The sequence below is a fragment of the Notolepis coatsorum genome, assembly GCF_963971535.1.
Source record: "Notolepis coatsorum genome assembly, chromosome: 11".
In the NCBI taxonomy this organism is placed as follows: domain Eukaryota; kingdom Metazoa; phylum Chordata; class Actinopteri; order Aulopiformes; family Paralepididae; genus Notolepis; species Notolepis coatsorum.
Genome location: NC_140175.1, coordinates 55,940,154 through 56,012,242, shown reverse-complemented (window position 1 = coordinate 56,012,242; position 72,089 = coordinate 55,940,154). Strand labels below are relative to the sequence as shown.

General features: G+C 42.5%; 1 protein-coding gene across 2 annotated transcripts; it reads left to right on the top strand.

Moving 5' to 3' along the window:
* Positions 1–33,652: 33,652 nt before the first annotated feature.
* Positions 33,653–50,779, top strand: LOC311236675 (myosin heavy chain, fast skeletal muscle-like; the record flags this gene model as incomplete). 2 transcript variants are annotated; one of them, XM_084324390.1, is made up of 39 exons in its annotated part: positions 33,653–33,841; positions 33,950–34,093; positions 34,191–34,347; positions 34,436–34,463; positions 34,559–34,664; positions 34,753–34,845; positions 34,933–34,996; positions 35,077–35,175; positions 35,296–35,399; positions 35,933–36,071; positions 38,721–38,839; positions 39,049–39,198; positions 40,129–40,299; positions 40,399–40,699; positions 40,912–40,982; positions 41,073–41,160; positions 41,276–41,393; positions 41,476–41,599; positions 42,733–42,869; positions 42,962–43,217; positions 43,321–43,563; positions 43,652–43,828; positions 44,763–44,908; positions 45,042–45,132; positions 46,749–47,138; positions 47,224–47,350; positions 47,425–47,543; positions 47,639–47,835; positions 47,928–48,111; positions 48,201–48,366; positions 48,482–48,606; positions 48,759–49,067; positions 49,248–49,451; positions 49,544–49,669; positions 49,810–49,980; positions 50,090–50,194; positions 50,316–50,411; positions 50,512–50,643; positions 50,759–50,779. In XM_084324390.1, 39 exons carry the CDS (start codon positions 33,653–33,655, stop codon positions 50,777–50,779), a joined length of 5,787 nt encoding a protein of 1,928 aa, XP_084180516.1. The 2 variants fall into 2 exon arrangements, with proteins under 2 accessions (XP_084180516.1, XP_084180515.1); XM_084324389.1 differs by having other exon boundaries at positions 33,653–33,859.
* Positions 50,780–72,089: the final 21,310 nt, after the last annotated feature.

Below are 72,089 nucleotides of genomic sequence, written 5' to 3'. Positions count from 1 at the left end.
ATCCTGGAATGCGTGAAGCGGCCTTCCTCCCCATGTCAGCTTCTTTTTCTTCCCCGCGGCTCTCAAGATGTCCTGCCTGTCGTTCCATCTCAGCAGCCGTATAATGTACGGGCGAGGAGGTGCCGATGGGTCTGGTCTGGGTCGGAGAGTCCGATGGTGCCTTTCTACCTCTGGTACCTGGTCAGTGTCCTTTAAATCCAGGATGTATCTCAGAATGCCATTAATCATATTATTCGGGTCACCGGCTTCCTCTCCCTCTTTCAGGCCGACTAATACGATGTTATTTCTCTTGCTCTGCGCTTCCATGTAGGTTAATTTGGTTTTCAAGTAGTCCACGTCTCCCGTCAGGTCTTTCAAAGTTTTGCCATCTACGGCCATCTGGTCTTCTACCGCTCCGATACGGTTCTCCGCGTTGGATATTCTTTGAAGAATAGCCCGTGTGTCCTTCTTTACTCCGTTGATCGATTCACTGAGCTCATCAAACCTTAGCTGGAATGAATCTTTGATGATAGATACCTCCGCAATTAGGTGCGACGCCCAAGCAGGGGTGTCTTTGTCTGACATAATTTGTTTGGCAGAACGCCAATCGATTTCACGTTTCTTAGACAACAGTCTTGTCTCTGCACAGTTGCCAGGACGTGTCATTCACACATCTAGTGTATTGAAACCTTTTCCTGAAGTTGCGCGGATTTTTCTTTCTTTAGAGGTGAAATAATAACTTAATTGGTCTGTCACTTACGAGAGCGAACTACCGTGCCATACCGCCGTAGTCACGTGTCTCACTTGAAAACGTTCTTAAAAAAATGTGGGTCATCAGTATTTCGACCATAGATGTTAAGTAAAGTCAAGGGGAATGAATTAATGGTGCCTGAAACTAAAATATATCTACCAAAAGGGTCAGCAGTCATAGAAGTCAATTGAAATGGGAAATGTTTCTTAAAAAGGATAGCCACGCCACGAGCATGGGAGGAGAAAGGCGAGTGATAGACCTGCGAAATCCAATTACACCTCAGGCTACGTTGTTGTGTGGCTTTGACATGTGTCTCCTGTAAAAAATATCACGTCCGCAGACAGAGATTTAAGGTGCCTGAAGACTTTTTGCCTTTTCATGATATTGCCTAGTCCTCTTACGTTCCAGGAAACTAACGTGACCTTTACCTCCGATCTGGATCTTATTCTGAGTTGCTGCCATATATAAGCAAGAAAAGAAAAACACCTCTGCTAATAAGCACAGATATATTTAGCAAAATAATAGAGCGGCTGGTATTTATATAAAGGTGAGAAATTAAAAACAATTTCACAAACCTGTCAAGTCAAGTCAAGAGTCAAGAGTTTTATTTGTCACGGCATACAAGTATACAATGAAATGCGGGTGGTCTTGCCCGCAACGATGTGCAATACAGTGGTACAACATATAATAGAATCCAATAAAAAACAACATTGTGCAATAAACAGGTAACAAGCAGGTAACATGGTGGGACATCTCGGTATCTGTACATAGTTATTTACATAGCATGTAGGACATGCTAGATCCTTTGGTAGTGCAATACACTGTTACTGTTGCTATGCTATTTTTAAAGTGACCTTTCCTTTTGGCCATAAGTGTGGGCGTGTGTGGCATGAGTGTGTGCCTGCTCATGTTAAAGTGGCTGCTAGTGTGCGAGCGTGCACATTGTGCGTGTCGTGTGTGTGCTCATGTTAGCTTGTGTGTGGAAAGTTCAGTGCTCTGTGGCACTGAGTGTTCATTGTTCAGGGCTCTGATGGCCTGGGGGAAGAAGCTGAGCCGAAGCCTCTTTGTCCTAGTAGCTGGGGTTCGCAGGCGTCTGCCTGACCTCAGCAGCTGGAACAGACTGTTATTGGGGTGGTGGGGGTCTTTCATTATTCTGCAGGCTCTGGATTTGCACCTCTTGTTGTCTGAGTGTAACATAGAAAACAAAAAACACAATAACAAACAAACCCTCCCTCCCCCCGTATCCCCCTGAACTTGACACGTGATGTCCCGTTTTAATCAGCACAACCAGTTACTGTAGTTAGGACGACGTTTGTAACCCCATGACATATACTATATTGTAACATACACTTCTGATATGTAAGTCCTTTCACATCACACATCCCATAAACAAAGCCTGTAGTGTTCCCAAATACCATTTATAACGTATAGCCTAATGAGTAATTAGGGAAAAAGGCAAACAAACAAACTGTAAATAATTATTCGAATGGGATATGTGGGCAGTCCTGATAATTGGTCACTTACTGCGAATATCCCCCTAAAAAAGCTCCGCTTCCTCCGTGGTGTCGAACATGCGAGTCAGTCCGTTAACGGTAACCCGGAGGCGGGCTGGATAGATGAGGCCGAAGCGTATCCCATCTTTGTAGAGCTGGGATTTCACTTTGTTAAAGGTGGCCCGTTTCTTGGCGAGTGTGGCGCTGAAATCTTCAAAGATCCTGATAGAATGCCCTTTGTATACGACGTCTCGGTTCTTCTTAGCCCACAAAAGCACCCGTTCCTTTAGAGTATATTTATGGAAGCGGACAATGAAGTGTCGGGATCCTTGCTGCGGCTTCGGGCCCAGACTGCGGTGTGCGCGGTCCAACTCCAGGCTGGGTCTCTCGCCACCTCCATGAACAGCGCTGCCATGAAGCGCCGGGGGTCTTCTCCCTCCATCCCCTCTGGGATGCCGATCACACAGAGATTTTGCCGCTTAGAGCGTGACACCAGATCCTCGATGGCTAGTTGCAACTTTTCATTCATCTGAGTAGAGTAGAAACTTGGCTCATTTGAATCACAGCTCCAGTCATTCCAGTCCCTGCCCACTCAGGGTATGACCCCGGAAAGCAAAGACATCATATCCAAAATGGACTATCTGGAAAATCAGAGTCGAAGAAACAATGTAATTATTGATGGTCTGACTCAGGAAAATGTGTATGAGTCCTGGTCAGATACTGAGCAGATGGTCAGAGAATTCCTAAAAAACAAACAGGAAATTGATCCAAAGTTCATCGAAATCGAAAGAGCCCACCGCACTGGGAGTGTGAAACAGAACACTGATAAAGCAAGACCAATTACTTGGATTAAAGACCTCATACTTGCCAAGGCGAGAGCTCACCTCAAGAACACCTTAATTTATGTAAATGAGGACTTCTCTGACTTGTTAAGGAAGAAGAGAGCTGACCTCATTCCAGCAATGAAACAGGCAAGGGATGAAGGAAAGTATGCCGTCATTAACTATGACAGACTGGTGATCAAACCACGAAAGCCTCAGGGGGTGATTCCAACCACACAACACGAGTGAAAGTCAGTGGGAACCTACCATGCTATGATGACCCCTTTTAATGATCTTTTCTCCACCTATCTATCATGTCATCTTCCTCACACAACCAATTTGGCGCTCATCTCCAAACCTTCCCTACATCTGTCTCTGGTTCATTACATGTAAACTCTAACTCCAACCCATATGATCAAGTAAATGAACTTTTGAAGGACCGCCCACTACGTTGCTTCAGTCAGAAAGTGAATCTCGGGACTCATCAACATCAAACCTTTTATTCAATAATGACCCTGACACACATTGTTTTGCTCAAATGAAACAAGTCTCTGGAATATCTCATTACTTCAGTGTGAACGAATTCAATTCCACTGTTGACCCTCAAAATACTAGGAGTGACTTTTCCCTCATTCATATCAATGTCCGCAGCCTGCCAAAAAACTATGATACTTTATGCCTTTGTTTGACTAACCTTGACTTCTCTTTTAGTGTAATAGGGCTTACTGAAACATGGCTGTCTAAAGACAATGCTGATTTGTATGAATTCAATAACTATAAGCATATTCATAGATGCAGAGAAGGCCAAAAGGGTGGGGGTGTTTCTCTATATCTCAATCCGAACATGGTGTATAAAGAAAGGCATGACATCGAAAAGTATTTAACCCTTTCTGCTGAGGCTGTGTTTGTTGAAACCCACCAGGCCATTATTGCATGTATTTATAGACCTCCCAGCTTTAGCTTGTCTGCATTCAATGCTGATCTAACAAATGTTCTGGGTGTCATTTCCAAAGAAGGGAAAAAATGCTATTTAATGGGTGACCTAAATATCAATTTTATAAACCATAAGAATGATAACTCAACTAAGGAGTTTATTGACACAATGTATTCCCACTACTTTCATCCTATGATTGCAGTACCAACCAGAGTGACGGAGACATCTGCCACTCTGATTGACAATATCTTTACTAATGTGTTGGATAAGAGCATGAAATCAGGAGTTCTGTGCATGGATATTGCTGATCATTGTCCAATCTTTCTCATATTATATAGGGAACATGAAAAGTCTCCAACTATGCTATATCCTAAATATAAGAGATGCTTTAATGAAGCTAGTTTGACCAGGTTTGGACTAGTGGTCGGCGAGTATCCATGGACAGATATCCTCCACTCTGTTGATGCACAAAAGTCTTTTACTTTGTTTTCTGAACGTATCTCCCAGGCCTATGACCTATGTTTTCCCCTTGTACAGGCATCTCCCAAGCCTCATCATAAACTGATGTGGTAGATTCTGGGACATAGATCATCATCATGATAGGATTTCAAATCAAACTAATATGTAGAAACAATTGGCCCTTAACTATAGTTCATATTGTGTCACCAAGACCTTGTGGTCACTCCAGGAGGGCATTTGCATATAGTGGCAGCTGGGGTAATACTTACTTCCCCTTAGGGGGTGTGTAAGAACAAAGGGCAGGAAATTCTAGAGAAACATGTGTCTCCTTTTAGGAGACATCAAAGGGCCAACTGGTCTGCCAAAGACAATGATTAGGTCACATATTGATGGCTACATGTGACCATCAAAGGTCTGATTACACACACACACATAGACACACATAGAGACACATGCACACACATAGACACACACACACACTCACAATCACATTCACATACACACACACACATACATAGACACACACACACACACATAGTCACACACACACACACACACATTCACACACACACACACACATTCACACACACACACACACACACACACACACACACACACACAGAGAAGATCACTATTGATCCTTAATTTGAGCTCCAAACAAGCTAACTATTTCCTGGTATATTGTTCTTGAATTCTGAAGTCATTGAAGTAAGTTAAAATATGATTAGGTTTGGTCATACTTAAATTAGGTAATTAGTTAATGTGTCTGTTCTGTTTTCATTTATGTTCAATATGATTAATTGATTGTTCTATCCTCTTGATCTATGGTATTGATTTGTATTCTATTAAGCTAACAGAATGATTAGATTTGTTAGATATTTTGATAAAGAAAGATATCTGTGTTTATGTAATCAATATATCTTGAGGTTCATCAAAGTATTAACAAGTCAAGTAATGTGTTTAAGTAAAAATACAAGGAAAATATTCTCTGGGTTAAGCCAAACCCTTATTTTCAAATACAAGCTTAGCAGGCCTGGGATTGGAGGAAAGAATTTGGTGATGTCATTCTGATGACATCACAAGATTATGCAGGTCTGGCTATAAGATCTGTGTGTGATGGGGGAGAGGGACTCGGAACAACCCAACCGACAGGACAACACCTACCACCCATCCACACCAAGGCGGCGGAAGCAGAGGAAGAATCAACAGAACAAAGAACATCACTTTTGGAGGGAGAAACATAGCTTTACTTTGTTCACTAGCCAGAGAACAAAGCCATCAACAATTTATCAACTATCATTCTTTAATCTGATTTCTTAGATAGGGCGAGCGGCATAGTGCTCTGGTACCTTGAATCTTTTATAGTGTTCTTTATTGTAATTTGTATACACTCTTAAACTTTGATTAAACAACTGTTATGTAACCTTTTTCCTCCTAATTCCTTCTGCCTGCACCGCTGAAAGAAGAGAAGTGATTCCCAGAGCTTTAAAGGTATTGAATCACAACGCAGAGTACCAGCAACCCGGTTCTGAGCAGAGCAGAACCGAAATAGCTTGGGAAATCCACTTCATTTTGGTGCCGTACTTTAGAATCAGAGCGCTCGTTTTGTCACCACAACAAAAGAATTTTTTTTTTCTTCTCACTTTCTTCACGCCGGTCAACGAGGGAATCAACTGATCGATCGATCGTCTTCAAGTGACTAGGAGGTTGCTAAGAGGTGAGTGTGATGATGTTTGGGTGCTCTATTCGAACCACGGAGGGGGTTGCTAAGGATTTAACCTCATGTAAGATATGACTGTAAAGAGATATTGAATTGAATGTTCTGACTGAAGGAGGCGGCTCTAGGATCAGTGTGCATCGTATGTCCTGAAGCAGGATTTAAGCACACCGTGCATCGTATGTCCTGAAGCAGGATTTAAGCACACCGTGCGTGGTACATTTTAAAGTAAAATTTTAGCACAATAAACGGAGCGCCGCTGGCAGTCGGAACATTCAAGCAAGTAAGGGAGTAGGAAACATGTCTGGATTCGTGCTCAAAGTTAAACCAAGGTAAACAAGTGTGCGTCGTATGTCTTAAAGTAAGGGCTTAAGCACACCGTGCGTCGTATTTTCTAAAGTAGAGATTGAGCACATATAGGTCTAGTTTAACCTTGGGCACGGCGGGCGTGTTAAATTTAGACGGCGTTAGGCTGTAACATAAGATAGTACTTAATGTAGATTTTTTATTTGTGTTAGGAAGCGTGTATGAATGTATGGTTGGCGAATGGCTATGGTTAGTTGGCGGATGGCTATGGTTAGGAGTGATTGGTGGGACGTGTGAGAGTATAGTTGTATTATTATGTAATTTAAGTCACCGATTGGCCGCGGGGAAATGTAAGGATAACGCCGGTTTTCCGGGGCCCGTGGAACGCAGCAGCAGTTAGCTGTTGTATTAGCCTCTGAGGCGCCGGAGGATACGGTGGACAAATAAACATAGGTTCAAATGTATGAGGTCGATCGATAGTGTCTTGAGATTACGGGGATGTGTAAGGCACTTAAAAGTTTTCATATTCGTGGCGGAAAAAATCGATGTATAATGTTTAAGGTGATTGGGATTATCTAGACGGGGACCCGGAAGTCGTTCTAAGCTCGCCGGTGGTGACGACAGAGGGGTCAAACTAGTGTTTTGAGGCGGCCTGAGGGCTGTTATGTTTTTGTATTTCTGTTTAGATCACTACACTGGCGTTTTGAGGGAAATAGGATTCTGTTGTGGGGAATGTGGTGTTATATTAACATTGCAAGGAGACGGCCCGCGCGGCGGGACGGGTCGATGGGTCGTTGGGAAGCGTTTTTATGGGATCATGGGTGAAGCTAAGCTAATGCTACCTAGCCACGCTAACGGCTAAAATGGTCGCCGGTTGTGACGTCGTAAGGGTGCGCGGTCTGACGGCCCGCGACGTGGCTAACGAAGCTAAGCTAACTGTGCTGACGTCGTGGCATGACGGGGCTCTCGGGATGTCTCGCGAGGGGGCGTCCATCTTAGCAGGGGCGCCGGCGTCCATCTTGGGAGGGCACCAAGCGTCCATTGTTAAGGGGAGGGTGGAGTTTATTTAGGAATACGATAGGGGGCGGAAGAGGACAGGATGGATATTTTTGGGTTCTGCTCACAGAACGTTTTCATTAGGGGGTTAGTGTACTGGTAAAGTGAGATTGGGTTGTTGTGTTTTAGTCTGGCGGTGGATTGTGGGGCCTTGGCCCCCCCTCCCCCTCGTACACTCTCTCTCACCCTCCCCCCCCCTCCCTCTCTCTCTTTCTTTCTCTCCCCCCCCCCCCCCCCCCTCTCCTTCTTTCCTTCTCTTCCCCCTCTCTCACTCGCTTTCCTTCTCTCGCCCTTCCCCCTATCCCTCTCTCTCTTTCCTTCTCTCGCCCTCCCTCCTCTCCCTCTCTTTCTTTCCTTCTCTCTCTCCTCCCTCCCTCCTCCCTCCCTCTCCCTTTCGCCTCTCTCCCTCTCACCTTCCCCCCCTCTCTCCCTCTTCCTTTCGCCTCCCCCTCTCTCCCTCTCAACTCCCCTCCCTCTCTCTCTCTTTCTCTTTCTCTTTCACCCCCCCTCTCTTTCTTTCCCTCTCACCTCTCCTCCCTCCCTCTCCCTTTCGCCTCTCTCCCTCTCCCTCTCACCTCCCCTCCCTCTCTCTCTCTTTCTCTTTCACCCCCCCCCTCTCTTTCTTTCCTTCTCTCACCCTCCTCCCTCCCTCCCTCTCTCTTTCACCTCCCCCCTCTCTCCCTCTCCCTCTCACCTCCCCCCTCTTTCCCTCTCCCTCCCTCTCTCTCTCTCTCTCTTACCCCCCCCCCTCTCACTCACTCCCCTCATTCCCACACCGCCTCTCTTTCATATTTCCCCCCCCCCCTCGGCCCCCCCGAAACGCTTTCTCGTTCTCTCCTAGTTTGGGCCTGTATGTAAATTTTTTTTTATGGGTTTCAAACGCGGTGTAGTGCTAGGTATATTGTTTATTGCTGTTTACTGTAGGGTTCAAAGGCGGTAGGTTGAGTTTGGGACTTATTATGCGTATGTTGTTGTTCCATATTCAGTTTTATTGTTATTTTTAGGGAATTTCTAGTGCTGGCAGTGGTGTTGGCTGGCGTTGGCGCTACGCTTTGTTCGACAAGGCGCTCGTACTTCTTTCCTTACATTTGGACGGGCTCCGGCTGGTAAGGCGGGGGCTCCGTGTCAGTTCATGTTGGTGGGCCGTAAGTCGGAGCATAATTACTCTGCTCGGCTGCGCCTGCGATGGGGGTGTGGGTAGACAGTTCGTCGTGGCTCACTGTCTGCCTCCACGCTTTGTGCGCTGTGTGCGACTCGTCGGTGCTCGCTGTCACACTGCGCACATTTTTCATTTTACCAGGGGTACGGGGACTGCTAAACGTCGTGGCGGGGGTGGGCTCGCTGTCTGCCACCGTGCATTAACGGGGGTGCGCTATGCGTGCACTCGTCAAAGGCTCGCTGCCACACTACGCGCGTCGAATTATATTGTGTGTGGGTGTTTGGGTGACTGGTTACGGTGGTTGAGTGGGGTCAGGGGTGCTGTATGTGTGTGGCGGTGGTTGTGAGAGGAGTGATCTTTGAATATCCTTGAGTAGGGGGCCCGGGGTTTCGCGTTCCAGGTTGCAAACTGGGGGTGATGCCGTGGGCCACAGGACGAATTGGCCAGTGGAATGTCATTGGTCGGCAGGATTTTCAATGTGGGGATGGTGTCGCCGCCTGTGGTTATGAACGGGTTGTGTGACACTGTTCTAAATGCACGGGGACTTCAGTGACATAAGGCACTGGAAATTGATTTCTGTTCCCGTGAGAAGCGCGTTATTTAACACCTAAAGGGTTAGGTGTTACGGGGGAAATATAGTAACTGTGTGAGAGGTTATGAATGGAAAATATGTATGTTACTGATATGTATAATGTAATATGAGCGAAATACATACTAGGCTTTCACGGACAGAAATAAATATAGTTACACATACACATAGTCATTTGCAAATAACGATTAGAGTAAAAGTGAGATTATTCACCTAAATTACCATGTCCAATGAAGATGTTTAGAAATGATAGGCTGTAAATAACAAATTTCTGATTGACCAACAGAAGGAAACGGCTGATGCAAAATAAGTTCCCCGGAGTTGTATTAAGGAGGATCATGACAACAGGATTGAGAGTCTGATTTTCCAATGGGGACAACTGGAGAAAGATTAAGGCTGTGTCATTGATAAATCAAAAACGAAAGTTGCACAAATGCTCTCAAGTGATCTTAGTATAGGAGATGCCCGACATTCCATGCTTAAAGACAAATGATGGATTGTGAATGGGAAATGTCACTGATAATTAAGTGTATTTTTTGCTTCTCTCTTCACAGCTGCTCCAGGACGGATGGCCAGCGCTGACAATTCCGAACCCCAAAAGGGAAATCAAAGAGACTGTTGACAGTCAGGGGGTATAGTATCACAAGAGCGAGATTATCAATTCCTGTTTACACCAATATAGAAGTGTGAGTGAAATTAACTCAAGTTTGGTAAAAATAGTTTGAATACAGAGAAACTTGCTTTCCAAACGGTGACGTTACGAGTGTTTGAAGAAAGGTGAGAATGGAAAATACACAGATAGGAGCAACCGGAGGGTTAGATGCACTGACCATAGGAAGGGTAGACAATCTGTCTATTTCAACGACTGGAGATGTCACAATAAAAGTGACGAAAAGATGGCCAAAGATATTCAGGCCATTACAGAACCTTGTAGTTAAAGGAGGCCGGTATAGAATGCGTACCCAAATCAAGATAATGCCGATAACCTCTGCAGAAATTACATTGACCGAATTGGACGTTAACTTGATTGACTGGAATGTGATCGACTCCCCTCTAGTGTCCAGTGTGACGGAGGGACTGGAAATAATGTCTTTTACTCCGCCACAGGGAGTCGTTGCAGCAAGCGACCCAGAGACAGCTGTATTACCCGAGTCAATCCACGCTGAGGTGTCCGTTGCAGATGACTGCCAGTTAAAGACGTGCCTCTCTCTCGAACAACAGCTAGCCGAGGCTAGACAGGTAGTGGAATATCTCCAAGGCCTAATCCAGTCCACACAGCCCGGAGGGGAGACAGGTTCCAATGGAGAACCAGATGGCCAGAGACGGGCCCAGTTGAGGCCACAAGGGGGTCCCGTGCCGGAACAACAACAAACCCCAATAGGACCACCCACGAGGTGGCAACCACGAGGAAAAGGTGGAGGCAGAGGCAGGAATCCGAATGGCTACCGTGTGCGGCGGGTGCAGTGTTGGACGTGTGGGACCCTCGGACACATTTCTCGGGACTGTGCAGAGCGGGACCATCTATCCACAACAGGGCGTGTTTGTACAGAAACAGGTGGCGGGCCCCTCCCAACCACGGGCCCCTCTCAAGGAACTGTGACTGGACCAAATAGGTACGTGGCTTTCTCCTCCAAACAGGCTCCAGGGAACCATGGCGATGATGGCATACCACCAGGACATGTTCTGGGCCCGATGACCCCAGGGTCATCCGGTCACAGGCGGCTGACCCACCGGGTCCCACAACCCGGGGGAGACCGCCAATGTTGTTGGATCTGTGGAGTGAAAGGTCATTTTCAAAGGTCATGTCTGCAGAGGCCACCGGCAGAATAAAAATATATGCAACTGACTAGGGTAGAGGTGGGATATATTGAATGATAAAATATGCTCCTAATTAGATTGGAATAAAAATAAAAAATAAAAATAGATAGAGGTGTTAGGTGATTAGATTATGAATGAAAGTTACTAAAAACGGATGTATGAGTGACTGACAAATGCATGAACTAATCAGACTAACAAGAGGATCAAATTATGTTAAACAGTTAATCAATATTAGACAGTGTGATGATGTGACACTGCGGCAGCTAGTGATCAGTAAATTATCCATGCTTGGTCAACATTCAGATTGATCAAAGGGTGGACTGCATGATTAAGAAATTAAAAAGACTCATAGTTGTTTCTAGTATTTTATAGTAGTGATAGAAGCGTATTAACAGTTATGAGCAATAGGATAGGTGTTTATTTACTTTTATTTGTACTTCTCTTTTCTAGTGTGTTACGAGCAATTCCTGACTTAGGCCGGGAGCGTACATTTTGTTTATTCATTTGATTTCCCTTTTTTGTTTCTTAGTTAAAAATGAGCTCAGAAGAAAAAAGAAAAAGCTCACAAGTTTGGTTTATTTTTTCATTTATTGGTTTGGCAGCGTTTTCTTTGTGTGTTTGGTTTTCTGTTTTCTTTCTTTCTGTGTATTTTTTCTTAGGGTACCTGGCAAGCTGGGAGTGATCTCGACACATCAGGACGGGGTAGTATATGTCTGTAAAGTGGACTGGGAACAAAGTGAAGGAACATGAGCTAGTTATGGATTTTTGTTCTCCGCCCATTGAATACCCGGTGTTAGGAGCTGGGGGTGTGTCGTGATTGGTGAAAGTGTTGGGAAGCATGATTCTCTGTACATTAATGAAGCTCAATAGGTTTGGTCGCTATTGGCCAAATTAGTCTTGTGTAGGGTGTGAACATGTGCAATTGATAATTGGCTTGTGGTGTGGAAGATGTGTGTTTAAGGCGGACTGTGATTTGTTGCCATACACACAGGTTACTGGGAGAGTGGATGTGTCGGTGCTGACCGTCCGGTCCGGGTGCGGCTGTTCAAAGGACGACGGTAACGATGTTTGAATGTGTATTCCACATCGAGAGGTGGAGGAGTATACTGTTTTGACAGCATAATATAATGAGAGCCAAAATTAATGATCTAAAAACCATGAAATATATAGATAAATGATTTGGAAAAGAAAGTTGTCAAAGCTCAGACCAGTAAAGAGAGTCTGAGGGAGGAAAATTATGGAAATTATGGATTCTCAATCAATTGTTGTGGTAGAAGTGACCTGCACTGTCCCCCGAAGCGATATATATTCACTGCAGGATACGGATGGGAGATTGGGGAGACAACAGCCATCGGTACTGTTGATCCAGGACACTGGCTAGTGTCTACCCAGCGGCTCCATGGGGAGCCACAACACTGTGGAGAACCAGGAGACGCCTACCTCTCGGGCCGGGAGAGTCTTGGCCAACGCAGTGACCGAGTCTTGAGGCTTCAGAGGGAAACAACAGACAACCAACGAGGAGACAGGCGGCTAGACCTCAGCAACAACTCCGGCTGTCAACAGAAGCAAGGCCTCAACCATTGACCAGGGGGTCAACCAGCGAAAGGGTCGAGCAGCCAGCGACGACCTCCCCACCGCTGTGACAGCAATAGAAGATACAGCAGGGGGCTCTACCCCCAAATAGAGGTCAACACGAGTCAAGATGTGCTCGACAGAAGATGGAGTGTGATGAGAAAGGCAATTTGCTTTCTAAATTCCACCTCCCAGAATGGGGAGTTGCACCCAGCAGTCGTGATACTGCGCCAGCTCTGAGCAATAAAGAGGAGGCAGGGTCAAATCTAGAAAACATGGACCCCCCTCCTCAATGCTCCAAGTCAGAATTTGACAACTCACAGTTGAAACCAATGGAAATTGATCTTGGTACGAGAACAGGTTGTTAAAGACTGTGCACACGATCACAAACTGAAATGGCTAATTTGAATTTTAGGATCTGAGTGTGGCAAATCAGATATATATTTTATCCTAATATGATTTAAAATGTCTTAAGTGTTATCTAGATAGTAGTGTGTAGAGATTGATATCTATGTTTGACATATTAAGGATAGGTAAACTATCCAAGTGGGGAACTGTGGTAGATTCTGGGACATAGATCATCATCATGATAGGATTTCAAATCAAACTAATATGTAGAAACAATTGGCCCTTAACTATAGTTCATATTGTGTCACCAAGACCTTGTGGTCACTCCAGGAGGGCATTTGCATATAGTGGCAGCTGGGGTAATACTTACTTCCCCTTAGGGGGTGTGTAAGAACAAAGGGCAGGAAATTCTAGAGAAACATGTGTCTCCTTTTAGGAGACATCAAAGGGCCAACTGGTCTGCCAAAGACAATGATTAGGTCACATATTGATGGCTACATGTGACCATCAAAGGTCTGATTACACACACACACATAGACACACATAGAGACACATGCACACACATAGACACACACACACACTCACATTCACATTCACATACACACACACACACACATACATAGACACACACACACACACACACACATAGTCACACACACACACACACATTCACACACACACACACACACATTCACACACACACACACACACACACACAGAGAAGATCACTATTGAAATCCTTAATTTGAGCTCCAAACAAGCTAACTATTTCCTGGTATATTGTTCTTGAATTCTGAAGTCATTGAAGTAAGTTAAAATATGATTAGGTTTGGTCATACTTAAATTAGGTAATTAGTTAATGTGTCTGTTCTGTTTTCATTTATGTTCAATATGATTAATTGATTGTTATATCCTCTTGATCTATGGTATTGATTTGTATTCTATTAAGCTAACAGAATGATTAGATTTGTTAGATATTTTGATAAAGAAAGATATCTGTGTTTATGTAATCAATATATCTTGAGGTTCATCAAAGTATTAACAAGTCAAGTAATGTGTTTAAGTAAAAATACAAGGAAAATATTCTCTGGGTTAAGCCAAACCCTTATTTTCAAATACAAGCTTAGCAGGCCTGGGATTGGAGGAAATAATTTGGTGATGTCATTCTGATGACATCACAAGATTATGCAGGTCTGGCTATAAGATCTGTGTGTGATGGGGGAGAGGGACTCGGAACAACCCAACCGACAGGACAACACCTACCACCCATCCACACCAAGGCGGCGGAAGCAGAGGAAGAATCAACAGAACAAAGAACATCACTTTTGGAGGGAGAAACATAGCTTTACTTTGTTCACTAGCCAGAGAACAAAGCCATCAACAATTTATCAACTATCATTCTTTAATCTGATTTCTTAGATAGGGCGAGCGGCATAGTGCTCTGGTACCTTGAATCTTTTATAGTGTTCTTTATTGTAATTTGTATACACTCTTAAACTTTGATTAAACAACTGTTATGTAACCTTTTTCCTCCTAATTCCTTCTGCCTGCACCGCTGAAAGAAGAGAAGTGATTCCCAGAGCTTTAAAGGTATTGAATCACAACGCAGAGTACCAGCAACCCGGTTCTGAGCAGAGCAGAACCGAAATAGCTTGGGAAATCCACTTCACTGATCAAACCATGGATAACCCCAGCTATTATCAAATCCCTAAATACAAAACGTAGATTGTATAAAAAATATCTTCTCAATCCCACTCCATTTTATCTTGCTCAATTTAGGAACTATAGAAATAAATTAAACCACATTATCAGAGGAGCTAAAAAGCATTACTACAATATGGAATTATCTAAAAACAAAAATAACATGACTCTCTTATGGAGAACAATTAACTCTATCCTCAACAAAAAAAATAAACGTAATCAGTTGCCTAATGAATTTAAGGTTGATGGGGTTATTATCACTGACCCGCAATTAATTGCCAATAACTTTAATAACTTTTTCTCAGAAGTTGGTCCAACACTGGCTGCAAAGATTCCATTTAGTAACCATAGTCCCCTTCAGTTTATGAATCCTCCAAGCAATGACAGTTTTAACTTCTTGCCGGTTACAGAGGATGAGGTTCGGGAGATCTTGATCAACCTGGGGGACTCTTCTCCGGGTTATGATGGTATTGGAGGCAGATTACTGATATCCATTCAAGAATCCATTGTGAAGCCATTATGTCATATTTTTAATACATCACTGGAGAAGGGAATCGTCCCACTGGAACTTAAAATAGCTAAGATCATCCCTATTTATAAAGATGATGACCCAGCCATCTTCAACCATTACAGACCTATATCCATCCTTCCTACCTTGTCAAAAATACTTGAAAAGCTTGTCTATAAAAGATTAATTGAACATCTTAATAAGCACAATATTATTTACACTCACCAGTACGGGTTCAGAAAGAAACATGCAACATATATGGCAATAACACATCTAATTAATGAAATATACAAAGCTAAAGACAGAAAGGAAAACACTATAGGTATTTTTTTAGACTTATCAAAGGCATTTGATACAGTCAATCACAATATCCTCCTGCAGAAGCTCTCACATCTTGGAATAAAAAACAATGCACTGCTATGGTTCACCAGTTACCTTAAAGATAGACGTCAGTCTGTATCCTATAATGGGATAAATTCTCCTTTTCTTCCTTTACTTTGCGGTCTGCCCCAAGGTTCAATTATTGGGCCTTTGTTATTTTTGTTATATATCAATGACCTCCCTAACGTCTCAGACAGGCTGTCGAAAATTGTATTTGTAGATGACACGTGTGTATTCTATTCACATAAAGATCCTGATACCATCATTAGGGTCATAAATGAAGAACTTAACAAACTATCAATTTGGTTTAAATGCAACAAATTATCACTAAACATTAAAAAAACAAATTTCATTTTTTTTGGTCTCAAATCTGTGATTTTTAACTCTTCATCTAAAGTAGTGATCAATGACATCCCCATAGCTAGGGTGTGTTTTACACGATTCCTTGGTGTTCTGCTTGATGAATCCCTATCATGGAAACCTCATATCACAGCCATAACTACAAAAATGGCCAAGAGTATTGGTATTCTTGGAAAAACATGTCACTTGCTGAGCACCGAGGTTGCCACAATGTTATATTACTCTATGGTTTACCCATATATCAATTACTGTAATTTAGTTTGGGGTAGTACGCATCAGACCAAACTTGAGCCCATATACCGTCTGCAGAAACGAGCTCTAAAAATAATCAGCTGTGTTCAACGAAGTCATTCTTCTCAGCCTCTATTCCATAAGTTAGGTATACTCAGTGTTTATCAAGTGAATCATCTTCAGACTGGTTTATTTGTGCATAGTTCTTTAAACAGAGCCCTTCCCCCTTTTTTTCATGACATGTTTGCCCACAATCACCAAATTCATAATTACCCCACACGTAGTTCCTGTTTGCTTAGACCACCCTTTTCCCGCACTTCCCAATCTCAGTTTTGTTTGCTCTACCGAGGGTCAAAGTTGTGGAACTTTTTGCCTCCACATATTTTGGAATTTTCTTTTCTGAAATTCAAAAGAGCACTGAAATCTCATCTCCTAGATCACCAATATTTCCCATATGGACTTCCTTTACAAACTGTGGTCTGATGGCTTGATGTATTTTGTTATTGTATTTTCGTTTTATTATATATTCTTCCTGTCATTGATTGTTTTCTCTATACCAGAAATCGTATGGCATGGGGTGCCTACTTCGGTGTCTATGTAGGCCTGCTTGTGTGTGTTTGTTTGTTTAGGGGGGGGGGGGGGGGGGTATTTTATATTTTATATTTATCTTGATATAATGTAATTTTGCTTCCTGGTGAATGCCACATGCAAGCCCCTTGAGGGTTTTTAGGCAATTCTCCTACACATCCCTTGTGGACTATATTGTATTATATATGTAACTGTTTTTATATGTGTAAATAAACAAACAAACAAACAAACAAACAAACATCACGTCCCAGTGTGGTAATATCATCTGAATGTGCAGAAAGAGCCGTCTCCATTGCAGTCATCGTGGCGGTGTGTGAGGCTACCGTGTCTGTGATTTGTTGAAGAGAGGCTTGGAGTGGGGCTAAGGCAGCATTCATGGATGCGGTAAGTTCACCTGTTACATTTTTACGCAGCTTATCAAGTTCACCGACCAGCATTTCGAGTGTTAGCTGTTAGTTAGCATTAGCTGCTGACGCTGTTGGCAATGGAATCTTGCTAGTAGCAGATCTCTCCTCGTCCTGCGGGCTAAAGTGTTGTTGAATTAGTAGTTGGCCTTGGTTCTTGCGACCACGACCCGCCATTCTGGTACTGGGAAGAAGTTATGGTACTTAGTGTACCTTAACGAGTGAAGGATATTAGCAAAAATCGAGGTTCAAATGCTTCAAATTATCAAAAGTTTCGAGGAGCAAACGTTGTGCGTCCTATCACCCCAAAGCCATAACCGGAAGTCCGACAATGATGTTTGTTAACTGCCTCTCTCACTTTATCTGACTCCTTATGGAACTGTACGTGGAGATGCTCCACTTTCTCCTTCAGGACAGGGACAAGATCATGGTGGATCTTCTCTCTCTCCTCAAGACTGTACTCTGTCATTTTCAACTTTATCTAATTCACTTTTTAAAGAATTAAACTCAGACTGATGACTTTCTTGTGACCGTTTCATCATTGTATGTAAAGAGGCCTTTTCTTCCTCTAATGCAACTAATTTCTCAGCCATGGTTAGCGACAAAATTGACAAATCTTTATCAGCACACTCTTCATCCGCTGTGGAGCAAGCCGACCCTCCCGGTGGCTGATCAATAGCTCGATCTTCTCTGGCCGGACCAGCTCCTCTGTCTTGACCTCTGGGAAGAATTTTTTAAGCTGCTTCGGGCTGACGACTCTGCCTGCTCGGGCGATTTCATCCAGGCCATAACAGTGGGGTGGGGACTCCATGTGTCCTCTGAAATGTGCATCCTGACCTTGAACAGGTACCTTTCTGTCTTGACTCTCACTTTAATTCCACCAACTCCATGCACAACCAACGTTATCTTCTCCCCTCTCAGTCTGAGTCTTTTGGCAGCTTGGTGGGTTATGTAGTTGGTGTCGGACACAAGGTCTACTAGGGTCCCAATAGTTTGCCCTCCGTTTGTTATGACCTCCATGATTATCATAAGCACAGGATGTTCCCTCAGGCAATTTTTTTCACGGAGACTACCACCCTTACCGCTTGCACTCATGGACACCGCTGTTTGGTTGGTGAATGCCCTTAAAATCTGGTCTGCTGCTTGGGGGGAGACGTTAGCAAGCGCCTTCTGTTGCTTGTCTGAGAGTGTTCCCGTATTTACACCACTTGTTTCCACCCTCTGCTTTCCCATTCTCCTCTCCTCTCCTCTTTGCCCTCCTTCCGCAGAGCACATGAGGTAGTGGTGGTCAGAGGTCTCTCCCTTTTGGCAGCACTTCTTCCTCCAAAGGAACCTGTCGCTGCATTATCCATCCCTCTGATGGGATGCCAAACAGCTCTGGCAGGCTTCATTCCTCTTGACAATGTCTCTCTTCTCAGCCAGACTGAGCGCTTTGAACCTTCTGCAGAAGAAAATCTTGCCTCCGTGTTCCTCATCTCCATACACACTGCATTCTTCTCTAGTCGCATCCATTCCTGTGGCTCGTGTGAACGTCTTCCACTCTGGCTTGCTTGGCTTCTCAAATACTTCTGAGGGTCTTAGCTGCACCAACGCCTCAAGGACTACTTCTTAATTTTTTTGGAATTTTAGGAGAGCGTCAAAGTGGCCTTCAGGGGTGACATTGTTCACAGGTGCAGCTTTAAAGGTGAGCCAGCTCCTCAACTCACATTCAGGCAGCTTGCTTTCAATAGATTTAATGACAAGTGGATTCTTTATACCATCAATGCCTCTGTCAGGTCAGTAAGGGCCTTCTCCACAGCTTGGATGAGCTCTATTGTTTTCCTCGGCTGGTTACCTTTTGCCACCGGCAACTTCTCCAACTCTTCAATTATTTGAATAGCGATGGTGGTCTTATTCCCGAACCGGTTTTCAAGGACCCTAAACATATCATGAGCAGTGTCGTAGCTTGAGAGCCTAACGCCACTGATGACTCTCTCCTCCACACTGTCTAGGAGCTGGAATTTTTTCACTTCGGCTGACTCAGATGGATCTCCCTGTCGCTGGAGGTTTTCCCAGTCTTTTCGCCAACTGTGAAAGTCTCTCATGCAACCGTTGAACTTTGGTAGCTTTATTGGATGAAGGCGAACTCTCGGTACGGCTGCTGCTTGTGAGCCTCCTGCTTCCAGGCTGCGTCTATGCCTTCTATAACGCCGCTCGGTTTCCGTGTTCCTCTGATTGGCCACGACGCCCACGTGACCCTACGCTAGCACGCCCCCTTATCGCCCGCAGTTCTCGGTGTGGGCTCGCTCTGAGGGAAGGATGCCGGTCATATTCATTTCTACATTTTATACATAATATCCCAGCGTTTCAACCAGCTGCACATTATACTCACATTATGTGCTCATTAGAAGAAAAGAATTGACGCATATTGGTCAGGAAATGGCGAAACGCTAACGTTATAAAATACCCTGACATTGGGTAGAAATGTAGCGGGGTTAGGGTGACCTATTGACGGGTCTGGGAGAGAGATGCGGGGGGGGGGGGCTGCCTCGCGCTGACGCTGCCCGCCTCGAGGTGCACACAAGCGGCCGCACGTCTCACATCACCAGCCACACCTGAACGAATCTATCCCCCCCAAATCGGCAGCCCCTCTCGGCTAGAGACATTCACCCTATATTGTGCCATGCAGTGCATTTGTGCACTACCTACTATCTGTTGATACAATTATATATAAAACTATATATTGTATATAATATATTTTAGGCAGTTTCGTGGCATGAATTGCATTTCGCTGTATTTCGCTGTAGACCGCATCAGCTGGTGATAGAAATATAGCCTATATTTCTATCACCAGCTGCTGCGGTCTACAGCGAAATGCAATTCATGCCACGAAACTGCCTAAAATAGCCAATCAGAGGAACCCGGAAACCGAGCGGCGTTGTAGAAGGCATAGACGCTTCCAGGCTTGCCATGCTAGCACTCAGTGCTTCCTCCCATGCTTTCTGCTGTGCCTTGGCTAGCTCGGCACGCTCTTCTGCGGCGGCCTCTGCCATTCCGAACTGGATCCCAGCTGCCTTTTCTCTGGCCTCTGCGGCCCTCTCCTCAGACCCAGCGCTAACTTCGGCTGCCTTTAGCCTGGTCTCGGCGGCTCTTCTTTCAGCCTCAGCGGCTCCTTTTTCAGCTTCTGCAATGTCAGAGGCGCCTTTTAGCCTGATTTCAATGGCTGCTCTTTCTGGACCCTGCCGAATTCAACTACCCACCTTCACCAGAGCTCAATTATCTTGTCCTCCAGCACCTGCAGCTTCTTACTAAGCTCGCACACAGCGCCTTCAGGGATCCACCCTTCCCAGACAGCTAGCAGACTTTCTGCCTTGGTGATGAGGGATTCCAAGAGACTTGTTCCTTACCATTGTCGTAGGTTATTGTTTCCAGGTTAACTTCTTCCACACCTTCATAGCTTCTTTCTGCCCGTCCAATGGCTGCTTTTAGCTCGGTCTCTGCATATCTTGACCTAAGGTTGGAATGGATTGCCTGCTTCACCTCTTTTAATGTTGTATCACACTCTATGGTTATCCTCTCCAAGTCTGCTTTGGCTTTCGCATCCACAGCCTCCATGTCACCTGCTTCATCTATCAGAGGGGCCTCACAAACATAATTAGCTGCATGAAGCCTTTCTGCGTCCTTAGAAAGGGTTTTCCACTCACCTCTCAATTCTTCTCGCAGCATAGTTGGCGCCATTCGTAAAATGATGTTGGCCCTTCTTGTGAAAGCTGCCTTCACTTTGGCCCTCTCTTTCTTTAATTGATACATTTTATTTGACCATGGATGCTAATTGAGCGTACCCATAACTCCTTTTCTATCTTGTGTCTTCCGCCCTCTCTAGCTGCCTAAACTAGCTCAGAAGCTTCTTCGCTGACTATCTTAGCCTGACTAGTCTTCGGTGGCGTTACCAGGCTCACCAGGGGTCCCCCCAGGGATACCGCCCAAAAATGGAAAAAAATACAAATAAACAAAGTAGAGTAGGTCTCACCTTCTCCCGCCGGCTTGCCACCCGGGTACAGTCAAGCTAAGCTGAAGGTCTTGAAATTAGGGAGCTACTAAATCATCATATACCTAAATAATATAATTGGCACCATCACAGGGCTAGTAAACAAGCTATAGCTTTTATCCTTAGCTGCCTTCATGCTTGTCCACGTTAGCTTTTGTATGCTATTTGATAGCTAGTTTCAGTAGCTTGGCTTTACTCATGATCGCATTTGAAGTTAGCTGCGTTAGTTTCCTTAGCTGTGTTAGCTGCTCACGTTAGCATTTAAAACAAGTGAAAGTAGCTTGGCATTTACTCATGATCGCATTTGAAGTTAGCACTCTGCAATCTGTCAAACAAAGTCCTCATTCATTCACTCATTCCGAGCTGCGTTAGCTTCCTTAGCTGTGTTAGCTGCTCGCGTTATCATTTGAAACAAGTGAAAGTTCCTGCTCGCTGACCCGTATGGCCTGATGTGTGAGTTATTTCATTTACAACAACACGGGAGTAATTAATATCCCTTGGTTATTTTGTCCTTTTCTGACGGCGCGTTCAGCCACTCTTCTGCCGCCGCCGGTGGTTTGTAACTGTGCTGCTTTGCGCCCGCAGCTGGGGTGAAGGGATGGACAGGATGCCACTCAGTTGTCAAAAGCTTTAAATTTTTTCTCCAACAGGTTACAAATCTTGAAACAAAACACACATTCAGTCAATAACCACCACAACACTACTATCATTCTGAAAACAAATCGCTTACTCTCACATCCACTCACCAGTTCCCTCTCGTAACCCTTCTCTGGCTGTCAAATTCCCAGCAAACTTCCTGTTTACAACTTTCACTGACACCACGTGACGTATCTCGACCAATTACAGCCCACTCCTTGCTAAGACCCCGGATCACACGTGAATTATAAATACAATGAGGGAATCCCTCACAGCCGCGCTGATTGATGTCCCTCTGGCAGCGTGGGAATGCTGGGATCGGATGCTGCCCATATAAGGGTGTGGAAGCAGGAGGGAAGAGGAAGGCTCTTGCCGTGATTATGAAACATTCAGAGACAACAGGCAGGCAGGCAACAAGTAGACATGTGAGGTAAGAGACAACAGGCAGGCAGGCAACAAGTAGACATGTGAGGTCAGAGACAACAGGCAGGCAACAAGTAGACATGTGAGGTCAGAGACAACAGGCAGGCAGGCAACAAGTAGACATGTGAGGTCAGCAGGCGACAGACAGGCAGGTGAGATCAGCAGGCAACAGACAGGCAGACGAGGAGTGGTCCTGGACACGAGAGAGAACATTCAGTCTCAAGCAAACAAAACCAAGATGTAAAAATATTGAATAGGCTAAGATTTATACTTGGAGTGTTAATACCATGGGAGGCTGAAACTAAACTGACAAAGAGTGGAAGAAGAGGAAGAAGAAAAAAACGCAATAGGACTTGGTCAAGTCATATCCTTCAAAACAGACACAAAGATGATTTAATAAAAATAGCTACCCCTCCTCCGCTTCCAACTCTATCCACACTATAATGTCTTCATTACTAGGACATTGACGTGATCCAATTTATTGATATTTTAAAGGTGAGTGGAGAGTTTGGAGTAGGAACAGTAGTCATAGAGGGATGTATGGGAATTGAAGATAAATCTGGAACAGTAACAGTGATATTTGAATAATAAGGATTATCTTTCAGTGATAGGAATGGATGAGAAAGTAGTACATTGTTGACTTAAAACAGTGGTCCCAACCATTACTAGATTAGGTAGCGGATTACTGTTAACCACTTCAAGGTTGTAGGTTAAAGGCCTATTGTTCAAAAGTGCATGTATTTTAGAGACATTCAGAGACATTAAAATGTCTCAGACCCACTCTACATCAAGCACCAAGTGCATTGCAGGACTTCAGAGCAAGGTCCATGTTCTTCGATAGGATACAAGAACCTAATATTAGATTAGGTTGTAAGTATGTGAAGGCAACCCTTATGGTTGACGGATCAATATATCATTGGCCTCAGGGACGTGCACAGGACTTTAGAAAGGCAGGTGCCCAAAAGGAGAAAAGGGCATCAATTATTAAATGCAATGCGAGCGCGCACAGCGTGTAAGCCCGATTTTTGGGGTTAATACAAGTCTATGGTACATTCAGTTTCACCGATAGATGTCACCAAAACTACATAGTGTCCCTTTAATAACACAATATGCGCTCCAGACCAACAGCTGCGGGCGGCATGCCGAAATTAACACGCTGTGTTGAGAGAGCAAGAGAGAGAGCGAGAGAGAGAGAGAGAGAGAGAGAGAGAGAGAGAGAGAGAGAGAGAGAGAGAGAGAGAGAGAGAGAGAGAGAGAGAGAGAGAGAGAGAGAGAGAGAGAGAGAGAGAGAGAGGGGAGGGGGGAGGGGGAGGAGAGAGAGAGAGAGAGAGAGAGAGAGAGAGAGAGAGAGAGAGAGAGAGAGAGAGAGAGAGAGAGAGAGAGAGAGGGAGGGGGAGGGAGGGGAGAGAGAGAGCGAGAGAGAGAGAGAGAGAGCGAGAGCGAGAGCGAGAGCGAGAGAGAGAGAGAGAGAGAGAGAGAGAGAGAGAGAGAGAGAGAGAGAGAGAGAGAGAGAGAGAGAGAGAGTATGCTGCATGATTTTATAGCACTAGCAGCAGACAGGGAGGGGCTGGGGAGGGGTGATCTGGCGATGTGTTTCACGAGAGCCGCGCATCTTGCAAGTGAGGCGGTGAGATGAGAATGTGATAAAGCATGAAGTAAAGAGATAATGCAATGCCACCGCCCACCGCGGTATGAATAATAAGAAATGTAGTATGGGGGAAGTGCAGTGTTGCCACTTCTAGCCTGCCTGCCGCCTGATTGCATGAGAGAAAAGCATGGACAATCACAACTTCACAAGGCAATGCATGCCCGAAATATACAGTGCACTGCAAACCCGACATTATAATTTGTTGGGCAAATAACTTACCTGATGAAGTGTACTCTTGCTTTGTTTTAGTTGAAATAGTAACTGTAAAAAAAGAGGTCTCGACTCCAGTGTGAGCTCAACAACAGCTGGATATCAATTTCGTGTTCAGTGCACTGCTGGCCCGGCGCGCGGTTTACATCATCTCATCATCACCCACCCACGTGCTATGCGTAAATAATAGGTCCTTCCAAGTTCCAGGAGAGGTGTGGCATTTCTCTCTCTTTCTTTACCTAATATTTAGATTCTATCGTGACATCTTTCATTTGGAAGGGCAGGGCAGTATATCTATATGTACAACAGTAAAAAAAAAAGAAAAAAGAGGGTGGCATAAAAAGGGCCCTTTCTAATGAAAAATGAAAAAGGCAGGTGCCCGGGCACCCCTTCACCCCTATGTGTGCACGTGCCTGTTTGGCCTCATACAGTAGTTGCCTAGGTTGTTCCCTTTTTTGTCAAATTGAGATTGCTGCCTGGCTGTACTCTCCTCACACTGCTGCATCTTCCTGGCGTATTGCCTATGTCCTTGGCAGTCAGAACACTTGTTACTTTAAAAAATCCCCATTTGCCTGCCTGACTTGTTGTGACTGACTTTCCAACAGTCTTGGAGGATGACTTGGGCGGCTGTCGTATGAGGCTAACAATAGGGATTAGAAGGAAAATAAGTGTAAGGGGGGGACTGGGTATATTTAGTATTTTGGATTCGTTTTTTTGTCTGGTTTTGGGTCTGTGTTTGTTATTTTTGTTGTCTTGTCATTATTGTAGTTATTGTTGTCATCAATGTTCTGTTTGTTTTTGAAAAAAGAAATTGATAAAAAAGGATACAAGAACCTGCTCTGTTTTGATGTAGACCATCCGTTGAGAAAAGGTCATCTCTTGCCCAGAAAGCCATACATTTTCAACAAATGGTCTGCCCAGGGAACAGCAGTAGCCTTTCAGCCAGGTGTGATGCCTACGGATTCTACTTAACATTACGTTCCAGTAGCGAGGGGAGGAGAAGGGACCAGAGATAATGCATCTTTTGCCAAAGTACTGTAGTGTCAATGAGTGTCTTAAAGTCATCCTTTAGCTGTTCAGATTCACATAGTTTGATGTAATTTGCTCCGACATGAATTATGGCTGTGTAAGCTGAAGGGTGTTCACAGATCAGTGGTGTGATGATAGTAATTAAATCCATTAGCTTGACACCCGCTTGACACCAGGGTAGCATCAGGTCTTGGCTTCAGGCAAGGCAACACAGAGAACCATGAGCCCACAACAAGCACAGAGGGGGGTACAGTGAGGGTTTCACTGAACTTTGAGGGCACATTCAAGAGCCTGCAGCATCGCCTGGACAAGTGTTCTATCATTACATGATGAGGAGGCAGGGTTACCAGCCGTGAACTGGGATAATTTCTTAGTCTATGAGGACACAGTGTGAAAAATGTGAAAAAAAAATATATATATATATATATATTATTTTTTTTATTATAATTTTTTAATTTTTTTTTTGCCAGGCCATTGTTTCTAGTTGTGGCTGCGGCGCGGCGCGATAGTTAGATAACCTAGGTGGGTGGGGAACAACCAGGATTTCACTGTCTGCGACAGAGTTGGAGAACTATCTCTCCCTCACGTGGATCACACACACACAATGGAGCCGTGCTGCCGCTTGTGATTGGTGGAGGCAGGACCAGGCGATACAACTGATTGACAGCGGAGGCGGCGAATGGAATGGCAGACGGCACTCGGATGCAGAATAACAGCCAGGCAATGAGCCAAGTAGTGAGGGACTCGGGAGAGATACAGTAGAGCAGGGGTCTCAAACTCAATTTACCTGGGGGCCGCTGGAGGTAGAGTCTGGGTGAGGCTGGGCCGCATCAAATATTCCACAAAAAAAGGGTTTCAAGTATTCCAAAAATGTATTAATACATCAACAAACTACCCCTTTGCCTCATCATAAAACCTCACAAACACCAGCAACTGTAGCAATACAATCATCAAATTTGCTGACGACACAGTGGTGGTGGGCCTGATCTCTGCCAACGACGAGAGGGCCTACCTGGAAGAGGTCAAGGTCCTGGCGGGATGGTGCCAGGAAAACAGCCTCTCCCTGAACGTCAGCAAAACAAAGGAGATGATTGTGGACTTCAGGAGGTCGGGGGTCAAGGACTACAGCCCCCTCAGCATCGACGGGGCACCGGTTGAGAGAGTCAACAGCTTTAAGTACCTCGGAGCCTACATATCCGAGGACTTGACATGGACCACACACATTGACAGTGTTGTGAAGAAGGCACGACAACGCCTCTACTTCCTCAGGCGCCTAAGGAAGTTCCAAGTCAGCCAGAAGATCCTTAAGAACTTCTACTCATGTACAATAGAGAGCATCTTGACCGGCAACATCACCTCCTGGTTTGGGAATAGCACTGCACAAGACCGAAGCAGACTACAAAGAGTGACACGTTCAGCCGAACGCACAATTGGAGGGGGGCTCCCCACCCTCCAGAACATTTACTACAAGCGTTGCAAGGGCAAGGCTAAGAGAATCATTAAAGACTCCAGTCACCCGAACAACTGCCTCTTTGAACTGCTGCGGTCAGGCAAGCGATACCGGAGTCTCAAGGCGAGCACAGAAAGACTCAGAAGAAGCTTCTATCCCCAGGCCATCAGGCTGCTAAACGAACAATGAATGAACACTACACAACAACAACCACCAAACGCACATAGCACACACATCCACACGCACACACTCACTTTAAACAAACACACTGTAGCACCCACTCCACACACTTTATAGCACACACCCACTTTAAACAAACACACTGTAGCACCCACTCCCCACACTTTATATGTATGGATGAAGGATTGCACTACAACTCGTACACCTTACTGTAAATTGTACCTAAAATTGTACCTCATCCCATTTCTGCTTTGCACTAGATAGTACTGTACATTAGTACACTGCATAGTATTGTGTATTGTATATTATATGGTAACTCAGAACATTGTACATATGTCTATACCGAACACTGTGACCTCATTTTTCTTCTTCTAAATTCATGCTATATTATGTTATTATGTTATTTGATACTATCTTGTCTAGCACAGTCTCTGGAGCGTAACAGTAAGAAGCATTTTGTATGAAAGTATTCTGTACTTCTGTATGACAACTATTAAAGAACTTGAACTTGAACTTGAACTGAGCATTCTCAGTGGTGTCAGTGGACTCATCCACAGCTATGGAAATGCACTGTGCATTTTTTTTATTCTATCACAAAGCTGTTTAATGAAATCATCAGCCAGTATTTCAGTTATTCTGGTTGCTGTGCTATCTGAGGAGGATTTGCTTTTGTTTGCCTTCAAACATGGTCTCCATCACTTCAGTCATACATTATTTTATTATTTATGCATCAGAGTAGAGTAGAGCGAAAGTCAATTAACGTTGATGTCAAGATGGACAGTGGAAGAAAGAGAAAGGGTGGAGGAGAGAGGGATAAAACAAAGAAAAAGAAAGGCCCTTACAAAGAGAGAGTGGTTAACTGTATTATAATAGTAAATAGAAAAATATGTTGTGCTCTTGCTTTTTTCTTTTTGAAGGTGGAGAGAGTAGCATTGCTAGTGCCACAACAGTTTTATTTGAGGTCCATAACAGTACATTGTACTAAGCAATTGTTGGCTCATTAGTTTGTGATTCACATGCACTAAAATTCACCAGAATGCAGGAAATTAAGTCTTTGTAACAAAAAATGTCCTGGTGGGGGACCCCCAGACCCCCCGCTTAAAAAGTGGCCTGATTGGGGCTATATTTCGCGCTATATCTCCCGGTATGAATTATTTCCCCAGTCCGGCCCTGATAAAGGGCTTACTGTAAATGAAAATGTATGTGAATAGGAAACTGGTGAATCAAGTACACAAATTCCTTACTTGATTGAAAGAAAATAAACTGTAAATACTAGTTTTCTGAGTCTAAAACGATACAATTATTCAATATAAAATGAAAAGTAAAAGCCCATTTGCCTTCAGCAAGGATGGTACCATTTAATTGTGTGTAAGGAAGGTGGGGTGAGTTGAGGTCTTGATAGAATACATCTTTGGAGACAAATATCTAGTTCTTTATTGTTCTCTATGTTTTTTTTCAATACAATTATTTGATATATATTTGTATATATTTGATATGTATATATAGTGGTATAACTCATGTATACCTTGATCTGACAAAACTGAAGCATATATATTCAGATAGCCCAGGGCCCTCATTCATCAATGTGTGCGTAGAACATGTTCTATTTCCACACGTAAGCACGGAATGTAGAACTAGTGTACGCACAGGGAAGTCGGGATTCATCACACGTGCGTACGCAGGCTCTATGCACACCTGTCATGATGAATCCCACCTTGGCTCTGCGCCGCGGCTCGTGCACGCTTTCACGTATTTGCATACCAGAAACGCCCCGATTAACCATATACGGTAATGGAATACACCCATGAAATGTGGAAAAATGGACTAAGCCGAGGGAAGCGTGTCATGAGACAGGCTGACAGACGTGTACACTTACGGTGATGTCGGATATGATATCTATTAACCATTGCTGCCTGGGCAGCGCAAACACTAATAAATACCGCGCTGGAATATGACTGCCTTTTCCCGTGTTGTTTGATTAATACCCAGGGATTAAAGTTCTCCTCAATTTTATTCCAAATCGCGATGGATCTCCCGTCAATTTTCTACCTGCTGCATATGATTTCTAGAGGCATACTACAATCTATTTTGATGTCAGTATTGGGTAGCAATGAATCTCACTGCATGTAAGATGTAGCCTGCCTTTCAATACATGAACTTGAATTCCATCATGTTTGTGTGCGGGACTCACAAGGCTGTTGTCACAATGGGTGGTACCGGTACAGACAGTAATAATAACAGTCCACACAATATCACGATCCATGCCATAGCCTATGTTCTATTAGGACATGATCTGTGACGACAAATGTTCTGATATCATACTCTGACAGCATGCCTATGATCAACAAAAACACGAACTTGAATCCCATCATATACATAGTCTGTCCACTATCTGGTGTCATTGCAATGCGTTTTCTATTCTTTCTTATACAGTAAAAAGGGGGAAGAACACTATATTCATATGACTTGTATTCTGCTTACAGCTTCGAAATTCCACTTGTTTCGTTTAACGTAAAGCCTTTTAAATATAATCAAAACGTTCCCGTGTTTCTGCGGTCTGCGCAAAATAATAACAAGTTGAGCTTCATGATTTATGATGAATTGAAAATGGGGGACCCTGATGTAAACAAGACGAAAGTTGGTCTGCATCCCCAATTAACAATTGTATGTACTGAGCTGTACTGTACTGTACCCATTCTGCAATCTGTTAATAAACTTTTCAATCAATCAATCAATCAAGCTACGCGGAGCGCAGTCAGTCAGTAGCCTACACCCCGTATATTCCAATAACGCTATATAAACCATGCTGCATTCATTCTGAGAGAAAGATCTATTATTCCAAATGCTATTTATAGGGTTTTGACCATAATTACACTACTGTTGCTATTTTACAATGAACTATAATGAACTACGGTTCGTACAGAACATGCCAGTGTTATTATGCACAGAAGCTCATTTCCTTGTTGTAATAATATATTCTACCACTGGGCGCCAGGTACGCCTGGTCTGACCTGTGCGTAGATGTAAGCACGGAGTCAAGTTCAAATCGAAATTGATGAATCCCACTCTTTGCTTAGAAATGATCGTACGCACAGGGTAAGCACAGATCTGTGCGTAGAACACGTTGATGAATGAGGGCCCAGGTTGTCCTGAAAAAAAAAGATGTATACAATACAATGCAGGATTGAGGTTTTAGATGCATTATTACACAATTAAACCAGGCAAACCTAAAATAGACACCTCTACCTCTGTGTGTTAATTCTGACAACGATGGACATGGCAAATGTCAAAGGCGTAATAATAGAAGCAGTAGGGCTTCATGCACTAATGGTTATGCAAACAAATATATTCTTGGCTTGGGTTTTACTATTTTGTTAATTTAGTTTATTTATGAATATGAAAGGAAACTGTATAACTTTTATGGAAAAAAAACATAAGCTGAAAATGTAGAAATGGACATCCCAAACAGATTATAAATACATGCAACATTACACCCACTGTGAATTGGCTGAAGCCATAAAGATTTTATGTCTCGGAGCATTGCCAAGAAATGCACTCCAAGTTATGGTTGCAATGTTGTGAGCACCCTTGGTTTATTAATAGAGTTGTATGTAGATGTCAATGTGATTATGATACCATAGTATATGTTGTTATATATTAGGATATATTATATCTGATTATGTATAACAATTATTCAACTTGTATTATGACAACACATTCTTGTCATCTTGTTGATAATAATATTTAGCAATATTATTAATTATTCATACAATATTAAATTGGCTGGATTTCAAATATGACACAATTATACATGTTGTGTATGAAGTCAGCATTTGAGAGTTCTGTTGGATCTAAGCATTATAAGTCTCATGATAAGTATTTCTTCACAGACAGTGAATGAAATACACAGGCAGATATAGAAATACCTAGTACAAAGGGACATGATACAGCACCACAAAAGTGGGTGGTGATGAAAAAAGCAAATATAGAACAAAAACCATTTGAGGAGATGCCCATATTTAGTTTTTGCATGACTTGCAGAGTGAGCTCTATATAAGACAGTTGAGAGAGATGGAGGTAGGGGAGTGGAGATCTGTTCCAGCTTGTGGTAAGTGACACTGATGCTTCAGCTGCCATTCAGTGAAGGTATTGCATGGGGAGATGCTTCAGTGCTATACTAAGAGGGAAATTGAATTTAAAACAGCCTATTGTCCGTACAACTCTCAAAAGCAAGTGCATCTCATTTTGTGGGGTATCCATTTGGAATGGCCTTGATGTAGCAATAAAAACAAGTACTATGCAGATATAAACAGGAATTATTGGATACGTATAATTTAGAGGAGCTTGAAAATAACGTGAACTAGTATTTTTGTAATTATTTATTTATCTGTTGCTGTAGTGGATAGGTATATATATTTTTTTTATATTGATAGATAACTTATTACATATTAATATGATATTGTAAGGAAGGGGCAGGACCAGATACATTCATTCTGTCCCTTCTCGAAAATAAAACCATTGTCTTGAGCTATGCTGATTATTGTATTTTATTTATTGTTATTTAATTTTTTATTTAGGTTTTGTTCTTTTTGGTTATTACAAATGTGTGTTTGTTTTATGGTTGAAATGTTCGAGATAAATAAACATCAAGTCAAATACATGTTGACTAATCATATCACTATATTTGTCTTATAGTTTTGACTGTATGATGTTATTTTACAGTATATTGTTTTCCAGTACAAATTACTATGTGACATGACATATTTATGTCTTTATCTTTGAATGCAATTATCATAGTGCTATATCATAAACATTTATATATTGTTTGTCTTTAGATACTGTGAAAGGATTTGTTTTGCAACCATACAGTATGTATGTATACAGTATGTATATTATGTATATATCATGGATGGCTGTATAGTAAATATCCATACCATATTTGGTATACCTTCCATCCTTCAAATAATGTAACATATACATGATTCTTCTCTCATGCAGGGTTGTAGATTGTGAAAAGTTCTTCTGTGATCGGGTAGTAGAACAAGGTAAGATAAGAACATCCTACAACCTGCCACTATTTCTCCAATAGTCTTCTGCCATTTTTACACCAGTGGTGGTTCAGGGTGAATTTAGTTTTGTTTCCACATCCATAATTTGGTCCTAGTGTAGCTTGTAGAACTTAAAATTAGTCTTTCAATAATATACTACAATAGAAAACAAGACTAACATTTATTTTTGTTATAGGGAAGATGTGGCTGATTTACCAATACACTGCATGCAATATAGTTATCTCTTGCCAAAAACTGGGCATCATGAGATCACATCCAATGTACTGCTGAATTGAGTTTTAGTTTGATCGGTTCAAAGTAAAATGAACAAGGACAAAGTTTATGATGTTAAAGATGCAAATAATTTTGACATTAAAGGGGAACTATTTGACTATATCTTTCTCTATTTGGCAATTTTACACAATTCCTGTGAGTCTATGGAACATATCTGTAAGGTTTCAAAGAAATTCATTGTTTTGTATTTCTAATCAAGTACTCTAAAGCACCACTTTCTGCACTTCAAGATTTCAAGCAATGCGATTTAAGTGACAGACACCCACCTGCATGATTTAAGACTCGATAGCGAGCTATAACGCTAGTTTCTTCTGGCAAATTAGGTAGTATGCCCAACGTAAAGAGAAGCATAACGTTATATTGCATGCACGTCTTATACACTCGACTTTTGACATGTGTCTGAAGAATTTTCTTCGAGAGCTGGGTGCCAACAGATATCCTATTTGGGGGGTCAGTCTGGCAACCCATGTCCCGGGAAGGTGCCGGTGGGCGCTGCAAAAACAAAGCTCTCTCACTCTGTCTAACACACACACACATACACATTAGATTTTCTTGCCATAATAAACAGAGCTAAGATAGCTAACGTTAGCTGGCTAATTACGACATTTGTACTTACTGATTCGATATTTTCTTTCGGGTCCCGAATACTCGGTACAGCTCCCTTCTTTAGTAATATGCTGGAAATCATCCCAGCATTATAAAGTCCTTGATTCTCAATGTCCTCCTTGCAAAAGTGTGCGGTACACACCCGACTCCGAGCAGTTTGGGACAGCATTTGGCCCATTGCTGGCGGATCACGACATCATCAGGAAATGAATGCCAGGCCATATTCGCTGCTTGGCAGTCAGGAACAGCACAACTGAACATATCTTGCCCGTTTTGCTCATAACGTTTTTAAATGCTAACCCAATGCTAACTCACTGTTAAATTTCAATTCCACGCATTTGCTTGCATACTGCAATCAATAATGGTTGAGTGTGGGTAACAACCATAGAGGGGGCGTAACTATGCAGATGAGAATTCTTCTACGTCAGAGGTACGCGTAAGTTTCAGAATGACTTAGTTCAGCGGAGGAGGATCTGGTGACATCTGAACTGGAGGAATGCACGAAAATGAGAATTAGAGACATAGACCCCATTGATACAAACCCACATTGCTAGAAAACAATGCTAAACACTGGAAAAAGGCCATTTATAAGATAGTTCCCCTTTAAAAGGTATACTTTATTGTCTTCATGAGTGAGTGGGTGAGTGAGTCTATGAGGTGTTTCGCATCTAAAAATATATAAACATAAGATAACATGGTTTATTTTTGTCTGTCAATTATGGAAGGAACTACCAGCACACACGGAAAATGTCCTTGTAATAATTGTATTGCATGGGCAGCATGAGCTTGAGTACTGGTAGTTCTTTCTATTATTGTATTCTTCAAGACTGTGCACCCGGTAAGAGATTGTTTAAAATAGTTTGAGTTGTGCTCGCATCCACCTTAATCTACAAATAATTTTTGTCTGTCAACATGAAGCCGCCACCATGAGTACGGACGCAGAGATGGCCGCTTATGGCAAGGCCTCCATTTACCTTCGTAAGCCAGAGGCTGAGAGGCTTGCGGCTCAGACCTCACCCTTTGATGCTAAGTCTGCTGCTTACGTGGCTGATAAGGAGGAGCTGTACCTCAAATGTACCATCCTAAGTAAAGACGGTGCCAAAGTCACTGTAAAAGTGCATGACACTCAGGAGGTAAAGTAGGCTGAAGTGTTTCATACAGAATTCAAAGCAATACAACTTGCAGATGAGTCGGCAAACTGAAATTGTGTTTCTGTATTTCAGGAGAGAACCGTTAAGGAGGATGATGTTCACCCTATGAACCCTCCCAAGTATGACAAAATTGAGGACATGGCCATGATGACCCATCTCAATGAAGCCTCTGTGTTGTATAACCTCAAAGAGCGTTATGCCGCATGGATGATCTATGTAAGATATTCTCAAATATGAGTCAAAGGTGCAATATTAAATAATGACCCTTAAGATAGCCTACTGTAAATATTCTTGAATCTCTATTCCCCTTCAGACCTACTCTGGGCTGTTCTGTGCCACTGTGAACCCCTACAAGTGGCTCCCAGTGTACGACCAGGAGGTCGTAAATGCCTACAGAGGCAAGAAGCGTATGGAGGCCCCACCCCACATCTTCTCTGTCTCTGACAACGCCTTTCAGTTCATGCTTACTGGTATGTCCTGGTCATGAAAATCCTATGAATTATTATTTTTGGTTTGGTTAAACAGATAATAAATATGTATTTGCTTTACCTTTCACAGATAGGGAGAACCAGTCTGTTCTTATCACGTAGGTTTCTCATATTGTTAATAAAAAATATCAATATAATCAAAATTATTGCAATTAGTTTGTGAGTTTCTCTTAATTCAATTATCTATACACAGTGGAGAATCTGGTGCCGGAAAGACTGTGAACACCAAGCGTGTCATCCAGTACTTTGCCACAATCGCAGTGGGAGGTGGAGAGAAGAAGAAAGAATCAAAGATCCAGGTAAAATACTGAGAGAATATACTGAAAATGGAAACCACAGACATTTGAACAAAGAGTGGATTGTTAAAATGTGAAAATGTAACTATAGGGCTCACTGGAGGATCAGATCATTGCAGCCAATCCCTTGCTGGAGAGTTATGGTAACGCAAAGACCGTGAGGAATGACAACTCCTCTCGCTTTGTAAGTTGAATCTTTTATTTTCTATCAAATATAACTTGGGCATTACTTGGTTAAACAATAATAACACTGTTGTGTTCTTCTGAAAAGGGTAAATTCATCAGAATCCACTTCCTCCCAACTGGCAAACTGTCGAGTGCTGATATTGAAACATGTAAGTATAACATTTACTTACCAAATTAAACAAGTGACATTATTAGTAGGCTAGATATTTATTATGACCAAACCTCATAGATCTGCTGGAGAAGTCCAGAGTGAGCTTTCAGCTTCCAGATGAGAGAGGCTACCACATCTTCTACCAGATGATGACCAACCACAAGCCTGAGCTGATTGGTGAGCTGAATAACTGATAACTGATATAACTAATCTTAATTGTCAACAACAATGGTCCATAATCATTTGACGGAAGCAGATCCATTCTAACTTATTTGATTCTATGTGTTTCCACACCAGAAATGTGTCTCATCACCAGCAACCCCTATGACTTCCCCATGTGCAGTCAGGGTCATATCACTGTGGCCAGCATTGATGACAAAGTGGAGTTGGATGCCACTGATGTGAGTGATGTGTAGTAATCTACCTACAGATGTTCCAACTTATTATATTATTTTATATGTTTAAATGTTAATTTAAGAATAATTACATATATTATGCAGTTTCTCAAATTGCCATAAGATGGTAAATGATAGAGATGTGTTACTATGAATTAACTTGACCCGTCAGATGGTTTGTTACACAGAAGAACCATCTGGGAAGTAAATAGTTAGCATGAATTTTCAAGATGAAAAGCAAGTCAATACATTGCATTAAAGCAACAGCAATGATCGCTTATCCACTTATACAAAACATTTGAATAAAAAAACCTAGTTGGCCTGAAGGAAGCACTAATGGAGCTTAAATTTCGAAGGTCATTTCCACACCACAATTCTAATTGACAAGAAACATTGCTGACATATCCATCTTTCCTTGCTCTACAAGTGTGCCTTTAACCCCCTAGTCCACAATAAAGCTCTTGGTCACTTGTGTGACAATGTGGTTGACATTCTTATATATTTTTTTCTTTTACTTATTTCAACCTCTTTTCATACAGGATGCTATTGACGTTCTGGGCTTCAATGCTGATGAGAAGAATTATATCTGGAAGCTGACTGGTGCTGTGCTTCACCATGGCAACTTGAAGTTCAAGCAGAAGCAGCGTGAGGAGCAGGCTGAGGCTGATGGCACAGAGGGTGAGTATTAAAACATAGGTTCACTATTTTTCAAACCAGCCCTTATGTTGCTTCCCATCATTTACTGTATAATCATGCATCGCAAAATCTCACTGATAGATTTAGTGTTGAGAAACATACACTGCAGCTTCTCTGTGGACTTATTTAAGTCTAGTTAGACCTTCAAAAAACATGATAAATCTACTTTTTGAACTCACAGTATATGTTTACAGTAAACGTTTGACTGAAACACAAACCATGCTTTCTATCAGGTTATTGACTTAATATTGTAAAAAACTATAGTTTAATCGAAGGAAGGAAACATTTACAAACTTTTTAGAATTAGCCGTAACTCCAATGGAATACATGTGAGGCAAGATACAAAATTACACTCTGTTAAGTCGAGTGAAAGTGTTCAGCCTGGTCATGATAAATGGGTTCAGATTGGGAAATTATTGGAGGATGCTGCTTATACCTCAAAAACATACATTCACAATCCATTGTGGTAATTTTTTTCATCTTGTTCTAAAATAACAATATATGATCGTTTGATCAAGTAGGCCTATCATGCAGCATTTTTGGAAGAAAACATTTTCAGTGATACAATCCTGACTTTCACACAGGCACATTTGCCTTGGGCTCTGTTTTTATAAGTATTAAATTCCATATTTTGCTTTGCTAGTGTAACTCTATGGCATCATGCTGTCTCTGTTCTATGCTGAACCCTAGGCATTATGCTATCCCTTTGCTATGCTAGTGTACCCCTATATCAGTATGCTGTCTCTTTACTATGCTAGTGAAACACTATGGCATTATGCTGTCTTTTTGCTATGCTAGTGTAACTAATAATAATAATAATAATAATAATAATAATAATAATAATAATAATAATAATAATAATAATAATAATAATAATAATAATAATAATAATAATAATAATAATAATAATAATAATAATAATAATAATAATAATAATAATAATAATAATAATAATAATAATAATAATAATAATAATAATAATAATAATAATAATAATAATAATAATAATAATAATAATAATAATAATAATAATAATAATAATAATAATAATAATAATAATAATAATAATAATAATAATAATAATAATAATAATAATAATAATAATAATAATAATAATAATAATAATAATAATAATAATAATAATAATAATAATAATAATAATAATAATAATAATAATAATAATAATAATAATAATAATAATAATAATAATACATTTTATTTATATAACGCTTTTCAACAACCCAAAGATGCTGACAATAAGCAAAACAAATGAACAGAGGAACAAAGAACCACATGGAATAAGCAACAGTATGAATACGCAAGCCATAAAACCACGGGTAACACGTAACAAAATAAGTCCAGTAGGGGAACAATCAGGTTGGAGGAGGGTGGTTATGGGTAGGGAAGGTTGTATGCTTGGGAGAACAGGTAGGTTTTGAGTCGGGATTTAAAGGTGGAGAGTGAGGGAGAGTCTCTGACAGTCTGATGGAGGGTGTTCCAAAGTCGGGGTGCAGCTCCTGAAATAAAAAAAAATTATTTAACCTTTATTTATCCAGGCAAGCAATTAAGAACAAATTCTTATATACAAAAGCAGCCTGTCCAAAAAGCAAAGGCCTTTTGTCACCAAAACTTTTGAGTTTGGATGACGGGACAGTGAGGGAAGCAGTGGAAGAGGACCGGAGGGAATGGGTGGGGCGGTAAGGGAGAAGGAGGTCAGACACGAAGGGGCGGGGGGGGACCAGTCTATGGAGGGCTTTGAAGGAGAGGAGTAGTATTTTGAAGTTTATGCATTCCTTGATCGGGAGCCAGTGCAGAGAGTGGAGGAGTCATGTGGTGATGGGACCGGCCGGGTGTTGGTGAGGAGGCGGGCAGCTGAATTTTGGACCATCTGAAGTTTATGGAGAGAGCGGGAGGTGATGCCAGTGAGGAGGGAGTTGCAGTAGTCGAGGCGGGAGGGTATGAGGGATTCAGCGGCAGGGGGGGAGAGGCAGTGTCTAATTTTGGCTATGTTGCGAAGGTGAAAGTAGGACGTTTTGACGATGGTGCGGACATGGGGGTCGAATGAGAGGGTGGGGTCCAGGATGGCGCAGAGGTTGCGAACTAGGGGGTATGGGGTGATGGTTGCGTCATTAATGGTGAGTGTGATGGGTCCGGATCTGCTGAGGGTGGTTTTGGTGCCGATGATGAAAAGTTCTGTCTTGTCGCTGTTGAGTTTAAGGAGGTTGTGGGTCAGCCAGGTTTGTAGTTCTGATATGCAGGACTCGATGTGACTGAGGGGTGGGTAAATCTATGGCATTATACTGTCTCTTGGCTATGTTAGTGTAACTCTATGGCATTATTTTGTCTCTTTGCTATGCTAGTGTAACTCTATGGCATTATTATGTCTTTTTACTATGATAGTGAAACTATGGCATTATGCTGTCTCTTTGCTATGCTAGTGTAAGTCTATGGCATTATTTTGTCTCTTTGCTATGCTAGTGTGACTGTGGCCTTATGCTGTCTCTTTGCTATGCTAGTGTAACTCTATGGCATTATTTTGTCTCTCTGCTATGCTAGTGTGACACTATGGCATGAATAGTGAATCCAATATTCCTGGATATTTCTCCTGAATGTGTTTTATACAAATTTCAGAGGCTGACAAAATCGCCTACCTTTTGGGCATTAACTCTGCTGACATGATCAAGGGTCTGTGCTACCCCAGAGTGAAGGTCGGAAATGAGTATGTCACCAAGGGACAGACTGTGCCTCAGGTGAGCAAGATACATTACATCCTTCCCCTTCTATGTATTTCACACACAGGTCACAGCAAATATGTTGCTTCACATTTTCCTGTATACACTATTAACAGAATTTTCAAAGAAACATTTTGGAGAGTGTGTGCAAGTGGCAGACTGACAGCATTGGAGTGCTAATGTATGTAGATACATGCATTTTAATTAAATCAAATCACTTTTTTTAGGTCTATAACTCTGTTATGGCCCTGGCCAAGTCCATCTATGAGAGGATGTTCTTGTGGATGGTCATCCGTATCAACCAGCAGCTGGACACAAAGATGCCAAGATCGTCTTACATTGGTGTGCTGGACATTGCTGGTTTTGAGATCTTTGATGTAAGTATGCAATTATAGCAATTAGGCCTGTCAGTTTATCACATTAATTAGATTAATTAATTACACAGCAAATTATCGCGTTATGAAAATGAACTCGAAATTAATTACAAAAATAATAAAAGAAATTATATTTAATTATATTTTTTTTGTATCTCATTCATTCCATAAGAACGTAGAATACACATTTACAGACTTCTTTTTTAATATGGTCCATTTGCAAGTTCTTGGTATCTGATTCTAGTGACATCTATGGGATCTCAGGGAATGTATTCCCAGTGTCAGAAATACTGTGGGCTAGATCCACAAAGAATGGATTGCACGGTGCAAGTTGCACCCTTAGTTACAATTCATTATGAATTGAAAACGGGGGACCCTGATGTAAACAAGACGAAAGTCTTTATCTGGTCTGCATCCACTTAACAATTGTGTGTATTGAGCTGTACTGTATTGTACCCATTCTGCAATCTGTTAATAAAGTTTTCATTCAATCAATCTGCATGGTGATTGATTGAATGAACATATTATTTTGAGTAAATTGTTATGAACCAAATGAGAATATCAATAAAAGAAATGTTATCTTTGACTGTGAATAACACCATACTCAAATTGACCAGACCTGAAAAATCTAAGCAAATTAATAGATGGATGATGATTAAACAGACGGTTTTGTAGATACAGTACTGAATTCTGCCATCCGGACACATGCAATTTGAAATATTATTATAGAATATAGAATATCAGGCATAAAATGGTTATGCGATTAAAATGCGATTAATTGGATTAATTAATTACAAATCCTGTAATTAATTAGATAATTTTTTTAATCGCCTGACAGCACTAATAGCAATATATGGACTGCCTAATTTCATGGAAAGACATTTCCTCAAGTACTGTAGGAGATTAGGCTAATATATTTCCCCCCACTGACAGTACAACAGCATGGAGCAGCTTTGCATCAACTTCACCAATGAGAAACTGCAACAGTTCTTCAACCACACCATGTTTGTCCTGGAGCAAGAGGAGTACAAGAAAGAGGGTATTATCTGGGAGTTCATTGACTTCGGCATGGACTTGGCTGCCTGCATTGAGCTCATTGAGAAGGTAGGCTACACCATAACGTTGTGACTTATTAAAATATTCCTTAGAATGCCACAAGGTGTGTCTAAATGATCTGTATATCTCTTTTCCACTTTTATATAGCCCATGGGCATCTTCTCCATCCTTGAAGAGGAGTGCATGTTCCCCAAGGCTTCTGACTCGAGCTTCAAGAACAAGCTGTATGACCAACATATGGGCAAGAACATAGCATTTGAGAAGCCTAAACCCGGCAAGGGCAAGGCTGAGGCCCACTTCTCCATGGTCCACTATGCTGGAACTGTGGATTACAACGTCACTGGATGGCTGGACAAGAACAAGGATCCATTGAATGATTCGGTGATGCAGCTTTACCAGAAGTCTTCCGTTAAACTGCTGCCTGTACTGTATCCTGCTGTAGTTGAAGGTACGTCATTATGAGAAATTAACTTTTAAGTGTGATTATTAAAATTCTCACTTTGGTCTAAGAGACAATTATCTCAACTTCTAAGTACCCTCTGTCATACAACATGTATTTTCAATACTATCAATTAAATTACATTGTCCAACAACCAGCATAATTCGATTTAGATAATAATGTTGAATCTATAAACTGAAAATGTATTATCAAATCAATAGAGACTGGTGGCGCAAAGAAGGGAGGCAAGAAGAAGGGTGGCTCCATGCAGACTGTGTCCTCCCAGTTCAGGGTAAGATCTAACAACAACACTGTGACTTTTTGGAATTAAATACAAATATTAGCTTTTCATGGTTTTCATGGTTTTGATATGTATCTACAGGAGAATTTGGGCAAGCTGATGACCAACTTGAGGGCCACCCATCCTCACTTTGTGCGTTGCCTGATTCCCAATGAGTCAAAGACTCCAGGTACAGTTAACATAATGTTTGTGTCTTATTATGATGTGCTTTAGTGATTTAGTGTAGTGTAGTGGTAATGGGTCATTACATTGTCGTAATAATCATGAAAAAATCTTCTCTGTAGGTTTGATGCAGAACTTCCTGGTTATCCACCAGCTGAGGTGTAATGGTGTACTGGAGGGTATCAGAATCTGCAGAAAGGGATTCCCCAGCAGAATTATCTATGCTGACTTCAAGCAGAGGTATCCATTAACTCTCAACACACTTTGAAACGTACAACTACAACTAAAGTGCTGAACATGACCATGAACTCTTTCACAAAAGGTACAAAATACTGAATGCCAGTGTCATCCCTGATGGTCAGTTCATGGACAACAAGAAGGCCTCTGAGAAGCTGCTTGGTTCAATTGATGTGGAACACGAAGATTACAAGTTTGGGCACACTAAGGTAAAGAAAATACTAAATGTTGAACTTAATTTGATAGCATGGCCTGAGATAAGTCTCAATACTGACTGTATGGAGGGTGTCCAGTATAACCTGATATACTGGACCAGATAATTACATATAAATTATTGTCTTAATATATAAAACAAATCGTCGTATTTACATGCCGAATCCAATTAGACTAAGACATTTGTGAGTCGGGTACAGCCCTAGTAAATGAACTGCAATTATATAGCGCTTTTAACCAAAGTGCTTTACAATTTATGCCTCATAAATTATGTAACCAGACCAAGGGCAATCACACCAGTTTTGTTTAGTCCAGTTGAATGGAATGCTGGATAATTTACCCCCTTGATTCATTTGAGTTGGTGTGAACACCGGAATCGAACTCGGGTGCAAACAACCGCATCCTGGTCCACCTGTTTGAGGTGGTCTCAGTCTGCTTCCAAGGAAACCCTGGAGTGGTTTGTTTGATGTGTGAAAGCAATCTGAAAAATATACCTGAAAAACTGAACATAATAAGCTGATTGGACAGTTTTCCATGTATTTCCAAATATACACTAATCACAATGTTATTATATTATTAAAATAGCCATATAATGCTGTGATACTAAACCTTGCATGCATAATTCAGATCACAGTATTGTATAAGTAATCACCAAAAAAAACGTGTCAGAGGAAAGCAACAGTGGTGATTGGAGGGTCAAGAAAAGAGGGTGAAGGCTGGGAAAGATGGATTGAAAAAAAATGTTGCTCAGAACTGTGGAGATCACACTATTATATAGGTTCATTAGCATTCAAAATAATTGGCAATATGAAACAAAAGCAAAATAATACAAGCTGCCAAAATAATTAAAATTTCACTTTTGATTCAGACAATTTCAAACAAACTTAGGTGTGAACGCAACCTAAGTTTGGATTATCCTAAATTGGATTTTTTTTACATTGTTGGAGATTATTATGAAGGGAATGGCATCTATAGGTAGGGAAAGGAATCACATGATAGCTGTTTCATTGATAATGTCATCTATGAAAAATCCATGCCTGAGTTTTATTAAAAAATGCTGGCATTATCCCATGAATAAAAACCAACAAAATCATATATGAATATGTCATTTATCTTGTCTCTTATTCAGGTGTTCTTCAAAGCTGGTCTGCTGGGTGTCCTTGAAGAGATGAGAGATGAGAAGCTGGCTAGTCTGGTCAGAATGACTCAGTCTCTTTGCCGTGGTTTCCTCATGAGGAGGGAGTTTGTGAAGATGACGGCGAGAAGGCATGTTGAAAACAGCCACATTCTAAATACATTGTTATGTTAAAAACATGCTAAAATGAATTTATTATATAACAGCAACTATTTTTTCACAGGGAAGCTGTTTATACTATCCAATACAACATCCGCTCATTCATGAATGTCAAACACTGGCCATGGATGAAGGTTTACTACAAGATCAAGCCTCTTCTTGTCTCTGCTGAGACTGAGAAGGAGCTCGCTAACATGAAGGAGAACTATGAGAAGATGACGACAGACCTGGCTACTGCTCTGGCTAAGAAGAAGGAGCTGGAGATGAAGATGGTGTCTCTTCTCCAAGAGAAGAATGATCTGTCGCTGCTAGCGGCATCTGTAAGTAGACTTCAACTGTCTAGAAACTGTTGATGTAAATTATAAACTGTCTTGCTGTTTTTGTCATATAGAGAATAATATTATCATTTGTATTGTGCCCTAGGAATCAGATAATCTGTCAGATGCTGAGGAGAGATGTGAGGGACTTATCAAGAGTAAGATCCAGCTTGAGGCCAAACTCAAAGAGACAACTGAGAGACTGGAAGATGAGGAGGAAATGAATGGTGAGCTGACTGCCAAGAAGAGGAAACTGGAGGATGAATGCTCTGAGCTCAAGAAGGACATTGATGACCTGGAGCTCACCTTGGCCAAAGTGGAGAAGGAGAAACATGCCACTGAGAATAAGGTTAATAAGTATTCTCTCTAGCTAAATGATCAAACAATAACAAGATGATCATTCATTTTTGATAACATGATTTGTTTTCCTTATTCAGGTGAAGAACCTGACTGAGGAGATGGCCGCTCAGGATGAGAGTGTTGGTAAGCTGACAAAGGAGAAGAAAGCCCTCCAAGAGGCACATCAGCAGACTCTTGATGACCTGCAAGCAGAGGAAGACAAAGTCAACACTCTGACCAAGGCCAAGACCAAGCTTGAGCAGCAAGTGGATGATGTGAGTTATGAGTTCTATCAAAATGTTGAAGAAAACAAGCAGGACATTTTAGATGAGCTGTCACCAATTTGTCATCAGGAAATGTTACATTTACAGTTTCTTGCTGCCTGGAAATGCTTTAACCTGAACACTGGCCATTATCTTTATGCAATTATGTAATTGGCGGACCAGTGTTGTAGACTAATGATATCAGGATATATGTACAAAGTCCTATGTCGAACGGACTCTGGAGTGTACAATGTATTGCTTTTCCATGTTGAACATTAGCGCCACCATCTGGGTGATTGGTGTGATATTTAGAGTGAGAAAATCTTTGTGGCAAATGTAATAATGTCTATTATATGATTGATCTGAATATCACCATCATGTGACGATTCAAACCAACAAACCTTTGGATATCTCTTTACTATCATGGAGCAAGCATGTGTGTCAAGTGTGGTGTCACTTCCTGTTTACAATGCATTTTTCCAAATTCGATTAGGAGTAGCCATCATACAGAAAGACCTAGAAACTTTCAGAAATACACATTTCAAGAAGCTGTGCTAGATGCCACACAGCAAGCGTTGTGAGAATCAGGTGAATAGTCAGGCTTGGAGGAGTAGTGGAACGATTCTAAATGGCACAAAATGCAATATGGCAGACATGGGTCATCCTACTGGTGAAGTTGTAGAAAAAGGATAGCTTGGATGAGCACAAAGTCTAGTGTCAATCAGATGTACAGTGTTTATCTTTGAATATTTGGCCACGATCTGATCAACTGGTATGAAATGTGATGTGATGGGTTGACACACCAATATCTATCATTATGTCTTGGCAAACTATTTATTTACATTTTGGGACGGTCCAACCGATAGGCAAACGTATAGGCCCTACTAGCTGCTTGGTTGCATCTAAAAATCCTATTGTTGACCCATTTCTAAACTTAAATTCACAGCTTGAAGGTTCTCTGGAGCAAGAGAAGAAGCTCCGCATGGACCTTGAGAGAACCAAGAGGAAGCTTGAAGGTGACCTGAAACTGGCTCAAGAATCCATCATGGATCTAGAGAATGACAAGCAGCAGTCTGACGAGAAGATCAAGAAGTAATATAGATTGGGTTTCACTTATATACTGTATATTTTCTCATGCATGAAATAATATACTGTGTGTGAAGATGAGGTACTGTAGATACACTCAGATATATGACTATACTGTTTTTTCTTATGAATCTTATAGGAAGGACTTTGAAACTGCCCAGCTGCTTAGCAAGATTGAAGATGAGCAGTCCCTGGGTGCTCAGCTTCAGAAGAAGATCAAGGAGCTTCAGGTGAGTACGATTATATTTTACTTCTTCCATACAACATATTCACCAAACATTCGATTCTGATTGCATGAGAGTATGGCATTTATTAATTAAATCCACCAAAGTAGTGCCAATAAGTAGTTGCTGTTCTGAATAAATTCCCAAATTTACAACAGAACTGATTACTATTGATTTTCAATTGTACTTTACCCTTGCAATGACATTCAGTAACAAGAGAGCGCCACAATCTAAGTCTAGGCAAGATACAAGATACTTTATTATTGCCATACAACAGTGTTGGTACAAATAATTTTGTTATGATGCTATGTCCCAGTCCAAAACCACCAAGGCAAAATGTGTAGTTGTTTGCTGGAACATTAACAATAAAAGAAAATGTCCATTGCATACAGTAGGAACCGAATGTTTATGACAAAATTGTGTTCCATACATTAGTTAGATCTTCAGGTATTGCCAGGAAAACAGAGATATCACTATGATTTAATTTTCCAACGTCAAAAAGACAATTTCCAGGTTTTTGTGGAAATTATATTATTTGATGGAGTTACAATTGAAATGCCCTTTGTGCAGAGTGTAATATGTGACACCTGTGTGTTGTGACATTAACACTTTCAGTGCCCAGCAGGGGGTGCACATTTATAGTGCTTGAATGCCCACCATCCACTGCAATGTTAGCATTAATATCGCCTAATCTATGTTTTAAATTATGGCTATGTGTCTAATCTGCCCGTCGCATTATCAATGACTCATTACCAGTCACATTGTCGAAGCAGATTGTTTTTTTATCGGTTCGTTTTCCGTTTTATAGCATTTTGAAAAGCCCTCGTTTTCACAAAAAAATTTAAGATTCCATGATAATCGCCATGTACTGTAATATTCTAGAACGTTGTCATTTTTCGGCCTATTGATGAATCGTTTTCAAATAAATGCTAGATTATCGATAGTATATGTGTACGTGTGCACGCTGGTGCCGCGCGCTGAAAATCGATTCTCTCAGTTCCTGATCGCTCTTACAGTCAAACAGCCATATCACATTATAGGGGAAAAGCTTATATTTCCGTGAAAACGGGTCTGATTGTCCTAAGACTGGTCAAATATATTCCTTACCTGAGATCAGATGGTATCCAAATGGATTATTCCAATTTCTGATCGCCATTCCAAAAATCGATCCTTTTATTGATCCCACGCGTATACTGCAAAACATATATTACATGCTGTGCTGAGGGTCCAGAATGAAGCTGATCGGCTCCGGTTACATGCGTGAGAAGTAAAATGTGGATTCCGGATTTTTTTTTCTCATGCTTTTTTTTAGTCCAATCCAAAAGGGTGAATTACCATCTGGGAGACGATAGGGGGCGCTTTTTTCCACATCTGAGCGCCTGGGGTGGCTGATTTACCAACGGTAGACTCGGTTGATGAAATATGAATTCAGATCGCTAATAAAAAATAAAAAATAGAAAAAACGAATATTCTCGTGATGGGCATTCAACCCGCGGGCTGATAACCCGAAATATCTCGTGATGGGTGCTACACCTGGCTGCTCCTTCATTTTCCTTCAATTAACCTATTGTCAAACTTATGAATTGCAATCATTTATCATATTAATTTTTAATCAATTAAAGGCCCGTATTGAAGAGCTGGAGGAGGAGATTGAGGCTGAACGTGCTGCTCGTGCCAAGGTTGAGAAGCAGAGAGCTGACCTCTCCAGGGAACTGGAGGAGATCAGTGAGAGGCTTGAGGAGGCTGGTGGAGCCACTGCCGCTCAGATTGAGATGAGCAAGAAGCGTGAGGCTGAGTTCCAGAAGCTGCGTCGTGACCTTGAGGAGTCCACCCTGCAGCATGAAGCCACCGCATCTGCTCTCCGCAAGAAGCAGGCTGACAGTGTTGCAGAGCTGGGAGAGCAGATCGACAACCTCCAGCGTGTCAAGCAGAAGCTGGAGAAGGAGAAGAGTGAATACAAGATGGAAATTGATGACCTCTCCAGCAACATGGAAGCTGTTGCTAAGGCCAAGGTATACTAATCTACATACACATATACATTCATGTGTAGAACACATGTCTGAAAAAATTACACAACCCATTCAATGTGATTAACAGGGAAATCTTGAGAAGATGAGCCGCACCCTTGAGGACCAACTTAGTGAACTGAAGGCCAAAAGCGACGAGAATGTGCGCCAGATAAATGATATCAGCGGTCAGAGAGCAAGACTACTGACTGAGAATGGTGAGGTTCTTTTTTTACTCTAGCCTTTATTTTTTACTCAAATGTATATAAAATAAATCAAATTTCAAAACCAGGTGAGTTTGGTCGTCAGCTTGAAGAGAAAGAAGCCCTTGTCTCCCAGTTGACCAGAGGCAAGCAGGCCTTCACTCAGCAGATTGATGAGCTGAAGAGGCAGGTTGAGGAGGAGGTTAAGGTGAGGAGAATCCTCTTAAAAATGTATGACAGATCTTTTTCTTTGAATTATTATTGTCTCTAATTAAATTGTACTTATTTCAATAACCTTTTTAGGCCAAGAATGCCCTTGCCCATGGTGTTCAATCAGCCCGCCATGACTGTGACCTTCTGAGGGAGCAGTTTGAGGAGGAGCAGGAGGCCAAGGCTGAGCTGCAGCGTGGAATGTCCAAGGCCAACAGTGAGGTAGCCCAGTGGAGGGCCAAGTATGAAACTGATGCTATCCAGCGCACAGAGGAGCTTGAGGAGGCAAAGTAAGTCAATATTGTTCTTTTTTACTGTCCATCTCAACAAACATAGTTAATTACATTTCATAACATTGTTACATTTAATAATTGTTCACCAGGAAAAAGCTGGCCCAGCGCCTTCAGGAGGCTGAGGAGCAGATTGAGGCTGTAAACTCCAAGTGTGCCTCTCTGGAGAAGACCAAACAGAGACTCCAGGGTGAGGTGGAGGACCTCATGATTGATGTGGAGAGGGCCAATGGTCTGGCTGCCAACCTTGACAAGAAGCAGAGGAACTTTGACAAGGTACATTGATATGCAATACTTTAACTAAGGACATGTATTGAGAATGTTAGCCTCCTAATACTAGGTTACATTTATTTATGACTTTGCAGGTCCTGGCAGAGTGGAAGCAGAAGTTCGAGGAGGGCCAGGCAGAGCTGGAGGGAGCTCAGAAAGAGGCTCGTTCTCTCAGCACTGAGGTATTCAAGATGAAGAACTCCTATGAGGAGGCTCTGGATCAGCTGGAGACCCTGAAACGCGAGAACAAGAACCTGCAGCGTGAGTCCATTAAGTAAAATAACTGTCACTTAATACCATGATAGATGTAGATGAATACACTAGCTAGGAAGGCTGACATTTAGTATTTCTAATTCCTGTTTTGTGGCATCTACAGAGGAGATATCAGACCTGACTGAACAGATTGGTGAGACTGGAAAGAGCATCCATGAGCTGGAGAAGGCCAAGAAGACAGTGGAAACTGAGAAATCAGAGATCCAGACAGCCCTTGAGGAAGCTGAGGTAAATATTATCTTAGATATCTCTACATTATAATAATGTTATTTTGTTTGTAAATGTAGTTTTTACAGTTAATCAAATAATGTAGTATGTATGCAGTATATCCAATATTATATTCGGAAGTGAACCACGATTATATATTGGATGTATTTTAGGGAACTCTGGAACATGAAGAGTCCAAGATTCTGCGTGTCCAGCTGGAGCTGAACCAGATTAAGGGTGAGGTTGACAGGAAGCTGGCAGAGAAGGATGAGGAGATGGAGCAGATCAAGAGGAACAGCCAGAGGGTGACTGAATCCATGCAGGGCACTCTGGATTCTGAGGTCAGGAGCAGGAATGATGCCCTGAGAATCAAGAAGAAGATGGAGGGAGACCTGAATGAGATGGAGATCCAGCTAAGTCATGCCAACCGCCAGGCTGCTGAGGCCCAGAAGTCGCTGAGGAATGTTCAGGGACAGCTCAAGGTACTGAATGAGGAACTTTTTTGTATTACGCTGTCACAGTATAGTCGTCTATATGCTTATTAATCAGTGATCCAATATATGAAAGGTTGATATGTATGGCACACCCTTAATTGTTGTTTATATGTAGCCACATTCTGATCTTTTGTGATCATTTCAGTCACCTATGTATTTTAACATCAGGATGCCCAACTGCACCTTGATGATGCTCTCAGAGCACAGGAAGACCTGAAGGAGCAGGCTGCCATGGTTGACCGTAGAAATGGACTCATGGTGGCTGAGATCGAGGAGCTGAGAGCTGGTCTGGAGCAGACAGAAAGAGGCCGCAAAGTGGCTGAGCAGGAACTGGTGGACGCCAGTGAGCGTGTTGGACTGCTGCACTCTCAGGTAAACAATCAACATTATCTGATCATGTGTTTCTTTGGGTTATGTGTGAGCCATCCTTGACACCCTTATCTGTATATCTGTTTTTTTTTTAGAACACCAGCCTTCTGAACACCAAGAAGAAGATTGAGACTGACCTGGTCCAAGTCCAGGGTGAAGTAGATGACAGTGTTCAGGAAGCCAGGAATGCAGAGGAGAAGGCCAAGAAGGCAATCACTGATGTGGGTTTACATTTCATATGATAGTTTCTTTATGGCCAAGAAGGTCATCACTGGCGATTTGGTTTATTCATGTCATTTCAGTCAACAATGTAACATTTTCTCATGACATTTCTAGTGAATACAAATTATTTATCTTATAGGCTGCCATGATGGCTGAGGAGCTGAAGAAGGAGCAGGACACCAGCTCTCACCTGGAGAGGATGAAGAAGAACCTGGAAGTCACAGTCAAGGACCTGCAGCACCGCCTGGATGAGGCTGAGAATCTGGCCATGAAGGGGGGCAAGAAGCAGCTCCAGAAACTCGAATCCAGGGTAAGATCAAATAATAGCCACTTGTCAAGATATATATTGTTGAACTAATGTAGTAATCTGTACAATTACAGAGAAAAGTTGATTCTTAATATTTTATTCAATTCTGAAGGTACGTGAGCTGGAAGGAGAGGTTGAGGCTGAGCAGAGACGTGGAGTAGATGCTGTTAAAGGTGTCCGCAAATACGAGAGGAGAGTGAAGGAACTCACCTACCAGGTATGTCATGTTCACATGCATGACAAGCTGGTCATCATTAGTGTTTCTTTTGACTGAAGGAAAATATTGAACGATTGCTACCGCATTTAGCTGATTCATTTGAATTCCTTGCTTCCATTAGACTGAGGAGGACAAGAAGAATGTTGCCAGGCTGCAAGATCTTGTCGACAAGCTGCAGCTCAAGGTTAAGACCTACAAGAGGACGGCTGAGGAAGCGGTATGTTTTTTTAAGTCAAAATGCTCTACTTGTCTTTCTTTAGGCTTTTCATTCTACTCTTAGTATTCCTAAGTAATACTGATCTATGAAACTTCCACAGGAGGAGCAGGCCAATGGTCACCTGTCCAAGTGCAGGAAGGTTCAGAATGAGCTGGAGGAGGCTGAGGAGCGTGCTGATATTGCTGAGTCCCAGGTCAACAAGCTGAGAGCTAAGACCCGTGACTCTGGCAAGGTAATGTGAATATGTTATCTGTGAACATTCATACAGTGAATTGTATGAATAATGAAGTATGATAAGACTCAAAACTTTCCATTGGATATTGTCTCAATATTTCCATCTTTTACAGGGAAAAGAAGCTGCTGAATAAGCCTCCTAATCTGGAAAATTATATTATTATATATTGTACAGTAATATGACAACATTATCTACTGTATTTCAATAAATGTTGCTTAAAAATTATTTTGTTTATCCTTTGTTTCATTACCATGTCCAAACCAGTGGCGGCTGCTGACCAAATTTCTTGGTGAAGCACAAATTATTATATTATATTATATATTCAATAATATTTTTAAAACATCCCCAAGGCTGCAACACCCCCATTCCTCCCAGGTGTCAGGCTCCTCATTCGCTTCCATTCATTTTGGGTACCATGTTTTTAATATCATACTTCTGAAGTATAAACAAACTATACTGGTGAATGCTCTGTTCTGGTCCTGTTAGACCTGAGCGCAGCGTTTGACACGGTCAACCACAACATCCTTTTGGACAGGCTCAGGGAGTGGGTGGGCATCTCTGGGAGCGCTCTAAACTGGTTCGCCTCTTATCTGAGGGAGAGAACGTTCTCGGTGGCTGTGGGTCCTTTTAAATCTGACCCCACCCCTCTCTCATGTGGGGTACCACATGGATCGGTGCTAGGACCACTCCTCTTTGCCATTTATATGCTTCCCCTAGGCCTCCTCATCAACAAATTCACCGGCATTAAATATCACTGCTACGCAGACGACATACAACTACTCTGCTCTTTTAAACCCGACAACTTGGAGAAACTCAGCCTTCTCCAGGAGTGCCTGCTCGGCATTGAGAGCTGGATGGGGAGTAACTTCCTCCAGTTAAATGCAAATAAAACGTAGGTGCTGATCGTAGCAGCTGAAAAGACTGCAGCTAGAGTGGCCACTCACTTGGGGTCCCTTAAAGACAACATACGTCCCCACCTGAGAAACCTGGGTGTTGTCTTTGACCAGGCCATGAACCTAGACAAACATGTCAAAACACTCACACGCACCTGCTTCTTTCACCTCAGAAACATTGCAAAACTGCGCACCATCATATCTCACTCTGAACTAGAACTATCCGTGCATGCTTTTATTTCCTCTACGCTTGACTACTGCAACTCACTTTTCACCTGTCTCACCAAATCATCCACAGATAAACTACAAATGGTCCAAAATGCTGCAGCCAGGCTACTCACAAGGTCAAAAAAATCATGTCACATCACTCCCATTTTGGTATCCCTGCACTGGCTCCCGGTACACTATAGAATTCATTTCAAAGTCCTCACTTTCACTTTCAGAGCACTTCACGGTCAGGCCCCTATCTACATCACGGAACTCATCCATCCCTACACAAACACCCGCTCACTCAGATCTGCCGATCAGCACCTCCTAGTGATCCCCAGGACCAGGCTAAAAACAAGGGGTGATCGAGCCTTCGAGGTGACAGCACCAAGGCTCTGGAACGCTCTCCCCCTGGACCTGCGAACTGCCCCCTCTGAGAACTCTTTTAAAAAACAACTAAAAACACATTTGTTCAGGCAGGCTTTTAATCACACATAGGCGCCTTTTTCTGTTCTATAGTGTTGTTTTAATTAGTGACTCATGATTTTATCCAAATTCTTTTATTCTACTTTTTCTATCTGGTTTCACTGTTTTTAACTGCTGTTTGTCTGTTGTCATTTATTTCTGATTTTGTTTTTATTGTGTTTTTATATTAAGCTGTAGTGTAAAGCACCCTGTGCATTCGTGCTGTGAAGGGTGCTATATAAATAAAGGTCATTCATTCATTCATACTGCTGTGACGATTTCAATTAAACAGACCATTCTGAGACAACTGTACAAGCAAAACTGTACATTGGGATATCTAACATGTATGTGCACCTTCCTCTGCACGAGGCCACAGATGGGTTTTATGTAACACAAGGACAATGAATGAATGAATGAATGAATGAATGAATGAATGAATGAATGAATGAAAACTTTATTTAAAAGATTGCAGAATGGGTACAATACAGTACGGCTCAATACACACAATTGTTAACACATCCACCGCCATAAACGGCTTACGACGGGTTTGCTGATCATGCGAATTCCGCCAATCCACGGCGTACAACGTTATTGAGATCATATTATTTTTTCGCCATGGTATCCATAATTCTGCCACCCAGCCTCGGCTGAGACAGTGGGACTCGGCACAACCGTGCAACGCTTCAATACCGCCGCCTGGTGGATGATCGGGCGAGTTACAACCGGAAATGGATCTCTGGTGATCTCGGTGCATCATGGAAATCTGTCCGACAGTCACATAATATTATTATATATTATATTATTGTTGCGGGACTCTAGACACACATCTGTGTATATGGATCGCTGCCATAACTCAATAATCGATATGATTTGGGCGTTTATTGCGCCATACAAACCGGAAATGGATCTAGTCGATCGACGTCAAATAAGTGGGATCTTTTTCCTCCAGTCTCATCGGCGAACGGTAAGAGGACAGTAACGTTACTTTCAGCTTGATTGTTTATTCTTTTCAATGCAAACAGGGCCCTATTCCCCGTACCTGGTTCAACTAAGTCGATCAAGAGTCCCATTATCCAGATTCAGTTAACCCGATGTTTGAAGCCGGGATTTTCCTGTTCCTGGAACGCTGATTCAGTCTCGTTAACTTGAACCAGACTTGAGACTCTGGATAAGTGCGCGCGGCCGCTTCAGTTGAAAAGACAGCAGGTGTAGATCGCAGAAATCCTGATCTTCTAACGGCATTGATTGATTGATTGTTTTACAGATTGCAGGCGGCTCAATAGCCTTGCCGACAAGTTAAATGCATAATCTATAGGCTAATTTTAAATCCCTCATTACCCCAATCAATCAGATTATATTTCTTTAAACGTTCCTGCTGGCAGTAGGTTTATGCATTGAATAATCAAATGAGATCTTGCTAGCGAAAATAATTAGTTCAACTGTTTCAGAATAAGGATACGGCTCTCTTATCCATTGATTGATGTATGGTGGATTTTTTATTAATCTGCACTATGGTGTGACGGTTTGTCCTTTTGACTTTTACGCAGACGACCGGGGTTCCAATCCTAGTCTTTTCCTTCTTTTTGCAATGTAGGAATAATTCAATTTGGTGCACGTTGAGAGCTATATAAAGAATGACATCCTCAATGCATGTAGATTTATAATATTTTAACTTAAAACTAGGCTACTTTTGCGTATAATCATTAATATTATATTCCAAAAAAATTATATTGGAAACACGGGGTTTCGAACACCGGTCGCCCAGTTGCCAGGATTCAGCACTAGCCGCTGCGCCACTGTGCCAGATGGGATATACTCATTGTTTATGCATTAATGGACGAGAGACCCGTGTTTAGAATATTTTTCTTACCAAAAAATGTAGTTTTATCTCTTTATTCTCAAATGCATTAATGTGACGTCAACGGCTCATTCAATTTCTCAAATCCGTCAAACAGCGCATCTCATCAAACATTTTAATCCCAGTTACAATATCACACAAAAACCACAATCCCCGCATAGACACTTCAATTTTATGCTTGAATGAAGCACAATCCGGCGCTCCGTTAAGCAAATCTACAGCCGAGAATATATGAAACTAATCAGAGCCAAACGGCCGATAGGTTTCATTCATTAAAAATATCCCAGCGGGATTCACATTTGCAATGCGCCGTTATTAAAATAACCACATGCAGCGTGTATCGCGACTCCGAGCGCCGTATATGACGTGCATTATTTTATTTAGGACAAAGTAAATCTATAGGCTCAATATGATTTATTATCAGCATTTAGTTCTATTATTATACATTTCAAAAGCCCCCTCTGGAAGAATGGAGCACAAAAACGTAATTCAGAATGGTATAATGCAGATCCTAGACTGTGAGAATCATTTCAGGAAACGAGCTGTCACTTCTTTGCGGGGGCGTGGCCATGGTTCATCCGGCTAACTGAACTTAACCCTGCTCCCGACCAGGCTCAAACTTTTTGATCTGTTGTCATGGTGATTTAGACAATCGCGCGTCGGGGAATGGGAATGTCCGGCTTAAGTCAGGCTTGACCGAAAGTTATCCGGCTAACTCAGTTATCCACAGTGATGCCGGTAACGCGTTACTAAGTAACGCGTTATTGTAATCTGATTACTTTTCCCCGAAAATAGTAATCTAACGCGTTAATCATTAAAAGCCAGTAATCTGATTGCAGTTACTTGTCCAAGTGGCTGTGCGTTACTATTTCGTTACTATCTCATCATAAATTCATAATGCAGGCGGAATGCAGTATTTTATTTCGTTTTCGACAGTCAAAAATACATTTTTGAGCTGTTTTTCTTATTTGGGAGTGACGTGGTGTGGCAGTGAAAGGGTTACACAAGAATGTGTCCCGCGGCGTGACTGGACTCTCTGTCTGTGAGTGACTCTGCTTTGGCCCAATCACATTCCCCATCCACAGTCTGCGAATCAGAGGCAGAGTAGGGCGGGTCTTCACAGCACGTCATGTGACATATGCGCCAATCGTGTGACAGCAGGGCTCCGTTGCATTCGTCAGAGAATTCCACCCCAAAACGCTTACAGGAAGAAAAAACGCGGCTTATTATTATTACCGAGGCGCGCGGCTTATTATATTATTAAAACAGCTACTTGTGGGCACTCATAAAAACACCGTTGTCTACAAGTTGTTTAGCGAGAGGATGGTGGTAATGTGCTTCAATAGAACAATGGATCAATGCCATGTCAAAACTCGGCTCCGCTGATCTGAAGGGCTCCGCAGTACACACACAGACACACACACGCGCGCGCACACACACGGGATCGCAGCAGCCACACACACATTTCCACTGTCCAATAGACAAGCGCCCTTTTCGACCGCGTGACATTGTTCAGAAGGTCTCGGTCCGCCTCTGTGGGAAAGCAGGCGAACCAAATGAAGAATGCAACAATGTTGCAACTTCACCCCCAGAACCGCACCGAGTCCACCAAAACTATATGTGAAAGCGACCTAAACGTAAATACTGTCTACCGCTAAAAACAGCACATCCAATTGCATTGAAAGCATCTGGAATCACAACACTACGACGCTTCGACTAGGTACAGGAGGACTCGGAGGCCAGCCAAACAGCAAAAGAGAGAGATTGTTTCTTTCCCTATTGATTAATGTATATTTGATGGTGGCAGAGCAAAAGCTCTTATTTGCCAGATTTACAGTTAATTTACATGTTAAAGAGAGACTGATTGTATGTTTATAGAGAGACATTTATAAAAACAATTTAATAGTTACAGTTGATATAATTGAATAGTTCAGCCTGCATTTGTTAGATGTGAATGGATACACTGGTTTTGTAAAACCACTGGCTGGCTGCTCTAATGCTGTGAGCATCATAGACTGTTGCTTTACCATACTTGATGGTACAGAAGCTGAAGCACTAGTTTAACAATTTACGTTATGTGCAGAGAAACAAGTTAAAAACAATTTATGCACTTTCAATAAAGCGTTTTAAAAAAACTGTTGGGGGAACGACGACGACTTCGTAACCTAGTTACTTTCAAAGTAACTAAGTTACTCTGATAATCAAGTAATCAGTAAAGTAACTTGGATTTCTTTTTAAAGGAGTAATCAGTAATCAGTAATCGGATTACTTTTACAAGTAATCTGTGGCATCACTGGTTATCCAGGTACGGGGAACGGGGCCCAGCTCTGCTCAATATATCACCCATACTACATAAAGCATTTACTGCATGAGGATCACGGAATTATAAACGACCCCCCCCCCCCCTTTCATCCGCGCATGATGAGTCATAACGTTTAGGATCGTATTCAGTTGGATAATATAGCGTATATCGCGAATAAACTGCAATCGATAATCTATCATATGCGTTTAGGCCTATAACTAGTGTTCTAGGAATTACTGCAGAAAACGATAAAAACATACTCATATTCTAGACGGTATTTTCGTATGAGTATATGAATGAGTATAACGTTCCTACATCCTGAACGATAGATAATCGATGTTGAATGGGCCATAGTAATGTCAATTTAGCAATACAATTTAAAAAGTTATAGCCCTGCAAAGAAGGTGAACATCTCCATAGGCTTAGACTGGTGGCAGTGATCATACATTGATGGATAGAAGCGTGGCAGTTAATGTGTTAAGGGTATGCAGACCAGAGAAAGACGTTTGTCTTGTTTACATCAGGGTCCCCCATTTTCAATTCATACGTAAGAGAGGAGAGGAGAGGAGAGGAGAGGAGAGGAGAGGAGAGGAGAGGAGAGGAGAGGAGAGGAGAGGAGAGGAGAGGAGAGGAGAGGAGGAGAGGAGAGGAGAGGAGAGGAGAGGAGAGGAGAGGAAAGGAGAGGAGAGGAGAGGAGAGGAGAGGAGAGGAGAGGAGAGGAGAGGAGAGGAGAGGAGAGGAGAGGAGAGGAGAGGAGAGGAGACAGCCAAAGCAGTGACCGATCTCATCTTCCATTGAATATGGCAGCTTCTCCATCGTGACAAGTCCGACTCGAGACACGTTCTTTTATCCCATGGAAAGTGTAAACAATTGACCACCTCCGGTACTTCCGGTATTTTGAGCTCATGGGAGGTTCGGGGGGAAGGCAGCACATTCATTTGATTCCCTCGCGCTCTCGTCCCCCCGCCCCCCTCTTCCTCAAGAGCTCCATGTAACGCGGAAGTGCAGTGGTCTATGCTATGTCGCGCAGCTCCTCTCTGATTGAGTCTCAGACCGTTGAGGGCTGTCAATCATTCAACCCGCGTTAGTGAGTAGCGTGCGCAAATCTGCACGGGCGGGGCTTAGATGACTCAAAATAGCCTATTTTGATTGGATAATAGAATAAAAAGATCAACCCGTGCAGGCAAAGTTGCACTTGAGTGATTAACAGCTTGCATTACTGCAGTTAGAAGCAGGCCTGATCAGAGAGCTCAGAGCTGTCACTTGGCCATTTTTGAAGAAAAAAATTATTCACTGGCATTTTTTTTACAGAGGAAAACATTTCTAATAAAAAAAAATATAATAATAAAAAAAAAAAATATATATATATATATATATATATATATATTTTTTTTTTTTTTTATTATAATTTTTTTTATTAGAAATGTTTTACTCTGTAAAAAAAAATGCCAGTGAATAATTTTTTTCTTCAAAAATGTATATATATATATGTAAATTAATAATAATAATTATGAGTGAATTTGTGCTTCAGGTGTTGTCATTGAATAACCTCCACTGGTCCAAACTAAGATTTTCTATTTGCTTTGGTGGTCTGTCAAAGCTTCCCAGTTAGCCATACGTACATGCAGGGGTGCAGTGCTCATGCCACGCGGTACCACGCCATTCCACCACCTTTCTGAGCAGAAGCACGAAAAATGCGTTCACAACTTTCACTCGACTCATCGTGCCGTGCGCCAAGTACCGGTACTCACCTGGCTACCTGCCTTTGCATAACAATAGCATTATAAAGAACGAGAAGAGCAAAACCAAAATACAAGCCCTGTACCAATTGGTGGGGGTTTGCTTGAGCTGTGGAACCTCTCACTGACAAATGCTCCTGACTGGAAGGATGAGACATTTCTTAAATTGTGCTAGAGAAGGAAACTGTCCTTCTGTAAACTGTAAGCTACATTGTTAATTTAGTTTGTATTTACTTTTTGCTAGTTTAAGTAAATTCAATTAAAGAAATTGTAACTACAATGTATCTACAATTACATTTAAAACTTCAACCATATCTGTTGACAATATAATTTCTTTATATATTGAATGCTACATCCTGCTACCTTTTTCAGCTTCTCTATTTCAAGGCAATATTTACAAAAACTAAACTAGAGAGGCCACTGTGACTAATGGGCCCACGTGAGAAGAGGTTCCCATTACAGCACAGCTGTACTGGCACGCAGCGTTGTACGCATCCACCTGATTCCCGAGGGCTTCCAACATACTTGCACCACGCTGGGTGCCAAATTTGTCCTTGGTCAACGCTCCGGACAATCTGGCAAAGAACACTAATTTAGTTGGTGTAATTGTAACTGCATACAATTCCAATTAAATGAACATCTACGCGGTTATGAATATTTTGGCAGTACTGTAGTTTATAACTGAACGTCTACCTTTGCACATAGGACAGGTCTGGGCAGATCTCTCTGTTGGCTGCAGCATAGACGTAGTCGGCTCTGTGTTCAATTGCCAGATCCTGCTTTAGCACAAACAAAGCAGAAGGAGGCGTGTGGCCAATCGCAAATAACCCGGTCAACACGTCTATGGCCTTTTGTCCAACATCTCTATAGCGCATGGCATCTGCGACATGGAGATTGTGATTGTGCCTATTCACAATGCAAACTTCCAATGGGAAATGAGCGATATGTGGGTCTTTGCTCCTGTGAAACAAATCAAAATCAACTTAACAATTTAAAACTAGGCCCCAACTGTTATGTCCATAAAAACAATTGAATTATAAGTATTGTATAGTTCAAACTCACAGGCTTCTTCTATTTTTCATTTTAACTTCCATGGTAGCTTGGCAGCCGGTGTTTTTGAATGACACGTTCCGCGTCTTATGCTGGCACCGGTAACGTTTCTGCAACATTTTGATTCATTGCAGTATGGGTTAGCAGTATGGCCTGCGTGTATGGCCTAGCAGTATGGGTGAAAGACAGAAATGGTAGTAACAAATGACAGTAAGACGTTTTGACAACACAATTCTTACGTGGAATAGGACCCTGCCCCCCGGCGTTGGTCGGGTAACCTCCACTCGCCATGTCACCCCAGATGACGCGTTCACCAATGGCCTGTTCCACAGTGCGGACATCCGCGCGTACTGTAGAGACGAAACCAGTGTGGTCTCCTAATGGGCGTACCTCGCCTTCATACTTGCACACATGAAGTGGAAACTTGTCAGGCAGCCAACCCTGCGTACAGGAGAGATGCAATTAGCCTACTGGAAAATTTTCTACTAGGAATGATCATAATCCACGACAGCGATTACCTTTAACTGTGGGTAGTCCTCTATATTCGTCTCTTGTGCTCTCGCTGGGTGGTCACAAACCCCACCACGGCGTCTAAAGTCCAAATGAACGCAAACATTTTACTTTTTCACCCACTGGTAGATGAAAAAAATCCACCGGCCAAGTATATTTTTACCGGCCAAATAATAGTAAATTGTATTTGTCACAAATATCTGCAGAATGGGTACAATACAGTACGGCGTAATACACACAATTGTTAAGGGCGTGCAGACCAGAGAAAGGCATTTGTCTTGTTTACATCAGGGTCCCCCCATTTTCAATTCATAGTGACATTTATGACGCTGATGGCATGGGGACATACATGACATACGCGTATTTAGTACTGTTACATTTGTGACATATACGATATGCAAATATACAGTAGTTACCCATAGATCCTGACAAAGTATATTATATATACGCATGATGGGGGCGGGGGCGGGTGGGAGAGAAATATACATATGGTTACAATTAGCCTTCTGAAATCTAGTCGCCAAATGAAGTACCTGGCATAGCAGTGATCCACGTGATCCGCCATCGCATGTGCGTACTTCCTTGCAACGAGGGAATTAATGAATGAATGAATGAATGAATGAATGAATGAATGAATGAATGAATGAATGAATGAATGAATGAATGCAAACTTTATTTAACAGATTGCAGAATGGGGCACAATACAGTATGGCTCAATACACACAATTGTTAAGGGGATGCAGACCTGAGAAAGGCGTTTGTCTTGTTTACATCAGGGTCCCCCATTTTCAATTCATATAGACATTTATGACATACACAACATACACGACATTTGCGGCATAGGGGCGTATGCGTATTTAGTACTGATACGCGTGTGACATAAACGGTATTCAAATATACAGTACTGTTACCCCTAGATCCTGACAGAGTATATACATTAGGAGGGGGTGGGTGGGTGGGTGGGAGAGAAATATACATACGGCGGGCGTGGAATATATACATGTATATTGGAATATATGGATATATGGAGGTGGTGCGGGAATTGCAGCCTCCCGCCTGTGCTCTTTAAGAGCGGTGCTGAATGTGGGTAGGGATTCACATTCCTTTACAGTCAAGTAGTAGTCTGACCAGTGCGTTTTGTGATGTTTGTAATCTTGTTTTAAGGGCCTTGCCTGATGCGCGCGTACCATGAGGGCGTAATGAGATTTACATCAGTCAGCTAGCTGATAGGCGCACTTAAGCACTTGTGACAAAGTGAATCTTGCTTGATGTGATAACTTAAGCACTTGTGACAAAGTGAATCTTGCTTGATGTGATAACTTAAGCACTTGTGACAAAGTGAATCTTGCTTGATGTGATAACTTAAGCACTTGTGACAAAGTGAATCTTGCTTGATGTGATAACTTAAGCACTTGTGACAAAGTGAATCTTGCTTGATGTGATAACTTAAGCACTTGTGACAAAGTGAATCTTGCTTGATGTGATAACTTAAGCACTTGTGACAAAGTGAATCTTGCTTGATGTGAAATAAAATACAGCACTTACTTCAACGTTGAAAAGTGATTAATATTAGATGGCTGCAGCGTGGATGACTGACTGCACATGGGAAAAGTGAGTGAAGCTTGCGCTTTCTTGACTCAAGTTATAACTTAAGCATTACATTACTTCAACGTTGAAAAGTGATTAATATTAGATGGCTGCAGCGTGGATGACTGACTGCACATGGGAAAAGTGAGTGAAGCTTGCGCTTTCTTGACTCAAGTTATAACTTAAGCACTTGAAAAGTGATTAATATTATTAGATGACGCGTGACTGATGGCTGCAGCGTGGATTTTAAGCACTTGTGACAAAGTGAATCTTGCTTGATGTGAAATAAAATACAGCACTTACTTCAACGTTGAACAGTGATTAATATTCGGCGCGATTATTATGACTGATGACTGCGATGTGAAAGGCGCCGCGAACTCCTTCCTAATGCTGCGGGCGGCGTTGAAGGCGGAAAGCGCCTGTTGAACCACAGCAGCCTCGTTGCCGCGTCGCGGGGCTGCCGCGGGGCGTGGCCGCGGCGGGTCACGTGCCTGTCGGGGCCAATCAGGCCTACCCTGGAAATAGGAACGGTTGCGGAACAGCTACAGGCGTCCTGGTCGTTGTAAACAGTGACACCTACAGTTCGGTCGGGGCGCCTGCTCAGCGAGGATAGGATCTAAGGGGGGTAGTGTGATCCTTCCACACGTTACACCCTCTCAGTGAGAGTCCGCGCTGCCAGGTGAAAAAGAAGCGGTTGATTGGCTACACGTGTGTCGGAGGAAGCATGTGATAGCCTCCACTCTCCCAGACCGACTGTGGGGGGTAGGTGAGCAGCGACCAGGAAGGGGATTGGGAATTGGCATAACAACTAACATTGGGATGGGAGAAAAACGGAGGAAAAAGGAGGGGGAAAGAGATAAATAAAAAAAAATTACATTATTTAGTTTCAAGTTTCAAGTTTCAAGTTTCTGTCTGTAGTCTGTAGTAACCCTAAACCAGGGGTTAGCAACCTTTTTGACATGGAGTTGAATTGAAATATAGTTGTAACTAGTGTGCCTCAACAATATTCCATGCATCGTAATTTTTTTCCTCATAATCAGGTATTTTTAATGATAATTTTTACATTATTACATCATTATTGTTATTGTTATTATTAACAATATTATTATGATGGTTGTATCAACCCTAAATCTGAGTTGGGGGGGGGGAAATGCAATGCAGACAAACAGCTGCATACAGTGCGACCATTTGACTCACATTTGCCCATTCATTTTTGGACACATCACACACCATCAGTGTGTGTACTGTACGTGTGCTGTCATAGCTCCACCTACAGGCCTAATGGAGAACACCAGGAGAACACCAGGATGTGAATGGAGGGTTAATGTGAGGTATATCGTGTAAATAAGTTTTGATTGATCGCAAGACTACACTGTAAAAAATTAAATAATAATAAGTTACCAGAACTTAAAAATATTGAGTTCAGTTACTGTGCATTAAGGTTTTCAGTTTTCAATCCATAATAAGTTAACAGAAAAATAAGTACACAACCACATTATTTCAACCTAATAAAACTATGTTTATTGTCATTGTTTTAAGAACACAAGTTGACTTGGTAATACTCACACATTTTGAGTAAAAAAAATGGCTTTTAACATGTGCAATGTTCAATGAAATAGAAAAATAAATAATACAATTTGTTGATTAATCCCACTGGTCACAATGGTGACCGTAATAATGTTTTTGTTATAAGGCTCTGCAAATGTTACTGAATGATGTAGCAATGTATTTCCAGCTAAATTGAAATAATAAACAAATAAAGGGTCTCAATTAAATATGTGGTAGTAAAAAGAACCTGTGGGAGGATTTCAACAAGATAAATGCGACAACAGTGCAAAATATTTCACTATAATATTTCAAAGCAAAAAAAATAATAATAATAAATTATAATTTTTATTTTTTTTTATGCTGCCCCCTGTGCCTATGGAAATGCCCCCGCGTGCCTATGCAGGCACGCGTGCCTAGGGTTGCCTACCCATGCCCTAAACCCTGTTACACTGAGCATTCTCCCTCCACAAAAAGAATGGTTCAATCCATAGAAGCATGTGAAACAGGAAGTGGCAACTTTGAAGTCTTTTGGAAAACACAACACCAGAAACAGGCAAGTAGCTACCTCATTGTACTATGTCATTTATCGGTAGTTAAGCATAATTACTCAACACGTTACTTGAAAAAAAGATAGCAAACTATTACTTGTGAATATGATCTTTGTTATTTAAAAAATGTGCTCTCCTGGTATTCACCACATGTGGAGTAGCAACCATTTCGTGCAAACAATCACAACCCTGTTACACTCAACCCTGTTACTTGTTTGATTGTAACAGGGTTGTGAGATTGTAACAGGGTTGTGATTTTAACTGATTTTGAAGTTATATATACAATAATAGTACAATTAATTATTGAGCTTTTTCAACATGCTTATGCCACATACATATTAATTGTAATGTTCATGTTGCTGGGTGTGTGTGTGTGTGTGTGCTTTGTCACTGGACAAAAAGGGTCTATATCCGGACATATGTGAGTCCGTGATGGCACCAACAACAGCAGCAGAGAGAATCCACATCCCCAGCCAGCTAGAGGAGGGAATCCACATCCCCAGCAAGCTAGAGAAGGGAATCCACATACCCAGCCAGCTAGTGGAGGGAATCCACAGCCAACCAGTGGAAGGAATCCACATCCCCAGCCAGCTAGAGAAGGGAATCTACATCCCCAGCCAGCTAGTGGAGGGAATCCACAGCCAACAAGTGGAAGGAATCCACATACCCAGCCAGCTAGAGGATGGAATCCACAGCCAGCCATTGGAGGGAATCCACATCCCCGGACAGCCAGTCCACAAGCAGAGAATGGAATCCAATGGGGAAACCCAGAGCTAATTGGGCAGTGGTGCATCCTGACATATGAGAATGATCTGTATCCAGGCATCATCCTTAGTACAGATGAAAAACATGTCCAGGTGAAATGCATGAGTCGTATCGGGCCAAATCGGTTCTTCTGGCCGACCCGGGATGATATCCTCTGGTACCCATTTGATGATGTCCTTGAGGTCATTCCAACCCCACAGCCTGTGACACAGCGCCATGTACAAGTTTTGAAAGAGGTGTGGGACAGACTTTCAGTTTGAGTGGCCCACAAAACTAAAAGGCACACATGCATGCACACACACACACACACACACACACACACACACACACACACACACACACACACACACACACACAGACACACACACACACACACACACACACACACACACACACACACACACACACACACACACACACACACACACACACACACACACACACACACAATTGCCTCACACTCCATCTTGAATTACCTATTGGTCTACACACAGTATTCCCTGACAGCAGTGTGACAGTGACGACATGTCCACTCCACATGGGCCCATATCCCTCCATCCCCTGCTTGTTTTTTGAAAACTCTATGTTCAGTCAGAAAGAGGAAGGGCCAACAGATTGGAAAGAAGGCTACTTGGTCAAAATACCTAAGAAAGGAGACCTCAGCCAATGCCACAACTACAGAGGAATCATGCTTTTATCAGTGCCAGGAAAAATCTTCAACAGAATCCTCCTCGAACAAATAAAGAAAGCGGTGGATCCGCAGCTAAGAGACCAGCAAGCAAGCTTCCGGCCCAATAGATCATGTGTGGACCAGATTGCAACCCTCTGAATCATAGTCGAGCAATCATTGGAATGGAACTCTCCACTATACATCAACTTCGTAGACTATGAGAAGGCATTTGACAGCCTCCACAGAAACACCCTCTGGAAACTGCTTCGACACTACGGCATACCAGAAAAGCTTGTCAACATCATGAGGAACTCCTATGAAGGAATGACCTGCAGAGTCATACACAGCGGACAGCTCACACGAAGCTTCCAAGTGAAGACCAGAGTAAGGCAAGGCGGTATCCTGTCCCCTTTCCTCTTCCTCCTGGCCATCGACTGGATATTGAAGACCACAACAGCACAGAGGAGAAACGGGATCCAGTGGACACTCACAACACAACTGGACGACCTAGACTTCGCAGATGACCTTGCCCTACTATCCCACAGTCGACAACAGATGCAGGAGAAGACTAACATACTGGCAGACACCTCAACACAACTAGGCCTCAACATCCACCAAGGAAAGACCAAAATACTCAAGATCAACACAAACAACAATGACCCAGTAAACCTGGAGGGAACAGCACAAGTAGAATCATTCACCTACCTAGGTAGCATCATAGATAAGAAGGGTGACACGGAGGCAGATGTCAGAGCAAAAATCAGCAAGGCAAGGGCCTCATACATCCAACTAAAGAACATCTGGAGCTCCAAGGTAATCAGTCAGCAGACAAAGATCAGACTATTCAAATCCAACATCAAGCCAGTACTCTTATACGGATCAGAGACTTGGAGGACAACCAAGATCACAATGACTAGAGTGCAGTCATTCATCAACAGATGCCTGAGGCAGATCCTGAACATCCACTGGCCAAGCCCTCCATTGGTGCTTCCAGTCATCCCGATCCTCCATGCATCTGGCTAGCTCGCCGGTGCATTCTGTTCCCGCATCTCTCCTGAGTACGTCCACGTAGGTTAATGTGGGACGTCCTCGTGATCGATACCCGTGTGTTGGTTCCCACAGCACAAGTTTGCTTGTTGGCATCTCATGATGTCTCTGGCAGTGACCTGCCAGCCTCATTCTCCTGACTGCCACTTTCTCGCTCACCCTTAGCACCCCCCCATACAAGTTTGCATTAGTGACATGCTCATCCCTGTTGATGTTGAGCACCACACGCATCATTCTGGTGTAGCACCCATCCAAGGACTTCTGCAGGGTGGGCTTCAAGGTCCAGCATTCACTGCCATACAAAAGGACAGACTCAACTGTTGCATGAAAGAAGTTGAGCTTGATTTGACGGGGAGGTTGGATTTCCACACACTGGTCATGCCGTTCAGAGCCCTCCACGCAAGCGTTCTCCTCACTTTAAGGTCTTGCTCGGACGAGTTGACCCACAAGCCCAGGTATTTGAAATCACCGACTTCCTTTAGAGCAGAGCCTCCTGTTGTCCTTAGAGGTGGATGATCCGGGAGGATGTTATACATTATGACCTCGGTTTTCTTGGCATTTAGCCTAAGGCCAACCTTGGCGCACTCCGTCTCCACTCTGCACAGGAGTTCCTGTGCCTGCTCCACGTGGTCAGAGAGCAGGCTGATGTCGTCCGCGTAGTCAAGGTCTGTTAAGACTATGGCGGGGTGTCGTCTCGATCTCCTTGGGGTTATTGTGAGACCAAGTTCCTGCTCCCGTCCATTGATGGCCTTCCTGAGCGCATAGTCGAGGACTATGACGAAAAGGAACAATCAGTAACAATGATCTCTGGCAGAGAATGGGCAAACAACCAGTGGAAGAACAAATCAAGAGAAGAAAGTGGGGATGGATCGGGGACACACTATGCAAACCAAACACCAGCACCACCAGACAGGCCCTTAGATGGAACCCCCAAGGCAAAAGGAAGAGAGGCCGGCCCAAGAACACCTGGCGCAGGGACTTGGAGACAGACATTACATAGAGCAGACTGGCTAAACTGCCATATTTACAGTCAAATGTTCCTTAATATGCACTGTCTCTGTATTTTAAACCAATAAATACAAATACAAATACATGGAAACAACTGGAAAGCAAAGCACAGGACAGAGGACCCTGGCGAACTGTTGTCGACGGCCTATGCTCCCCCAAAAGGAGCGATAGGCGTAAGTAAGTAAGTAAGAAAGTAATGTTCAGTCAGTTCACAAAGTGAGTTCACTCAGTTCCACATATCCACATGGGCCCATATCCCTCCATCCCCTGCTTGTTTTTTGATACTCCATGGTCAGTCAGTTTACAAAGTGAGTTCAGTCACATTACAATGTTTTAATGTATGATTTTAAAGATTTTTAATGATTTGAGTTTTTCCTCTGATTAATAAAAATCAATTCATTACAACTTATATCTATTGTCCTTCTTAAATAGTTAAATAAGGAAATGCAATGATTATGGAAAGTCTTATAGAAATGTAAGAGTAAAAAACTACTATTTATATGTTAAGCAGTATTTGTCTCATCAACCCTGTTACCATATATTCAACCCTGTTACCCTAGACTCAAACCTGTTACAGCTACATGTTTATTAATTATTTCTTAAAGTTTATGAAAAACTAATTCAACTTATGAATAATTTTGTCTGAAACGTTTAGAGCAAACATAAGAATATCGATTTTAGTTCCAAATCTGAGGTCAAATCACATTTCTGATAAAAAGATCTTGCGGCCGCTGTCAAAAAAAGGCAAATTTCAGGGTTCAGAATAGCAAAAGTGTAGGATTTTACGTAATTTTTAGACAAGCAATTATAGAAATGGTGTGAAGGACATCTAATTATTATAGAAATGTTGACTTTAGCACAAATACATGTTTTAATCTTATTCAGAGAGCTTCCAGAGTGTCCATAACGGGGTTGAAGAATAATGGTGTCCATATCATACAATAATGACCAAAAATAATAAATATTTCATGCCTGAGATGGGAAAATATATTTTTCTGGAAGTTAAATATGTCATTCATCTTGAGGGGTGTTCAGAAAAGTAATACCTCTTGGTAAAAATAAAAATCCCAAAGTCCAAATCGGACTGGATTGGTGGAATGACTCATTTTTCCAACACTTCACTCAACACTTCAGACTTAGAAGCACAATGAACGCTTTCACCCAAGAAATATACAGTATACAGTATATGGAATTAGATTAGATCAAATATATTGAATTATAATAGTATATACAGTAGCCTACTACTGTAGAATACAACAAAATTAAGTTGTCTAGTCAGAGTGCAAAGTAGCAGTAAATTGCATTGCAGTATACAGAGCATTATGAGTATATATGACAAAGCTACAGAGTAAATATGCTAAACTAAGTATGTACAGAGTATTATTATATGCAGTGGTACAAGTATGATACATTAATAAACTATACGAGCCAATGAGTAGTTATGGATATATATATGTAGAGACCTGAATATGTCTGACAATAATTCAATGTGTCTAACGCTAACTCCTTGCATTCCCTGTGTTCGCGAGGACGTTGTGTAACTGGCTGACCGCTCTTGATCCGGCCCCTACCCTAACATTGACACTTAACTTGCTACCTCTCTTGACGGGTCCCTATCCTAACATTGACACTTCATAGTGGGACAGGATACAGGTGCCGCCAGAGGAAGCTGGTGGTTACATTGGGCAGGGAGACACAGGTGAAGAAGGATGGGCTCAGAGCGCGGTGCCGAGGGAGGGACTTTCTCTTCATCGTTTTCCACAGAGGGAGGAGGACGCACGGAGCTGGAGCTCCGGAGATTCAGCACGCGAGAGATAAACCCAGTTATGAAGCGGGTTATTAATGAGTATGTGTAACTGAGGGGTACAATTCCCTGACTGTATTGAATAAGTATGGTATCATTAAACCACTACTGAGTTATGTACATTACTACTGGCCATACAGTACACATGTATATGAGATGAACACCCCCACAATAACACGGCTTCACAAGAAATACTGTTTAGAAGAATATTTATTAGAAGAGCACGAAGATTATCTTACATTACTTATCAAGATTGAGAGTTGCGCTTGTAAGGCGAAGATTGTGCATGAATAGGTCAAGAGCGTAAGTCCATGAGCATATTACGCAGGAGATAATTAATACCACCTGTATCATAAGAATTATATATGGTACACTAGTAGGTCAGCTGGAGATACTAAGGGGGTTCCCTCCGGTTGTAAGCCAGCAGGGGAGAGGATTTGTCGGTAGCAGAAAGTCTGGAACAACGAGGAATAAGGAGACTCCAGGTACAGGAGACAGTGCAATAATCCCTTGATCCGTAGACAAACAACAGCTATTCTCCGGTATGCAGTGCCGCATGGAGGAAAGCTAGCCAGCCTCAGGGTCCTAGAGGCGGGCTCGACGGTGCTCCTCACAGGGTAGATCCCACACAGTAGTGGGTGTAGACGATTCTCCGCTCCAACAGCTACAGGACCAAAGCAAATATAATCCAGCCGAAAAGGGCTCTGTAGTCGTCGGTGTAGGTTATCCAGTGTACATATCCACACGGTTCTCGTCTAGGGCTCCTCGGATGACGGCACCAGGTTAGGCCGCCCAGCCTGGATAAGCACACTAGCTCGGTACGATGAAACGTTGGTAATGCTGGTCACTGTAGAACGGTAGCCGCACGATACACTATACATAATAGACTATTACTTAATAATAGAATAGGTCGAACTCGACGATACAGCGTTAAACTGTGACACTTCAGCTATCAATTCGCACGCGGTCTTAAGGCTCTATTTCGGGGCAAAACGGGCCCACTTCACAGCACGTTGTATCGTGGTGTGAGGCTTCAACTTATTGGGGTAACACGTTTATAGGTTAACTAACTGCTGTATCCACCTGCAACGTATTTATACGTAAGGTGAACAATCTAGTACCAGCCTTATTTCTGTCTCGTATTCTTGCGCAGAACCGGGCATGTCCAGGCATGTCTTAGCGGTGACTTTGAACTAGACATTGGGGGGTATGGCCGTGGCGCCTAGGGGATCGCTGTCCAATAGGAGAACGAATATTATGGTCTGGCCTGTACTAGGTAAAGGGATATTCCGTGTATATTTACAAAGAATATACAAGGGATATCAGACGATATACAAATACTATATAATATATCTCAAGTAATAAATATATATATTCGGTTTAATCTGACCATTTGTAACAGCCGCCTCCTAATTAGTCCGCACCTAATTAGATAAGCAGAGACAGATTAACCGCACTGTCCACTACTCAATGTCCATTGTGAGGGTAGGGCAGTTCACAAAGTCAGGGGGTCCTGGTCGTCATCAAGAGAGTCGGGGAGCCTTGGCAACTCTATCAGCCTCGCCATGGGTCGGGTGTATGTCCGCCCTTGGACGAGCACTTCTGCCGTTCTGACCTTTCCGTCGGCACCAGTGATCACTTTGCTTACGCGGCCGGCCGGCCACATAGCTCGGGGTAGTGACTGGTCGATAATCATGACGACTGTGCCTTCCGTCAAATTGTCTCTTTCTTTTACCCACTTCTGGCGGGTCTGTAGAGACGGTAGATAGTGGAGGAGGAAACTGTTCCAAAACTTGTCAGCCAATACTTGACTGTACCTCCACATTCTTCGGCCGTTCGCTTCTTCAGGTCTGTACACTGTCTGTGGGAGCGCGGGGTCCAGCCGCGCCATCAAGAGAGTGTTGGGGGTGACTGGGTCGACATCTGCTACATCACTTGAGACGTAACCGAGGGGCTTTGAGTTCAATACTCCCTCGATCTCCGTGAGGACTGTCGTGAGGACTTCTTCCGCCACGGTCTGGGCCCCAAGCACGGCGTACAGGGCTGTCTTTATTGAACGTACTTCTCGTTCCCAAGTTCCACCGAAGTGAGGTGCATTCGGGGGGTTAAACTGGAAATCAATCTGAGAGGGAGCGAGGTGGTTCTTAAGTTCTGGGCCCATAGCTTGGAAGCTCTCTCTCAGCTCTCTTTCTCCGCCTTTGAAGTTTGTCCCGTGATCAGACAATAATATAGACGGTTTTCCTTTCCGCAATGTGAATCTCCGGAAGGCCATAAGGAATGAGTCCGTACTCATGGTTGGAAGGAGTTCTATGTGTATCGCTCGGGTGGTCATGCATTTGAATACAATACCCCACCGCTTCTCCGTCCCTCTTCCTTTCTTTACATACAGCGGGCCGAAACAGTCCATACCGGTGGAGTGAAAGGGCTTGTCGCCGAGTCGGAGGTGACAGGGGGGTAGGTCAGCCATCCGGGGTATACTGGGCTGTGCTCGCCACTTGCGACAGTCTAGACAGGTCCGCTGGAAGCGTCGTACTGCTTCTCTTCCTTGCAGTATCCAATAGCGACGTCTGATCTCCGCGAAGACTCTCTCTGCCCCGGCGTGGTGCACGTCCTCGTCGTATTTCTTTATGATGAGCTCTGTGACCTTGTGTCGGCTGTTTAAGACTATCGGGAACTTGACGTCATCCGTTAAGTCTGGGGCTCTCCTCAGACGACCACCCACTCTGATGAGATTATGGGCGTCGCTCTCAGGGGCCAAGTGGAGCAGTCTGCTGTCTGACGGGACTGGCTTGGATCCCTGCAGACAGTCTAGCTCGTCGGGGAACGAGTCTCTTTGGGCTCGCTGTAGCAGAAGGAGTTCTGCTTCTTCGTAGTTAGCTGCAGTAATGTCAGTAGTGGACGGAACCTCAGGGTGGTGCCACAGGAATGTCTTTAACTGCGCACTCTCAAGGGTGGGGCAGTCGTCTATGTTGGGATCTGTGGGGACTAGTGTGTGTGTCAACCCACAGAACATAGATTTCTTCTTCTCTGCCTCCTCTTCACTCGCCTCCCGTGGGGTGGGTGTAGGCCACTCTTCTTCCGGGAGCTTGAGGAACTCGGGACCGTCACTATAGAGATTGTGACGGGTGAGGTCATCCAGGGACATTCCCCGTGTGATGACGTCGGCTGGGTTCTGCTTTGTGTCCACATACCTCCAGCCTGCTGCTTCTGTTAAATCTTGGATCTCTGTGATTCTGACTCCCACGAAGACCTTGTATCTACACGAATCAGACTGGATCCATGTGAGTACGGTCATGGAGTCTGACCACAAGATTGTTCTTTGCACCGGGATGGTGAGTTCACGTTGGATTAACGTGGCGAGTTGCGCTCCTACTAGGACTGCGCAGAGCTCCAGACGCGGGATAGATTGTTGCTTGCGGGGGGCTATTCTTGAGCGAGCCAG